Source organism: Opisthorchis viverrini, assembly GCF_000715545.1.
Source record: "Opisthorchis viverrini unplaced genomic scaffold opera_v5_416, whole genome shotgun sequence".
NCBI lineage: Eukaryota > Metazoa > Platyhelminthes > Trematoda > Opisthorchiida > Opisthorchiidae > Opisthorchis > Opisthorchis viverrini.
In genome coordinates, this window is record NW_008752078.1 from 182525 (window position 1) to 250067 (window position 67543).

The 67543-nt window shown below is 42.1% G+C and overlaps 3 protein-coding genes across 3 annotated transcripts in view; all 3 read left to right on the plus strand.

The window, feature by feature from the left end:
* Nucleotides 1-24732: 24732 nt before the first annotated feature.
* On the plus strand, nucleotides 24733-38226 carry T265_15285 (hypothetical protein; the record flags this gene model as incomplete). Its single annotated transcript, XM_009177396.1, is given in 6 exon segments — nucleotides 24733-24843; nucleotides 33516-33811; nucleotides 34748-34976; nucleotides 34984-35101; nucleotides 37374-37383; nucleotides 38097-38226. Coding segments are annotated over 6 exon segments (894 nt in total), but the record flags the coding sequence as incomplete, so codon positions are not given.
* Nucleotides 38227-52517: 14291 nt separating this feature from the next.
* Nucleotides 52518-56281, plus strand: T265_15286 (hypothetical protein; the record flags this gene model as incomplete). The annotated part of the gene is made up of 4 exons (XM_009177397.1): nucleotides 52518-52624; nucleotides 52809-52879; nucleotides 55302-55876; nucleotides 56030-56281. Coding segments are annotated over 4 exons (1005 nt in total), but the record flags the coding sequence as incomplete, so codon positions are not given.
* A 7971-nt stretch (nucleotides 56282-64252) lies between these two features.
* Nucleotides 64253-67543, plus strand: part of T265_10891 (hypothetical protein) — a gene marked incomplete at both ends in the record, with an annotated part of 3809 nt that continues 518 nt past the window's right edge. Inside the window, 3 exons of the mRNA XM_009177398.1 lie at nucleotides 64253-64321; nucleotides 64522-64611; nucleotides 64845-64934. Coding sequence (XP_009175662.1) covers nucleotides 64253-64321; nucleotides 64522-64611; nucleotides 64845-64934 — 249 coding nt within the window. The remainder of the gene's footprint in view (nucleotides 64322-64521; nucleotides 64612-64844; nucleotides 64935-67543) is intronic.

A 67543-nucleotide genomic window follows, 5' to 3' on the forward strand; every position in this document is an offset into this window, starting at 1 on the left:
ACGACTATCGACAAATGCTCCACGGCATAAGAATGGTGTGCCAAGAGGTTCAGTGTTGGGCTGTCCTGGAATGATCACTTACAAGACGTCTCTAACCCTCCGGCGGTCGGATTCTTTGGCAGACAGTTATGTACCATATATGTTTCTCCATCAGCGATCACATTTTTTGTTCTTGTCGGTACCTTAACCTTGTACCACACATCCTGGACTGGTGACAGTTTCATCTATCGACAGCAAAAGCTGTATTAGAATACCGCCTTTTCTGCTTCGCTTCACCCACGGTCGATGGACTGACGAATCGAATCTGGTTCATGTAACTTGGACACCATCGTTTACATTTCTCCTGCTCATCATCAGTTCAGTTAGAGCCTTCCCAAGCGTTATGCTCTTCGTGTAATAAGCTCGGACTATACAGACTTCATCTTCCTCTGTTGAACGCTATGCTCTCCACAGATGTGAACGTTGTTAACCATTTTGATCTGTGTCGAATGCTTACTTGTATGCGTATGCTCCTTCCCTGAATTCGTAAATTTCATCATCCAAAATATGTTTGTAAACACTCTTGTTCCTTTAAAGCTCTGATAGGAAAATTCCCCAGTGATAACGAATGAATACATCAACTTGTCTCGTCCAATGTGCCAGGCAGCATTCGTCTTACCAGTTTATCTTGTTTCATCGTAGGTTACAGCTTGGAAGAAACAGCACACTCAACATGAAATTGTGAAAAATATGGAATGAATTTTCCAGTTTTCTCAAATACTGTCATTCGATCAACTGAATCCAAATGAAATTCACGTCTACAGATGGTCTGCGTCAGCCGAATGTGCTAAGCGTGCCAGCTTCACGTTTTAGTTGATACGATAGTTGAGATATCATACTCCATTATAAGGCTAAAGAACACGCCTAAAAAGTGATGACGCATGCCAGCCAGAAATGGAACCACATGTTGTACGAAAAAAATTTTACCAGCAAACGACAGGCGTGAGTAATTGCCTCACGTTTCACCTGTATTCTGATTCCGAGAATTCATTCAGGCGTCCAACCGACTTTGAGCAACACGACGATAATTCATGTCATACAAAAGTGTATTTTCTGGTCAATCTGTTTTGGGAGACAGAATTTTGATCTTTTCTGATTGCAACCATGCAGGGGGTGGTGAGTGGGAGACCAGTAACACCGGACATTTGGGGATGATTTATTTCATTAATCGTGGACAGTTTTATCACCAAATGTATTCAACTTTGCTAAGGCTGGACAATCAGCTGTTCGACACAGGAGAGATACGTTGCCTAGGTAACTGGTTTACAGTTAAAAAGTGGTGAGTCGCAGTTGAGTTCTCAGTTGAGCGATAAGAGAGAAGTTCCTTCGCCAAATTACCAGACTCATTCTGGCCATGCTTTCCGAATCAGTCATTGACTGAAGCAGAGGTTAAGTGCCAGTTCTGAAGAAAATTGTATTTCAGCATTTCTATAATAAGTTTTCCGTGGTAAGGGTTCACCATCCAAGAAGGCAAAGGACCCCAAATATCAGTTATGCTGAGGTTTTCGATACGGTGTGGGTTTGACGATCGCGAATGTCAATGGGAAAGAAATGGGTTCGAAAGTCGACGATACCATCTACATGAGTAAACCAATTATAAAACAACAAGTGTGCAAGTACAGGACAGTGTCGGAATCCGCACACCGGACAACAGCGAGCGGAGTGCAGGATGCGCGTGTCCCTTTCGAGGCAAGCTCGTGATTCTGATTATCTCCATCAGCGATCACATTTTTTGTTCTTGTCGGTACCTTAACCTTGTACCACACATCCTGGACTGGTGACAGTTTCATCTATCGACAGCAAAAGCTGTATTAGAATACCGCCTTTTCTGCTTCACCCATGCAACGGTCGATGGACTGACGAATCGAATCTGGTTCATGTAACTTGGACACCATCGTTTACATTTCTCCTGCTCATCATCAGTTAGAAGACAGCCTTCCCAAGCGTTATGCTCTTCGTGTAATAAGCTCGGACTATACAGACTTCATCTTCCTCTGTTGAACGCTATGCTCTCCACAGATGCGAACGTTGTTAACCATTTTGACCTGTGTCGAATGCTTGCTTGTATGCGTATGCTCCTTCCCTGAATTCGTAAATTTCATCATCCAAAATATGTTTGTAAACACTCTTGTTCCTTTAAAGCTCTGATAGGAAAATTCCCCAGTGATAACGAATGAATACATCAACTTGTCTCGTCCAATGTGCCAGGCAGCATTCGTCTTACCAGTTTATCTTGTTTCATCGTAGGTTACAGCTTGGAAGAAACAGCACACTCAACATGAAATTGTGAAAAATATGGAATGAATTTTCCAGTTTTCTCAAATACTGTCATTCGATCAACTGAATCCAAATGAAATTCACGTCTACAGATGGTCTGCGTCAGCCGAATGTGCTAAGCGTGCCAGCTTCACGTTTTAGTTGATACGATAGTTGAGATATCATACTCCATTATAAGGCTAAAGAACACGCCTAAAAAGTGATGACGCATGCGAGCCAGAAATGGAACCACATGTTGTACGAGAAAAATTTTACCAGCAAACGACAGGCGTGAGTAATTGCCTCACGTTTCACCTGTATTCTGATTCCGAGAATTCATTCAGGCGTCCAACCGACTTTGAGCAACACGACGATAATTCATGTCATACAAAAGTGTATTTTCTGGTCAATCTGTTTTGGGAGACAGAATTTTGATCTTTTCTGATTGCAACCATGCAGGGGGTGGTGAGTGGGAGACCAGTAACACCGGACATTTGGGGATGATTTATTTCATTAATCGTGGACAGTTTTATCACCAAATGTATTCAACTTTGCTAAGGCTGGACAATCAGCTGTTCGACACAGGAGAGATACGTTGCCTAGGTAACTGGTTTACAGTTAAAAAGTGGTGAGTCGCAGTTGAGTTCTCAGTTGAGCGATAAGAGAGAAGTTCCTTCGCCAAATTACCAGACTCATTCTGGCCATGCTTTCCGAATCAGTCATTGACTGAAGCAGAGGTTAAGTGCCAGTTCTGAAGAAAATTGTATTTCAGCATTTCTATAATAAGTTTTCCGTGGTAAGGGTTCACCATCCAAGAAGGCAAAGGACCCCAAATATCAGTTATGCTGAGGTTTTCGATACGGTGTGGGTTTGACGATCGCGAATGTCAATGGGAAAGAAATGGGTTCGAAAGTCGACGATACCATCTACATGAGTAAACCAATTATAAAACAACAAGTGTGCAAGTACAGGACAGTGTCGGAATCCGCACACCGGACAACAGCGAGCGGAGTGCAGGATGCGCGTGTCCCTTTCGAGGCAAGCTCGTGATTCTGATTAGCGGTGCGATCACAAGGAGATCACGACAAAACAGATCAGGACAGTTTCAAGGGACGGGGCGCGAACACGCATGTGTAAGTAGATCAGCTGCGCAAATTCACACATGCTAATGTATGACTGTCGGTCAGGGTGGGCGCGGATGAGCAAAACAGGTGAAAATTGTACCTCCATGGGCCGAGCAGGCAAATGGAAGGGGGAATCACCATGATGTCTAGTAAGATCAAAAAAGTCGATTGTCCACGAAACCGCAAAATCGACAGCAAGCCCGAACGTGGCTGAATTTTGCGTGAAATCAATGTTTTTCTTTAACCCATTCGTAAAATTTACTTTTCTCCGACTACTGACATAGTTACTATTGACGTTTTCATCAACTACCGCTTGGCCATGAAATCATAGAATCAGAACAACAACAAGTTTTCACACTAGGCACTTTGAGTTTGAGCAGCTAGTCCACATGGAGGCTGTGAACCTATGACTGCCAATCGCTAGATCGTCATGCCTGTTGATGGGAAAATCATAGAATCAGAACAACAGCAAGTTTTCACACTAGGCACTTTGAGTCTGAGCAGTGATTCCACATGGAGGTTGTGAACCTATCTGACTGCTAATCGCTAGATCGTCATGCCTGTTGATGGGCTGAGCTATTTCGCGTCAGTGATGTTTCAACTGTCCTAGAGATAACACGTTTACAGCAGGACATTTGAAGCTCTCTGCACTACAAATGAATGGAAATCAATTCTAGTTAATTGCACGGAACAGGAGAGAATGATTTTAAATTGCTCAAAGACAATTACGAAGACCGTACGAGGCACCAGGGATCCGCAAAAAAACATTAAGGTCTACCACACCTGTGAAAAGAGTCCAGACTGCCAAAACAAAAACTATGTACCAATTGAGCTGCTTTTTTTGACCAGCCCAGTGACTAACTTGCACGTACAGAGAATTGACACTATCACGTGACATTGTGCTAGTGTGCTTTACGGCTAATGTCTTTGGCTAAACTGCGAATTGCCTACAATCCTGCTCACCTGCTCGTCGTCTTCTAAAGGAAGATCAATCCAAAAAAAACTAGCACAACTTGTGCATCTTGAGAGATGTCTCCTTAGGGTTGGACACAGAAAGAACGGGATTTTGGGTGTAGCATCATATTTTTGATAGTTTATTTTTTTTTTGCATGATACTCAAAAGTATCATTGGCTCCAAAAGGTATTTTCTACCAGTGGAGCGTTCTCACATTTAGCTCCTGACGTACAGAGAGAGAAGAAGCGCACAGGAATGCAGTGGGGCTCAAGTACTTCAAAGCACAGGGCAGCAATCTTTTGTCATCTATAAACTGGAAGCTATGGAAAATGGTTCTCTAATTAAAGGGAATTGGGCCCCGTTGTGGAAAGCGGATTTCGCGGTAAACGAATAAGAGGGTGGATTCTGATCGAATGTTGGAAATTCAAACAAACAGAGATGAATGGAGAGGAGAAGGGGCATCCGACCTAATCCTAGGGGAAATGTCATCAGGGTTGACAAAATACATTCCGCCTTATGCCACCGCATTAAGGAATGCGCTCCAGGCAGAAAAAAACATTTCCAAATAGCCCGAAACGGACGACATGTGTACTTAGGTCTAGGTTCCAAGCTGGACAGGGCTTTGCCACGTGATTTGTGTAAACCAGGCGAGTCGCGTGATCTAGTGAGCACGGATGTACTAGACAAATTAAGCGAAGTCGGTCGGGGGAGCAAGCAAGTGACCGCTGAAGAGGGCTTACATACAAATGGACCAACTTCAAGAGGTGGTTGTGGAGTGTCATTTGTGTCTGCGTAGAAAATGTCATTTTTCGGAGTTTGGTGAAAGTGTATTCAGGATGAGACTAGCTCAGATTACTTGAAATGGTTGTTCCTAGGGAAGATTCTGCAAAAGGTCCTAGAAGCTGGACCTCAGAAAGTTTTCCCACAGTTTTCCTTGGACATTCTGATTCACGACGTTAAGGAATGGTCAGACCTCCTGAAACCGTTTCATGAGTGCATTAAATCCAGCCTGTAGATTCGCAATGCCTTGTTTCACACGTTTCACGCATACAACCAAGCACTGGCATTTCGGAAAGGATAAAAACATCTCGCATAAGCATGGTACTAGAAGGAAATCGACGGCGATGAAACGCTAATACGTCTGGGAAATTGAACCTCTAGGGCTGCTAAACTGAGTCCGGCTTCTGAAATGGTCTGTGCGTAGTTGGACCAGACATATTCAGTCACCAGTCACGGATAGCAGCTGCAAAAACACTTGTCGACGGCACCGAAGACCTCACTGAATTCCAAGAAGATCGTCCATTCTAACTTGCTATTAAAATCAAATAAGGGAACGACTGAACTAATCTAATACTTTCCGAGCTAAAATTGTACAGAATATGCAACGATCAATGGCACTTGTGTGTATTACCATTCCTGTTAAAGACGCTTCCGAGATGGAAAAAACGGAACAGATTTTAGCCATCAATCTGGATGATTCGTTAGGTGCAGAATGCTCTAGAAAGGCCTAATTGGAACTCACTCCAGCTTGTACCCAGACTAAACAACGCCAAGGCCAAAGGTGGAATAATCTTGAGAACAGAGCTACACAAGATCAGTGGAAACATTAAAATCGTCCATCACAATGCTTGAATCGAGAACCAATCGAGTCGAATACTCGGTCGAGCTGAATGGCAACTTTTAATCCGAGCACTTAACTTTATTGTCGGACTTGGGCCCTCGAGGGACCACTTATTCACTTAGAAGTTGACGTCACAATAGACTCACTAAGACATCTGACAGAACATTTCTTCAACTACTGTCAAATGCAAAATAAAAAGACGCAAACAAAGTGCAAAAAATAACATAATGTGTTTAGAAACTCACAAAAGGATGAAGCTGTTACAATGATATTGGTCGACAAAGGACATATCACAGTGGCAGTGGACGAAAAGGTCAAATGCTTACTGAAAGACAATCCAGCGTAACCGCGGTCAGAACTGCAGCAGAACTGCCACACTGGATATTATTAATGAGGAGCGATAAACAACACAGTTTAACTGCTATTTCGCGGACTACCAAACGCATACAAAAAAGGCCCCGAATAAAAGACTAACTTTGGTGTGACGGTTTGTGCCCCTCTGTGACTCAGTGAGCTGCAGCTGAGTTTGTCTGACTGGAGTTGAGAGGTTGTCATAGCATGCTGGCGACTGGATAAAGGCCAAAGTAACACGGTCTCCCTGCTCTTCCAGTTTGGTCGGTGTTGGAACTTGTATAGCGGGATGTTCGCTAAACGCTCCACTACTTTGTTATTCTCATGCCAACCAACTCTGACCTACTGTTAGGCTTTTGAGCCGAAGGGTTTGATTGAAGGCCCTATTGCTCCTCCTGTATGGGCTTGGGCGCCTCGGTTGTATGTGATCCGACGTGCAAATGGAAACTTCAAAAGTGGGGATCAGTGTTCTCAGTTTCAGGACCTTCAGCTCAAAATTTGGTGAAAGATCCATGAAAGAGATTAAATCACTTGCCTCTTACATCTGAATGCACAATCAACAAACCTCGTCGATTTTGGAACAAGTCAGATGACGTCATCACAGAAAACGATGAAATGCTGTATTTGTTCGACGTCATAGCAGTATTCACCACAACCGAACTCAGCGACGCCAAGGAAAAAAATAACAAATTTATTTCAGTGCAATTCCAACACGAAGCCGGTAACCACAAAGCCGGAATGTCCAGACAATCTGTCACGGGTTTTTCATGAATACATACTTCAACCATGTTAGACAAATAAATCAAAATATTCATGGTACTATATATCACGATTTATTGTTGGGGTAGTCAGTTGAAACTGAAGCGCATCGTGGTATCATTCATCATGATCAAATCATGAATTCGGCAAGTAGACTATATTTCCATCATCTACTGAGTACGCCATCCTCACGACCTGTTCGATTCTGCTTTCGAAAGCGTCAAATTTAACATCGAACCGGACAGGAAGAGCCGACCGAAATTCTCGAATGTTGCAGTTGGTAAGGGGGAATAGGGATCCCTCGAAATTTGCGTATACCGGCGTGAACAAATGAATCAAGCAGTGAATTACTGCAGCAACCATCCTCAACCAACTGCATAAAGTTTTTCATTCAGACTCTTATCAAGATTACGGGAGCGTGTTGCAAGGGGAATAAGTGGACAAAATGTGTCCATTAACCTTATTGGTTGTTGGTCTCAATCAGCCCCTCACTGACGATGTCACCCCGATTGGTGATGAGACGTTTGCGATCTAACTGTCAAACTCGGTGAACAGATCAACAACCAAGCAACGTGCCCGAGCTTCCTATATTCCATAACATTGTCAATAATCTTATCCTTGATTTTCAAGCATCGATAACCAAGGAACTAAAAATCAGTTCCGAGAAATTAAGAGACAGGAATTCCAGGAACAATGGTGTTCGATAACCAATTTGGCCAGCCACCACGTTGAACAAGACCCAGTCTGTGCTACCCAAACGAGGGTAAAACATTGGACTTACGCACCAAAATCTAGGAACCTCTGTGCAGCATACCAAAACCGACCACAGCGTGGAACCCAGATGGGTCAAAAAGAGAGCACCAAACAGCTGATGATAGCAAAAGAAGAGCAACTGCAAGAGGCTACCTGAATTTCTACCGTTTCGAGTGTCAGCTAACTGAGCAGCCAAAAGAACAAGCCAAACAAACCCCCAATAAGCATCAGAGGTCGGTACAAACTAACACACATGCATTAATCTGTCTCCATTCTACTCAGGTTACAAAAAATGGTGCCCCACCAAGGTCGATTCCACACAGAGGCACCAAAGAAACCGTATATTGGTTGACGATTCAGCACCGGCAGCCCAAGGAATAAACAAGCGACCATTCGTTTTAACCATTCATGTTAACCGACAATCTCCTGGATATTAAATCATCCTTCAGGAGTGAAAAGACATTCACACTGTTTGAAGACTAACATAAGCAAGGTCACTGGTATGGCATCTAATTAAATGAATAAACTGCGTTTTGGCACTCTCATTTCACTAACAGGATGAGCATGGATTTACCTGAAGTGATATTTCGGGTCTTTATTAGTTCACCGGACACTGCGTGTTTTCTGTTCCAGTCATTAGCTTCTGAAAAGTATATTCCTCAACAGTGTTCACTTCTCATACCACCCACAACCCCATTTGAACTTTGCAGGTTTCCATAATGACATGGAAAGGACACTTCACCCCGGGTGCATGTACTGCGGTTCCCTGGAGGGGAGTTTACCCCACCAGACAATAAAATGGTTGCATAAGTGAGCTAAGTGCCATCATGTAGGTTCGTTTCAAAGGATGAAAGTGAGTGTGTGTTCCACTATTCCTATTACCAGATGACCAGATATGCATTTTTCAGTCTGCAATCGAATATACTGCAAAATTACCGTGTTTAAGCCCCTATCGAGCGGAGACAGACAAGTATTCATCGGGAGTTCTATTGGTAAAGATGCATTCAAAATGGTTTAACATACAAACTTTTCCTACAGGCACTACATTATGTCACATAATACCGCTTGTTACCAGTTTACGGCCGCAATGTGCAGTGTTCAACTAGCAACCGAAAGGTTTCGAGTTCGAATCACCGAGTTAGGATGGAAACGCAGCTGTTTGGTACATCATACACAGCATGCGCGTTTCTTATGTTACTTTCACCAAACTGATATGTAGACCTGCTGACTTTTCCATCCCAGATAGTATTTATCAATCCATTTGCATCAGCGGGAAAAAAACACATCGGCTCGATAAGTCGTGACCGACGTTGACGGGTCCAGAGTGCCCTCATCGGTCATTTTAGGAGTCACTACTGTGAATGCTTTCTTAATCGACATGCAAACAAAGAACTAACAGATGTTAAGCATCGAACCTGGTCAGTTCTGGAATGAGCGGATTACGACTAGACTGGAAAATATTGAATGCTTGTTAGGCAATCAGAATTAACGGAACCACTGTTAGGCCAACGCTTGAATTGCCTGACCTACGTTCCATCAATCGTGCAATCAGAATACGTATTCTGGCGTGACCGTGGACATACTGCGCCAGTGAGTACTAATGAGAATGAAGCCCGAGTCAAGAACTGTCCACTTTGGTGCTGAGTGACCTGAATAATTCCCTAACGACAGGAAGAGACAAGTTTAAACAAAGGTGGTGTGAAAATCGAACTCTACTGGACCAACGACCACTCATGAATAAATGATTACTCAACAACTGCATTCCGTTTTCTCTCCACGTATGAAAGCCTGAATTTTGACGTCATATTTTGACGTAACCAGCCTGTCCAAATTTCGATGAGATCCGGAGGCGTGAAGTAAAACATCCGAAATATGCAATTAGGGGAGAAAAACATTTTCCAGACAGAAACACTATTTGTGCATCTAATTCATCAGTAGTTGTAAGTCGTCCTTGGTGAAATGGTTGACATTATATACGTCAAGTTACTCGCAGACGGCGATTCAGAATTTAGAATGGAATTTCCGGTCCATCTTATCCAGGAATCTGGTTACTTGTGGTCATCGGGAACAAGAAAACTATGTTTGTCTCAGCACTTACCTCAAAAAGATCAACTGTGGCCTTTCGGAGGGTAAGCTTGACACGTCAATAAGGTCAACCCTGAAGTAAAAAATACAATAAACAAAAGAAATCCTGTCAACCTATTGGTTGTATCTGAAGAGTAGAGCGGTGATCAAGCAGAAACATTTCCGCTATAAAACGACGCTATCTGTGAACAAGGTAAACACATTTCGCAGATGCTCATCTTTAGTTCATTTGGAATCTGAGGTATAACCATTAGCATATGGACCGACAATACCCGAGGGAGAACGTTTTGGCCAACTCTAGATTGATTTACCATGAAAACTATCCTACAAACTTAAAATGTTCATACACAGTCAGTTGTGATTGGATAAAAATAGTTGAGCTATGGAGTACGCTAATGTGACCAAACATCTGACAAACGACTCCTGGCTTGCCAGCTACTAATGATATACCAAGTGCCGTCGGAATATCCTGTTTTTCTGAGTATTCTTGACGTTTACCAGCTGTAAAGGTTGTTTGCTTTCTGGTTAAAGGCACCGGAGTCATGCATATCATTATTTGTCATCGGGGACTTCAGTTGCTGGACTAGATCCTGTGGAACATAAATAGTCCCCTCAGAGCCCCATGTGAATTTGGCCACGCCACTGAGATGCTCTCGTTCCAGAAGCCAGTAAAGGCCGAATCCTGTGATGTGGACTGCATGAGTGAAAGGTATTGACTATATGTCCTTTCAAACTGCTAGTTACTCACCCAGTCGCTAAGCCATTCTAGACTGAGTGCTAAAGTTTCGAGTTACAAACCAGAAGATCACAAGTGCAATTTTATACCAAAATTTGTAAGTTGCATACTGCTGATACAGAAGCATAAACCTGTGAGGATTCGGGGACTTACTACTACATGATGAAATCTTAAGTAAAATGTTGAAATGTTTCTCAGTGAATGCTCGTGGGCGGCCGTGATCCGCACAGACTGGTGTACCAGTAACCAAGGGAGGAATTTTTCGTGCTTTTATAGTCAGAAAAGTTTCATGATACAGGGAGGTACTAATCAAAAATACTCTGAAGCGAGAAATGCCTGATGCTCACAGGAAACACATCTGTATCCCCCCAAAAGTATTTAACGATTAAATTTGCGAATTTATATGGTTATTGTTTTTTTGAACCCCGAGCGTTGCTACACAAGAGACTCGAGCTTATTCAGGCTATTTGCAGGCGATACGCGCATCCTAGCCAGGCACTGAGACTTCACATGTACCAGCGTAACGGTGATACTACTGGTGGGAGGCATGCGAGTAGTATGTTTTCTCGTAAACTCGCTAACAATCAATAATATCCAGGAGAGTTCAGGAAAAACCCTTCAAGGAGGAGATGAATTTTCAGTTTGGTAAACAAGATGCATATGAGGCTTTTGCTCCCTTGTCCAATAGTCTGTAACTGTTCAGTTGGCATTTTCTAATAAATAACTCCACAGCGAAGGCCTTCTTCCTTTCACCGGTACTCCTGTAATTTTGCACAAGATAGCGCCCAACGGGTCAGTGGCTTAAGTGCGAAATTACTAACCAGAAGTTTCGGTCAATTCGAACCCAATACTGACATCTTGCTCCTGTTCATATTAGGTCATCCTGGAGGTATCTCACACGGCGTACATCTTTCCCGTGGCATTTTAGCTAAGCTCCTGAGGGCTATTACAGCTGAACGCTTACTGTCACTGCCTTTCACTGACTAAACAAACACTTACAAGACAGACACAGCGCTCAGTACCTAGAATTGGAAATCAAATGGCCCTTAACTTTCTCAAATATCAGTTTCATAGCCAACAAGTCTTGGACGCAGCATTGCATATCGCAGTAGCCTCGCTTTGTGTGCAGCTATTGTGTCGTCTCCGCTAGCATGAAATTCCCATGGTAAGCAATATTTCAGATCAAATTCTGGGTTGATGAACAAGATTCCCGGTTGCTTTATGTAATATTTGGTTTACGAGTAAGAAAATATTTCTGGGCAACATTCACTCGGGTGTTCACGAGCGTTACCTAGGGCTGCGAATAATAGTCTCAAGGTCTTATAAAGCAGTGCACAGTTCCTTTTCTGAGAGTACTCATTCGAGAAATAGTTGAGATTTTTTGTCAAGCTATCATGTACACATAGGCACATTAAAGTCAGTGAGCTAACAAAACGATCTGAAAGTGCCGAAACAGTTATCACGTGATTCCGGAATACAAAATAGAGGATTGATTCATCCGCGGTTCGCATTTTGGCATCTAATTCAACATAATTTGGGTACGTTAGAATCCATAAGTTGATTGGATCATATTAACAGTTGCATACATAGAGAGGTCTTAAACTGAGAATCAAGGCCGACTAATCACTTTCAGTCCACAATGTGGTTTTCAATCTTGCCCCTATTACTGTACTTTGTTCCGGCACTGCATTTTCTTATAATTTTCTTTCAGTTGCGTTGTTTTAATCTGTCACATAAACTTCTTATCGAGCGGATTTCCGAAACATTTTTGCGCCAATGCACATGGAATCATACCTATTTACCTTGACTGTCTCGATTTCGATAATATTTGCTGACCCCCACACTTGAGGCTGTACTCTCACAAAAAACATGGAAAGAATTTTTGTTGGTTAGTAGACGAAGAGGACACTTCTGACTCCAGCTTCTACTTTGTTGTGTCGCCTTCCGGTAGAAAACAGTTTGGATTAGTCCCTAATTAGGCCGTCTTTGCCCAGAGTCCAGAAGAAAACTGATTGACACACTGCGGTTTGTCGGCGAACTCAGTTCTGCGACAGACTGTCAACAAAAGTAACTTTGGGCGTTCGCAAAAAAACAGCCAATTTATATCTTTGTAATGTACTACTCATGAGGTTGCTGAAAAATCCGTCGACAGCCCACGACCGGTTTCGACCATTTTGGGGCTCAGCATGTTGACGTAGTCCCTGGGTTTCCGTCAACCTCATGTGCTACTTGAAACCAAATTGCCCGAAATTAGCGAATATACACTCACTTGCAAACTAATTTGGTTTATCGAGAGACTCACCCGGAATCCATCTGAATCTCTCGTTTGCGATGTTTATGTTTGGCTGGAAGCCAAAGGGTGTCGCCAAGACTTCAAAAGGTCAGCCTGATTTCTGAAAATGCCGTTTGGGGCAATTCTGGTTGATCAGCAAGCTGCGATGCTTTACGCGCACCTGGTGGTTCACGTCAATCGTCCCAATAGTTGCGCGTGACAATTACCGTCACAAATCTGTACGTTACATTTAGAAGCTAACCCTGTAATGCTGAAGAGACCAGAACTGCCTTGGTGTCTACGCACAAGTGATGGTTGTTGAAGATGGGTTTCCTAAGACAACCAAACACTGCAATGTCATCTGCGATTCATTTGTTTATTTCGTCTCCAAAAATTAGGCAGTTAAACTATGTGCAACACGTTACCACAGACACCATCGAAAATTTGATATTTTATTTTCAGTTCTCGGCGCAGGCCAATAAAAGACAAGCATTTAAGAGATGTTGGTGTTTAAGCTCAAGGGCAAATTCGGTCGTGGGCTGTCGGGGAATTTTCAGCAACCTCATGAGTAGTGTGTTACGTTCAGATACTGTTCCTGCTCTCTGATTATTCTAAGTCACATGTCTCACGTTCCAAAGTGAAGAGAAAAGAGGAATGTTGACATATCCCCAAAAGTGTCCTCCAAGAGTTTTTATGAGAAGGAAAAAGTAACACAGTGTTCCAAATTGTCAAGCAAACAACGGAGGCACGGTTGTTACGACGTCTTGTCTAACTCTCTCCCCTCATTTGAACAAGATCGTTTGTATTAACGAGTTGTTTATTTTACTCAAAGTGTTCCTCGTGAATGCCTACTTGGAGCGACAAAAATGTCACCTCCACTACCCCAAGCGCTGCACCAAATAAAATAGTCTGATGCTTTTTAAAAACCATTGTTGATTTCTGATTGGGTCGTTTAGTTACTCAAGACTCAAAGCTCGGTATTCGGCTTCCTTATGGAGACAGAAGCGGTTAATTTAAGAACAGCAAAGTGCATTGAGATACAATCAATCAGATTCAGTTGTTCCTGGCATGTTGCATTTCTCCATATGGTAAAAATGGTTTCAACTATGAGGAAGAACAAAGTTGAAGATTCACCTCACATCACAGTTCAGTAATAATACCTTCAAACACTATTTTAACGTCATTTAACATAAGCCATTGTGCCTTTCGTGATCTGATTACCTGGCGTATCTCTTCAGCACGTTGTTGTAGCCTCGATTTTTTTTAGGGCTTTTTAAAAACCATTGTTGATTTCTGATTGGGTCGTTTAGTTACTCAAGACTCAAAGCTCGGTATTCGGCTTCCTTATGGAGACAGAAGCGGTTAATTTAAGAACAGCAAAGTGCATTGAGATACAATCAATCAGATTCAGTTGTTCCTGGCATGTTGCATTTCTCCATATGGTAAAAATGGTTTCAACTCAACTATGAAACAAAGTTGAAGATTCACCTCACATCACAGTTCAGTAATAATACCTTCAAACACTATTTTAACGTCATTTAACATAAGCCATTGTGCCTTTCGTGATCTGATTACCTGGCGTATCTCTTCAGCACGTTGTCGTAGCCCCGATTTTTTTAGGACGTGATGCAAATCTGACTTCAGGTATTTCGTGAACTACGGATTAGTGTGCCCACCTCTCCAAATGACAAAGCTACATTAGGTGCCATCCGACTGTCGGAAAATTACTGCCGAAAAATTGCGGTGTATCTTGAACGTGTGTCACGGTCACTCTTACCCTGACAGTGCTCCTGTATTGCATGGACGATTCTAAAAATCATACATTGTAAAATATTGGCTGGCAGGACTCAGGTGCTTGTGGCGAGACACAACTGAGAGTTCACTCGGTTGAAACAACGTAGGTGGTCAGTGATAGTCCTTTTGGACGTCAAGAAGAGCAGTTTAATCAATCCAGGCGCAAATATGTCCGCTTGTCCAGAGTTTGTGATTCACCCGTGTCTAGTGCGCTCTAGGCGAGTTGCTCTGACATGTTCTTCACGTACGTCAGTTGTTCGGAGTTCATATCGCAGAACATCATACTGTACTCTACTCTGTACTAGAAAGACTTCCCAAGGACACGACAGAATAATACTTCAACTACTCTGTTTCAGCTTGGAAGCTGATGTAAGAACTGATTCACTGCTCTCACCATTGAGGAAAAGCTAACTGATTTTGCGTCCTTTCAGTATGTTCCTCATCAATACAAATGTTTAACGTCTGCTACTTTTTCGCACTTCTGGGACTTCATTCGCCTCCTGATTCTCACCATATCTGAATGTGACCGTCGCCAGTCAAAACGACTACACCGACCTCATTTCGCTGGGATGTTTTCACTTCCTTGCTTTTCTTGTTACTTACTTTCTTCTTATTTTCTTCCTGCATTCCTTACTTTTCTTATTTTTCTCTGTTACATTTTGCCCTACGGGCGGCATAGTTCCCGACAGTCGGCGTGACAGGTGGATTTCGCGTGACATAACTACTCAAATTCGCTCGATGGATCCAGACGCAATCGACTGCTCACGCCAGTCAACGTTTGTGTTGATCTCAACAGCGGTCTAAATACTCTGCAGATATAACAACAAACCGAAATTATCTACTTCAAAGGCAAAACCAAGCTGAATACCATAAAGTATTTTCCCATGTGTCACAGTGAACTCGGGCATGTAGTTATTAACGTTACGCTATCCTGTCGGCAGCAAATACATTGTTGTATCAATCATTCCAAACAATAAACCTTGTGGAACACAAAAAAACAGCAATTGTAGGCCAACGTTACAATACCGTTATCCGCTCAAGTTTCGGCTTTCATATTAGCGGGTTTAATGGACTAAAGCTGGACTGCATATTCCAGAGGTCCTAGCGAAAGACGAATACATTGTTCTGACTGGCCACCGAATGCAGAAAACAGGAACGAATCTTACGCCCAGGATAACCGAGCCATTCAGACCAATGTTGTATCATACAGGATGTCGATCTTTGAAGTCAATCTGTTAGTTAGATATAGGAAGTTGTTTGCAAACATTTTTTCACAATTTAAGAAGACCTTGTCAGTGCCTTCTCTGATGAGTGTTTTCTGCATGAGTATTTGTGATTATGTAGTTTCCAAAGAGTATCTGCTGTCTCTAACCTGGTTGGTTGCTGGAAGACTCGCTTTCGTGTTCTGATTGGTTGGTTTGCAAGTGAGCGTTCCGGCACCCAATCAAAATAAAAATCTACAGTATGTGTTAGAAACTTAAGTTGGATAACATATATTAATTCAGCCATGCACTGACGCTGTCTCTTTGGATGATGGTGAAACCTTCATAAGGTGATTGTCATGGTAAGTGAGCTGATCAAGAGTTGATTAATAACAATGGTTCGATGCATCACCAGTGAAATACGGCTGGTTGTACCGTGACTAGTATAATCAGTTGATTAAGGCTAACAATGGTTCGATGCATCACCAGTGAAGTACGGCTGGTTGTACCGTGACTAGTATAATAATCGCGTTAGCAATTCAGTCAAACGACACTCAATGACGAACTCAAGGAAGTAAGTCAATTAGCGGAACCAAAGCATCCCCCTTTGCATCGAGGAGGCTTGCATTTTCGAGGAAGGAACGGATTGGGAATAAACTTTCCTCTCAAGAAATTTAATACTTCATATTTCCCAAAACGTGTGACATACGCTATGATGTTTAGGTATGGGTATAAATCTACACAGATTTTTACGGATTCCTCTGCGATAGCATATCTTCCTCTCAAGAAATATAATACTTCATACTTCCCAAAACGTGTGACATACGCTATGATATTTAGGAATGGGTATAAATCTACACATATTTTTACGGATTCCTCTGCGATAGCATATTTAATAAAGTCAGTTGTTCTCAATCAATGACACAAACTTTCTACAAAATGAACCACACAAAGGGAAGTAACATCGTTTCGTAAGCAGTTCAATTTGTCGTGAAATTTGAAGGAACCTAATCAGAAAACCGGATCTCCTAAACTATTAAAAAACTAAAAAGCCGGTCCCGTTAGAAACATTTTGCTCTTTACCATGGCTGATTTAAAAGTTGTTTACAAATTACCCGCGTCTCCGGCACTCGTTCTCTCCCCCCCTCCCTGAAAAGGAGTAGAAAACAATGTTGTGTTCAGCAAAAAGCACATTTTCCGTAAAAAAAAACAAGTTTTAATTAGCACCTTCCACCGAAAAACAATGCAACTAGGAATTGTTCCGAAAAAAACAATCTTACTGCAGTACATTTCCAGGAGAAACTTCGGTTTGTGAAATAAATTCACCGAAGGCGAAGCAACTTGGTAATACTTATAGTTGAATGCAAGATTGTCACAACACGCAAAATTTTTGGCTGTTTTCGAACTATGTGGGACTGAGGAGCTCATTTTGCGACTTTTCGGTAGTGGGAATTATGAGACTAATTCAAAGTTCCAATCAATATTTTCTCCTCAAAATGAAGCCGTTTTATACCAAAAACCCGACGTGAAATGTACAGCTAGTTCATCCTTACCGGTAACAATAAGCTTCGCGCGTCTCAGAAACAGGAGTTTCGACCTAGTGACTGCCGAGCTAGTAGCTGAAGACTCAACGGTCTGTCCGTGACCCTTTAGAGAACAGTGCACTTATCTCGCACTTAGAGAAGATACACCATTCATCCTTCAGTTAGGCAGTTCACACCACGTGATCATATGCTGAAATCTTCGGGTGATGGAGCACTACATTCAAAATTCCCGCTAGCTGTGATTTGTTCAACAAATTAGAAGTATCTCAAAAGAAGGACTAGGTCACCCGATAACTGATCCTTCCTTCTCAGAAGTCGATAGCCGACGAACCAGTCACCATATGGTCAGGTGATATGAACTCTGTGACTGAAAGGGGAATGACTGCAACTTGTTCATACAGCCAATCAGCTGCTGGCTGTCGAAAGATTTAGGCCTCAACTACTAGCAGGGAGCCTGTGAGTTCTAGTGTCCTGGCATATTCTTGAGGCCGATGTTTTCGCAATAAGGATGAAACAGCTTTACAGTGTTACTAGACATTTTGGTAAAACCTGACTGCAAAAAAGATGATTTTTAAGCCTAAAACATCTGATTACTTATTAGAAATCTCCTCTGACATGCTGAATTTCTGTTGTTTTCCAAATAATATCCATCGATTTTTGTTGACTGAAACTAAATGACTTTGTTGTTCCATGAATGAAACTTCTGGCTGCCACATCACGTTTGCGATCAAACTCCGGTATCATGACATTAACAGTTTGGTTTGGATTCCCACCGGGTTAGTAGTATGTGTGTTTCAGCCGAAGGTTGAAACAACTACATCGCCAATTTTTTTAAACAAAATCACACTATGAATGCATTTTTGTACCCCTAAAGACTCTATGCGACTGCAGGAAATCCAATGATGACTCTTTCTTATTTGAGTATTAATGAGTGATTCGTGTTTTACATAATCTATTCCTATGAAATACAAACACTTCAAAATACACAGATCAAACGCTGTCAAATACACCAACCCTTTTTCATTAGCTGCTGAAATGCGCGTGTTCCTGAATCAGTCTCATCCAGATTGTCTAAGCCTATTACATCTTTCTAGTACTGTTTTCTGGACCACAGTCACTTGATGCCTTCTTATTACCGTGAACACCGGTCTGGATAGCCGCCTGATCGCCTGGGCGCTTGACCAAACCAGAAAAATTCAACAAGTGTTAGCCAGGTGCTCTATTGATCACTGTCGCGTGCATGTGGTGAAAAGTGATACTAAGTATACAAGTCATCTGTCAAGGGTGAGTAAACAACAACCAATGAAATCTGTCTCAAAGAAAAACGTTTATTCCATTGGCAGTTAGGTAGTCCCGTTGCGCTCGGAGCGGGATGCCCTAACCCCGTGTTGAAAAACAATCAAGGTGGACAGGCTGAAACACCTAGCATGCATCACATATCTGTAATCAGAACCCTTTGCATTTAGGTTTCCAATGTCACGGCCTAGGTATTTGGCTTGGTTTGGCCGTCAGCCTTACAAACATAGAAGCGTACAACTGTAGTACCCTGTTGATACCTGGCTGCCTTGCTAACTGAAGGAGGTAGGAGGACTGCGATGATATCAGGTTCCCTCTAGTCGTAGACAGGAACAGTCGAGATGCTCAGGTTGGGTTCAAACCTGGGAACCTACGGCACGTAAGCCAGTGCCTTAACCACTAAGCTATCTAGAGTTCATTACTAATCGAACAAGCTGTAATATAGAATTTGAAAATCTGCGATTGGTCCTTACAACTGACCACATGCAGGAGTAATCACAATCATTTCAAAGCAACCCCGTTTGGAATAAGCTTAATGAATCATTTTCCTTGATCTTGCCACGAAAGAAATACAAAAGACGAGTCCAAAAGGCTGCTTTTCTTAAGTGATACAATCAGACAAAAAGTATGATTCCGATGTTCCTTCAGACAAAAGTTTGTTCACCCAGGTATACACAAATATGACTCAGAGAATTTAGCGTTTTGCCGCCTATTCCCCATGTCTCGTATCATTTGTGGCTTCCTCCCCTAGTCTCAATACCAGAACACTGGTCGTTGCTGAGTTCACAACTCAGGTTGTTCACCAACCGCCAAGACAACAAACTAACCAGACTTGCTTGCAGACATGCATCTTCATCCCAAATGTCATTTTTACCTGAGGTGTGAGTACCGCTCAGTTTGATAGCGTGTACATATTCCAGTTACACGGTTGTTTTAATTGCTTTACAATATTTCGATACAACCTGAGTGACAGAAGGGAGTTGTTTTATTGTTAATAGTCAATAAAAAAATAAAAAAACTGCAGGTAAATCTGAAATGTCATTTATGTACATATATATACATGTATGTATACATATGTATATTTCTACATATATACAGGCATGTATATGAATCATATTGACTGAAAAATCCTTAGACGGAATCTTCCACATAACGGTAATCGCAACTTTTCAGATGTATTAGAGTCTTTATTGACCTCCTTTTTATTGCTCGCGCGTCAAGAATGATTACTGGAAAAATAACAGGCTATCCGCTCATTCTGGACACTAAATTCAAGGAATGAACATATACAGCCCGGGATAGGAATGTTTGTGTCAGGGAAACCATGCGATAAATAAAATGATGAGCTTTCTTGGATCAAACTATTCACGTTTCTCGAGAACAGTCAGACAAACCATTCCTCGGTTGGCTGCTCTTTGGCTCATCAGGTAGCTGTAGCTCCCGAGTTTTCACCAAACGTATGATCTATCTGAACCAAAATTGTACGGAATTCCTGAAATCTAGCCATCTAGGCACCAGTTTCGTGCTAATTGCGGGCCCAGCTGATCCGATGAATGTTGAGACTCGATCAGGACCTCGCAGTGGTGCAGGAGCTCAAAATATATGGACCTCATGATCACTAGACAGCCTCCGATGACTGGTGGAAGATAGTGAAGAGGGTAACTAAATGAAGCTTTACTATGCGTAAGAAACGTCTGAAGGCCACTCGAAACTGACATAAAACTGGAGGTTGTTGTTCCTTTCGTATAGAGATTAGGAAAGACTTCTTGTCAAGCATTTCCATTCACATCACTGTTGTCTGAAAATTCTCGCTTCTGATCTAGCATGGCTATTCCGGTGAGTTCACTCCGAACGGGGAAACACTGAACTCGAGTTTTGATCCGATTAAAGCTCGTCAACAGTGAATTTCTTTAGCCTTGTTGGAATTTGGACTCTGCACATATGCGATGCGAGACAACTCAGTTAGCATTTCACCAGCGCACACTGGACACACCGCAATTATCACGCCTAAATAGGCGATCGTGTTTGCTCTCAAACTAGAGCAAAACACTCACTCGGCACTTCCCCTCTTTTGTGTGGACCCGCAAGAATAATTGCGTCAAGTCAGGGGAAGAACTTTTTAAAAGAGAGTTAGTTGAACATTAATTCTACAAATCTCGAAACCACACGCATTGAATCAAGAAATCGCCCAGCAAGCTTCATGGGCGCTTGAGACGTCCTGATAGGTAGGTCAATCGATCGATACAATCAGGGCATTTACTGCGTCGTCGCTCGAGGCGTCGGGCAAACTAATTACATCGCGCAAGCGTCAACAAGTTCCCCAGTTCAGGCGTAATAATTCAGGTGCATCCAGCGGGCGCTGGTGGAGAAACGGTAACACGCTACCCTCGCGTTTCTGATGCTAGAAGTTCAAATCCTGCGAGTTCAAAGATGAGCGAAGCCCTAGTGCAGTCTTTTCTCCCTTTGGAGTAAAATAACTAGAATAATAGCACCAGGACAGAAGCAGAGCTGATCAGGCAAGAGTGATGTGATCGCGAATTTCACCGATCCCGCAAACATCTTTAAATTGTCTTGTAGATTATCCTTATATGATCGCCGATCTAACCCTTCAACGTCAGGTGACGCGTGCTTCTGATTTAATTTCTTCTGACACAACTTGTTATGTCATCCGTACGCTACCCGCACACACCTACATTTAGGGCAACCAAACACAGTCAGCACACACAGACTCGCGCACTCGAGCACGCGCGCAGGGAGCAAGGTGTCAACCAAACACACCAAGTCCACGGACAATTATGGGGTACGTGTAGCAGCCAAACTGCGGAGGAAACACGTTCCGGCTGTCCGGACTTCCACCAAGGGACTCACGCATACGATAAGTTCCCTTTTGACTTGCTCCACATTCTATATTGCCTTTATCTTATACATACTGCAAATCGCTTCTGTAAGCTACTGTCAACCACAGTAAAGACTTATTAGTGCACATACACCTTCTGAGTTGTGCTAAGGCTATCCTCACCTGCGTACTAACAAAGTAAGCATCCGGTTCACACATCCGAATGCGTGGTACGGTAGAAAACCATACTGTCTCTGTGATCAGAGAGTCATTAAAAAAACTGACATAGCGAGTATAAAACATACGTGGGAGCACAAATGCCCTATGGATTGCATGGCACAATAACTGTTCATTTGAAAAACCGAAAGTTGCAGGAACTTTGGAGAACAGCTCTAGGGACAAACAGTTCTAAGGATGAGATAGGAGGACACTTTAGGAACGCTTTGACGGGAATTCCAATATTGGGAACAGGAGGCTCAAAGTAATCCATTCAAATTCAAACATCCAGCGTCGCAGTACTCAGGGTCTCAAGCAAACAGATGTAAGCAAAGCGCACAATGAGGCAAACAGTGCTTATCTGGTCTTTGGTACCCAACTTAGCGCTGCGATATGCTTTCAAATAAGAAAGCGCTTTTTCGAGATAAGACAAGGAAGAGCGAAGTTATGTCATGCAATGTCTGATCGAAAGTCCTGAGTGGCGTGTCTGGGATTTTCACAGAGTGCAGGTCAAAAGCCATCTGTCATTGAAGAACCAGGGTAAAGTACTCCAATGGATGTTGATTGCCAAAAATTGTGCGTCCTCAAATCTAGTCGAATTCTCACACAACTACGATGGGAAAATTTGCTTGCTGATTCTATCAGAAATCGCGGATTTACTGGCCGCATACACTTGTCCGAAAATCGGTGTGGGTGGCCTTTCATCTGGGAATCTGACCTATATTCCGCCAGCTTCTTTGATGAGTCGCAATCTCTTGTTTGTTTACTCACAGCGGCACAGAGTGTACCGCCCCAAACCGGAAGATGTAATGAGAGGATATCATCATTCCCAACTTCAAATGAGGCCAAGGTGCATCGAAAACCGTCGCGTGTAACTACAAACAACCAACTACATGCGCAACATTCTCACCATCAAAACGCATGACATCCGAAAGTTTCAGTGATTAGGTTTCACAAAGCTACTTAAAGTTAGGAGAACTGATACACATATAGTGTTTTGGAAAAGCTTTTCCGCTAGCACATGTGCTCCGGTGTTCTCAGGATTCTCAATCACAATGAACCAATGCGAAAAAGGTGAAAATTTCACCTATCGAGTGCGCAGTCACAGGCCTAAAGAGAAGGATGTTATATTCAGTTGAATAAGAGCATTGTAGACAAGAGTTTCAGCTGAATTCAGCTGTCTTCGGTCGAAAAAAGCTAACTATGCGAGTGAGCCTACTTTGTCAAGTGCGTCCAAATTGGGTTCAAGTAGAACATAAGGTTGACTGGAGCTCGGAAACTATACTGAACTGGTTGGGCTGATCGTTAGTTGTCCAGATGTTTTTAGGCCATCACATCAGTAGTATTCTCCGATGTCTCGAAAAATTTGGGCGATGTAAGTGGCCTTGAAAAATACCATCTCAAACGATAGATTCAGTTGAATTCCTTTGGGTATCTTTTTAAAATCAAACTGAAGTTCAGATTCGTGTGTATTTTGTGAATGAAATATTTCCCTCCACAAGGTCGAATGCAGCTGACATGTCTCCTCTCAATATTTCCTACAAATCATAGAAGAACTGATGTAAATTCTACTAATAAATATCTGCCTGATCCCCATCACCTGTTCAATTACCAACTGAAGAAAAATAATTGCTTTTTTGTCATTAAATAAGGAAGCAAGAGGAGCACGGAGTACAAATGTGGAATACTTCAGCAAACAGCAAACAACCAAGCAATGTGAGAGCGGAACAAAATTAGTTTCCATGCAGATGCCAGATGCTGTTACTTACCGTTCACCAACCTAAGGTGATTAATATTCTGAATAGCTTAGTATCACGACTGAACGATTGACTAGTGTGGGTAACTCACTTTGTAACGAGCTAACTAAATTCCACTGAGTACAATTGTTATATCTGCTGATTCGCCAATCTTTGGTATCTGCTGCTGACATGCTCTATTGCCCAGTGCCTGAAAAAAGACTCACAGGAGGGAACACAACAGCTATATTCCGAACAAGTGAGCGCGAGAGCAAAAGTTAAAGGGGACATTCTGACATTGATCCAGGCTATCTGATAGGCGTTAGTGAACACCCGTCAACATCGATCGTGCCTCTATGAAATGCCTGAGCGCTGATCACATTCGGTCGTGCTTCTGTGGCGTGCATGAACACTCATCAGCTTTTACTGAATTGATTGAATGATTGACTGGCCTGAATGCTTGTCGGCTTTCCGGTTGAGATTTTGGTGGAGCAGTAGGTTCCGGGCTTTCTGAGGTTACTTTCAGGAGTTTGATCTTCCTGATAAAAATAGTGGCTCGCGTTCATTTTCAGCTTTGATAGATGGATCAGAACAATAGTCATTATGCATGCGATTCGGACTGTCCTGGTCACATCGTTACCACTTCTGGAGTTCCTGTGAAACATGATCCTTGGGGGTATCGCGTCCAGGGGAAAGTGCGCTGCTAAAAAAGGCTGACTGAATACGGATCGTAATTTATGGTTGACGTTCTCCGAGATTTTATCGCTTTTAAATTGCAGACAAATCCATATTTCCCTCTTCTTGGCCGCAGTGGCCAGATCGGGTTAAGGGACTGTTTTGCTATATGAATTCAGCAGACAATTTACGTTGCCGATCATTCACACGGATACTTCAAACCCGTGGTACAGCATTTCGACTAATCCTTGCTTGCGAGCCATCAGCGAAGCAAGTGAGCGCTGTAAATAGCCTTAGTATGGCCAGCAACTTATCCGAAATATTCAAAATGCGCTGATCCAGTCCTACTGCACATCGTGATAAACGGATAGTTCAAACCATTGCATCAGTGCCGTTATCTCACGAAGTAAACTACTCACATGATTGCTGAAAACTATTCGGCAGCCCACGCCGGTTTCACCCTTCTTGGGGTCATCAGGTAGGCGTATTCCCCGGGTTCCCGTCAACCGTATGTTCTACTTGAACCCGAATTGGACTGTTTTCGAGAAATACACTCATTTGCAAATCAATTTGGACCGGACTGTGCCTATCTGGTGAGCCAAAAGAAGGGCGAAATCGGTCGTGGGCCGTCGAAGAGTTTTCAGCAAACTTGTGAGTAGTTTCCTTTATGAAAGTAGTCTGTTCTTCTTTGTTAAATAGGTCAACCTTAGCTCTCAACCGGCGGTGAGTTTGTATCTGCGCTACGATGAAGCATGTCATTACTATATATAATTCCACAATTTGAAGATCCAGTGTCACGAAACTGCCACCACTGTTTTTTATCGCATCACTGTCTGAAACAGAGTCTGCTGTATTGAGATTTTCTCATAAGATGATCGGAATATCGTTTCACATGATTATTTTTCCAACAATACGTTTCCGTTTGATGCGTGTGAATCCTCAGATTGTCAAAAAACCAAATGTGCCCAGGGCAGTTTGCGAAAAAATGTAAAAAAAACGAAATGAACCGCATGATTATGTGAGATAAAATTACCATTTAAAAATTCTTGCAACCTTTGAATCGAGTGGTAGGTTTTACTTTGATTTTAGACAAATTTACTTAATCGTAGGCACAGTATTGCGCAACCGTTGAAGTCATAGCATTTTGGTGGTTTTCGTGAGTATGGCTAGGTTGGATTGAATGTGAACCGAGCATAACACGTTACGTTTGATCAGAGTCATGCAAGAGCTTAAGAAGAACAATGCCGTTGATTAATTCTACTGTTTAAAACGAGATTCGAACTAAACCTGTGATTGGTTGGGTGGCATACCTGTGAAACGAACCTCAGATGTTGCAATCTGATGGTTGGATAATTCATCAAACTTTGGATTAAGGACTTCCAACGATTTTATCGAGTGAGAACTCGTGTAAGTTATAAGTACTGGATTCATTATCTACAACACTTTCTTAAAAAACGTACATCCTTGACGGCCGAGGTGAACACGAGAGTGGAATGAATATCCACGTGGAGAACAAAGCCCTTTCCTAGTACTCTACTTGATTAGCCTGTTTCATCGCTTATTTCAGTCAGCGTGCTACGCGAGATTATTTAGGCTTTTAAATCACGGTCCTCAAAGCCTATCAAAGCCTGTATGCCGTGTGATTCGATCGAATGTCTTGACCTGTGTACCCTTTCTCATGAGGTCGCTTCATTGCACACTATCACTTTGCGTTCATAGCTGGTCCCAGCTACGATTCAAGACACCTGAGAATCAAGAAGAGTATGCAAGTAAGCAAAGCACCCGGTGCCCGGGCCAATGTAACTGATGGCAGTCAAACATCACTGGCAAGCATGTGACATTTTGAGGAGGGTGTAGGTATAGGGTGTGTACTACTGGTCAATCATGCAAGTAGCGTACAGCCAAGTGTAAAAGCGCAATCCCTTTATTTGATGGAGGGTAAGTAAGAAAATTAAGAAACCACTTTGCAGCACAAATTCATTATAGCTTATTTTTAAGCATCGTTTATGAAGGTTCAAGGCGATGCTCGGACATGTTCAAGTTTTGAAATCTGGGCTAAGTGAGCTGAAAGATATTGACTCCGCTCATGATATGCTGTGAACAATTGCTTCGGAAGGACAATCTTGGTAAGGTAAAGTTTGGGCCAATAAATTTTGCTTGGAGTATCAAATTAATGCCTAGTGTGGTCACATGGGATGACCAAACGGCAGATGCGAGTTGCTAGTGAGTGCTTGACAGAGGTATCGGTGCCCTGCAATTCTCCCTCTAAATTGTGCGGTAGTGATAGGACTAAACAGGGTCGGTAGCTACGATCACACTGACTAGGCACTTACATAATTGTTACCTATTCATGAGAACTACCTGTAGGGCAGTTACAAGAGTGAAGGGTGGGCATCCAAAAGTAACCTCGCGTATGCAAAACACTCAAATTTCAGGTAAGCATGCTTAGGTGTTTGGAAATTTCTAAAGCGGGACTTTTGGTTAGATAAGAACGAATAAATCTACAAATGCAGGGAATCTGGAACAATGTGTACCACTGTTCCAAACAGCAGAACCTGATATTTTGGAAAAACAAAATAGCCTTGATTTAGTGATTGCCAAGAGCATTAATGGCCTACTAATGAAGGCTTGTGATATGTTCTTGAATCATTGGAGAGTGTCATTCCGTTCAGACATTAGGTGAATTAGCGTCTCAGAATTTTTCATTTCAGCAGAGAAGAGTTTTTTTTTTAAAATTGCTCTCTGATTTTGATTAGCGATTAGGTGTTGTGCTCAGCCTATCCGTGTGCATTTGTTAGGCACCCAAGGTCGGGTCAATAGCATTCTGATTTGCTGTCAACCCTCTGTATAATTATTAGCGTTAGAATACGGGGAAAATTCATTGAGTTCCGGAACCGGCTGCCCAAAGGTTACCATAGTCTAAAATATCTGAGGACGTGCTCTAATAGGCCATATATATCACTTAGCCCTTAAGAATCAAGCATACCCTGGTAGGTACTTGTCTTTTGTTCAGGACTTCTAGGTCAGCTCTACTCAACATTGGAAGTGTCCCTTTCGTGCGAAGGCCTGTTATCCCATACTGCACATGTAAAGTTTAGCACAGTGATCCTGAATACACAACAGGTTTGACTTGTGTCCGGTAGTAGTTAGATTGCAGGCTAGTCTGACGGCCTATGTATTTTACTTTCTAGAAAATAGAATGAATTGGGGTCCTTAATCGATCGATCCTTTTGAATAGGTCTAACAAATTCGTTGACAGCGACTTCTAGGCTTATATAAAATGCCAACGCTTTTCTCTTGAAGCCCTCTGAGAGGAGAGATCATCACATATACACCATGCTTTCTTTCGTTCTAAGTTGGTATCAGCAGCAAACCAGTACATAGGATGAGACGGGATTAAATTTAGACGTAACATACCGTTTTTCTGTTGGTTCTGTAGTCACGGCAAACATTTCAAGAATATGTGACTTGTGAAACACTAGGTTTCCTTAGGTTTGGTTGGGAAGCCACCTATGATAAAACTCCACCAGACCTGTGAAGTAAAGTATCTCTCCCCAACTCAATTCTGTCAGTCTCACAGCCGAAGTGACCACACATACCGTGTTGAACTTTTGTCTCAACTAGCTGGAACTTGCTGTTTATCAAGCTATAAAGAAAGGATGTGGGGATGAAACTATGAGATCTAAATAAATAAATAAATAAATAAATAAATAAATAAATAAATAAACAAATAAATAAATACAGTTAACTCATGGTCTCTACAGCCACACCGATTATCATTAAGACCTTAATATCAGTGGTTTATTTCTTGTGATATATGCAAAAATGAGACACACGAAATGAGTGAAAATTAGGAACAAAAGAATCCATCGGGTCCCACTCAGGTATTTGTGTACATGAGTGCCCAGTTAACTCTTGGTCTCTACAGCCACACCGATTATCATTAAGACCTTAATATCAGTGGTTTATTTCTTGTGATATATGCAAAAATGAGACACACGAAATGAGTGAAAATTAGGAACAAAAGAATCCATCGGGTCCCACTCAGGTATTTGTGTACATGAGTGCCTGAACACTTTTGCCATGCTTCTGGTGATGTTTGGTCTTGTGGTCCATTAGCGTGGTCTTGAACGTTTGGCCAATTAGGCAGGAAAGCCTTGACTAGTCTTGTCTGTTTTCCAAGCCTTGGAGTCTTGGCTTGATAGAAATCGATTCAGCTTTTTGCAGGACACGTGAGTATACATTTGGACGGGTGGTGAGCAGCTCAAGAGAGCATTCACATCCACCCTATGGCTTGTGTTGATTAGGAGGGGAAAATAAATGGGCTACTAAGTGATCCCATGCTATTACCAGACAAGTGTGTAGTTTGATGCTAACCGATGGGGGGATGCACCCTGACGGATCGAAACATCAGCGTGGACGGCGTAGTAGGCGCACCCGAAGAAAGGAAACAACCATGATATGCTCAACACTGTTTGCTTGTTCTTGCTATTAGCAGAAGTATTGAACGACTTTTGAAGAAAATATCACATACACAAAGTGAAAGGTAGCTCACATGAGACCCTTAAGACCATTTGTTAAAATCCCAGTTGCAGTTGGTCTTCGACCTAAGGGGACCAAGGATTTTCTTGGAAAAACTTCTTGAGGTAATCGTTGCCTCGATCCATGCAACGCAAGAGATCAGGTGTTCCCCACAAACATGGGGCTGAGAATCCATCTCTATGATTTGACGCTAGGCATCTAACGAGGACTGGTTTCTGTCTCAAATGAATAAAACTGACGGAGCTGTTGTATTGTCAAGTTGATGACATCTTACAAACATTGCCAATCTGACAAGTGGTTTGGAAGATCATCGATAATCACCGATTATTTTTTCCTAGTGGTTGTACACTTTATCAAACAGTGAGAACTCGTGAAGTGTTCATTCAATTTTTGGTTTAGTTATACGGAAAATATCATCTACCTACTGGCAGTAATGGCCTATGTCAGCGCTGAGATACCGTCGTTGGAAGATGTATCGTCCAGTACCCTGTCATTTGAAATTCCCCACGTTTCTTCTGTCCCCATTGGTAACTCCCGCTCCACTTTTGTGTTTGGTGCGTGTGTATGAACTGGCGTTTGTTTGTCCCCACCACTTCACTTATTTATCCTTGAGGTCATCTAGCCAATTCGTGGCTGACCTCATGCCTCTGTGACCGTCTCACGTGGAAGTCCGTTTGCTCATTTGGTTTGTACTTTTGGAGCCCAAGTGGACCAATTGCTGTGGACGAGTATCTACTGTTGATGTTTGTATATTTTGTGAATTTGTACCGAATGGAAACTCAGCTTCGACTTTGTCTTGCCATCCCAGAGATTCTGGTATCACGCGTCACTCGGAGATACCGTTTGGGTATAACTCTGGCATTCAAAAAACCTCAAAAAACACAAGTTAACGCGGGGCCAAGTTTCATCTCTTCGAAACAGAGCTTAGAGTTAGTCCTCCAGCGCCAAAACCTCAAGGGACACGACTCGATCTCTTTTCCAATATGCCTCCAGATAATGGTGACCTCGAAACGCGTCTCGAATAAAACCTGAAAGCTAGTGTCACTATTTCATCACGACATTCTGGTTTGACTTTGAAAGGTGGCATAGGTTTACAGAGGCAAAACCGTTCAAAACAGGAGTTTCATTCTCCACCGCCGTTGATCAGAGCTGAGTAGTATAAAACGAACAGCGCTCTGATGATTACTGATTTCTCCTAAAAAATTTATTCAAACTTTGGCACAGTGTCCCTGTGACAGCAAATATCATGCGCCAGTTCATAAAACGGATTGAAGTAACGGACGACCTCGAATAAACTGGTACAGTTTCTGCGAAACAGTGAACCACGATGTTGCTTCATTTGACCGGATTCACATTCTACTGGATCCAAAGGGTTTCCATTGTTTAGTTTGTTCACAAGTCGCATTTTAGGCTTTTTTAGTGACACATCATTTCGCTCGTTGTCTTGATGGACTCTCATGGTTGGATTCGTTCTCGTTTCTCAACTCAAATATCGCAATTGTTGGGGTTTGCCCCGGATTTCGATGATTCACGTTTAGACTGTTTTGCAAGTGAGTGTATTTCACCGATTTCGCGCAATTAGGGTTCAGGCAGAACATCAACTCGGGGAAAACTCGGTGACTGAGCTTATTTGATGAGCTCAAAAAAGGGCGAAACCAGTCGTCGGCTGCAGAAGAATCGTCAGAAACCTTATTAGTAGTGTATTACGTCTATATATAATACATATGTTTCAAAAGCTTGTACGTGATCCTTTTCACTACTATGTTGTAACAACGCTTTCTCAGCTCCATTTTCGCGGTTTTGTGTGCCACGAAACGTGAGCTATATGAGTGTGGAACAAAGTTCTGTCTCTCTAGTCCTGCATTCCCCACTCAATATGCCAACCGAGATCATCTCCTCTATGACGGTATTTGAATCAATTCATTCGCAATAAAACAGACTTACAGTTTATAGACCAAAAAATCGCGCGTAATCCTGAAAACCTGCTAGAAACTCAATTAACGGGGAATTATTCCCTTCCCAAGTAGTCACGAATCCTGAAATATTCTGAAATTTTTGCAAAAAAAACTATCATCTATCTCCTCAGGACGCACATGTATATACTAATCATCAAAACTGCCTTGACCGTGAACATGATAGCAGGATTCCCCGGAGATTTGAGTATATATGTTTTTTGAATTTGATTTATTTAATAAATCTAGTCAAGTTGTAACATCCTGTGGTCAACCACTCCATCCAGCTTCTTAGGAGTTTCCGTCTCGTGTCACTAGCTGGTTTGTTTCATTAGGAGTTGGTCATAGCGTCGAACCAAACAGGTACTAGGCAGAGCGAAATGCATCAGTCAGCATTTCCGAGCCCTCAAAACAAACTGTTTAGGTTTCGATGCCGCAGTTATGCCAGTGATCTGGAAGATAAGCCTTAGACGTGCCAACAAACGTTTATTGCCTTAAATGTGGATTTTTCCAAGTCTACCTTTTATTCTCGACTAAGTCTCGGAACCTTGTCCAGCAATCGACTTTTCCTATGTGGCGAATAATTTGCTGGTGCACACATTCCTAATTTTTGAGGATGAGATATTCGATTGTGCAATCAGAAAACGCACCACAGCCTAGGTAAAACACTCGGTCATGACACAAAATGGGCTTAATTTGACGTTAACCGCCAAAGGTAGTTTAAAAGTAAAAGCGAGCTGGCATGAGCTGGACAAAGGAAACCTTCAGCGGAGTGATCTGATAGAATAATCACCACTCATATTTTCAGATCCGAACTCAACTTCGACAGCGTTTTGTTCCAAAACGTGCCTATTTCACGTTCCCTTAGGAGTGCCCGGCCCCAAAAGATCGGTTCGATAGCGTCACATGAGAGACTGCCCTTTTTGTGAGAAATCCACCTAACCAACGAGACTTGGAAACATTGATCACACAAACCTGGAGTCAGTGACACAAACATGATATCCTTTCTTGTCAGACATCTCATACAAGAAGTTGCTTATTAGGGAGACTGGTTTTATTATCCGTAGAAAGAGAATTTTCTGATCAAGCAATCATTCTGTACGCTCAATCAATCCAGAAAGTAGAGAAGCAACATACAGTTTTTATCACTATTTCAAAGAAACTCATGAGAACACAAGTTTACACGGGACCAAGTTTCATCCTTTCTCTAGCGCCAAGACTCCGAAGAACACGACTAGAACTCTTTTCCAATATGCCTCCAGATAATGACGACCTCGAAACACGGCCTCGAACAAAACCTGAAAGCTGGTGTCATTACTTCATCAAACTAAGCTGGAATCAGTGACACAAACATGAGATCCTTTCTTGTCAGGCATCTAAAACAAGGAGCTGCTAATTAGGGAGACTGGTTTTTATCATCCTGTACGCACAATCAATTCGGAAAGCGAAGAAGCACCGTATAGATTTTGACCCCTATTCCTAGTTGTAAGAAGTGCGCTTCGGACGATCCTTTAGATAGCCTTGGATTTACTGCCTCAGCCTATTAGTTGACGAGTAAACCGTCCTGGTATGAGTGGCCGATCAGCAACAAGGCTAACTCCAATGCGGACATGATATAAGGACATCCGGACTTTCAAAATGGGGTCATTAAAAAGGAGGGCGCATATTAACTAACTGTTCGGATGACTTTTTAAGAAAAAGCTTTACTTGTCATGTAAATTACTTCTATTTTTGAGTTAATTATTAATAATCTTGGTGTTGTTTCCTTCATCATAGCTGCCTGCTCTTCAGAGACCACTAGATTATTTCACTAGGATGAAATGTAATGTGCGCTGCAACTGGTCTTCACCCAGGACAGCATACAGTTTTTGATATCTTTTGCAGCACTTGCTTTTATGGCCACAATGGGTTAAGGGTATTTACAAAAGATGGCTTATTTAATGAAGATTTTGTCCCGCCGTTGAAAGCGATCTATGCTGAAAAGACGATTTCATCTGCATTATGCATCTCGCAAAACGCAGGGTTTCAAACCCTCGAAATTTCAGCCACTGGGTGAACGCAATCCTCAATACGTGACCACGTGGTGTGCCTTCCTTGATTGAAGGATGAGTGGCACTGTGTCTAGGTGAGAGCTTATCAGTCGCTCGTGGCCAAACAGTTAGGTTTACTAACACTGGCCGGAAGTTCACGGGTTAGAAATTGTCTGAGTTTCGTAAAATTCACATTGCTGATGATTCCTAAGAGGGATGAGACAGCTGTACGGTGTTTTTTAAAAAACCTCGTTCGGGAGATTTGTGAATATTCTTCACTTTCATGGATGGGGGCTCAAAATTTTAAGTTGACGAGCGAATCTACTTAGACAATAAGAATAGCCCAAACCCATTCTGAATCAACTACATGCGCGTAGTAAATCAGTCCGGGTCTGCTGCGCAGCTGAGCTTTTGCGATGGGAGAAAGACCCTGCCGAACCGTTTCTTCATGGGATCATATGTTAGGTCCAACCCAGTCAGCAATGGTTCGCTTTCATCCATGAGCTTATGATCGTTGAGAAATCCCCCTACCACCGTCACAGGTTTAAGATTTAAAATCCCCAGAAAGCGTTGTCTTGGTTTGTTTTTTTTTAAAATCCCTCTAACACCGTCACAGGTTTAAGATTTAAAATCCACAGAAAGCGTTGTCTTGGTTGCTTTTAATCAACGAAACAGTACGCAGAAACTGATGTTCAGTCAAAGTCTAATAGAGTAAGCAGCAAGACATGTGCCAAAAACTAGTGTGAAATCTTCGAGAAATACACTCATTTGCAAATCGATTTGATTTTCACGAGAGACTCAACTGAAACTCTCGTATATAATAATCTACAGCCGAAAGTGCTGCACACAGGCCGTCTCATGTTTCACTTGGCGCGATATTCGAGATATCGCAGTATATTTTCCCAAAGGAATCTACTCATAAGGTTGCTGAAAACTCTTCGACAGCCCACCCCCTCCTGGAGCTCATCAGGGAGGCGCAGTCCTCGAGTTTCCGTTATGTTCTACTTGACGTTTTATTTTTTACGAGCTATGGTCCGGTATTTTGACACTGTCACAAGCTGGAGTGGCAAACTGCTACTAGCAAGATCCTGGAAACTGATTTTCCTGGTCAGTGTTTATGCCACAAGAGACCAGACGTTTAGTTAGATTCCGTACAAGAGGCAAAACGACATGTGTACAGAGAAAGATTCTTTCGGTATTGCCAACCGAAAGAATGTTACGAAAAGTGATCGCGTTCAATGACAGTGTAACAGTCTGAAAGTTCCAAGGGATTGCGGTAATAAAAAAACTAAAGTAAAATGTGAAATTCAGTTTCAAAGAGCGGGAACTGTGTTGTTACCAAAGACAGTGCATAAAAAAATCGGCTAAAAGCAAATATTAAGACGCTCCCAAGGATTCAACTCCAAGTGTTTGGACACATTGGGCACTGTCTTCAACAAAGCGGAGTGTAGTTGGCGGATCGTGGAATTTAGACCACTTCTATCATGCAAAATTTTCCCGTGATTCTGAAACTTTGGATCACGTGCTTCACTGTTTTTCCTAATGCTAAAGAAACTTGAATTGAGTATAATTAGCCCTTTGTACCAGTGTCAGTCAATTAATAACCCTTTCAGTGTATTACTCGGAGCGCAGTTCGCCTTGAGGAGTAGTTTGTTTTCTTGTGTTAATCACGGGAAAGAGCCGGAAAATAAGAAGGACCAGTAATGGGTGGTCACCGTATGTGATTGACTGAACTATTGTGTTCGCTCGTAGCTATTGTTGTGTAGCCAAACGTTCATTCCCATTACCAATGACCCCGTTTATTTCAAACGAATGAATTGGTAGACTAACACAGCGCACGTATTTAGGCTTGCTCAAAAGTGAATCATCAATTCAAGGGTAGTAGGTACTATGAATAAAATAACTATCCCGCAAAACCCCAAAACAGCAATCAAAAAGTTGTCCAGTGTGCGTCACGCTACCTGACTGGGAAGTCCTGATTGGCGGGTCAGTCGATCGTCACAACCAGGACAGTTACTGGGTCGTCGTTCGATGTGTCGGGCACACCAATCACATCGCTCAAGTGTGAACGCGTTTGCCTGTTCAGAAGTGACATTTCAGATGCGTCCAACGTGCGTTAGTGGAGTAGTGGTTACACGCTCGCACCGCATGTCAGATGTCCGGGGTTCAAATCCTGGCACGGGGATTGGATACGCACTGCTAGTAAGAGCGTAACCTGAGTCAAGTGCTTCCCCTTGGTGTGGATGGACTCACCGGAATAATTACGCCAGAACATGAACACGGCCGTTCACGCGAGAGTGGTGTGACTATGAACCGCAAAACTACTTGTAATTACTTTAAATAAAATCTCTGGAAGTAAGATAACATTATTCTTCAGTGTTTCAGATGTTGAAAATGTTTTAGATGCTGTTGAAGCCCTTGTATTCTACTGACTGGCCTCAATGTAGGACTCAGAGAGCTGCACGGTGCCATATTGTTGAAGATGGCGTATTCCTGAAGGATATCACGTCAGTCGGATACCTGCGCAAAATGGACGAAGTTTCACTTTGTCCAACTACGTTTCAATGCTCTCACGCTGACCATTAGTTAAATGATCGAAGACGGGTTATCGATAAGCAACTTTCAAGAGATGTGTTTTCCCACACATCTGAGTTGTCTGTACCAAACACGTCATCAATCATTTAGAAAGGTCTTGACTAAGTAATCAATATACTAATATTCAGTACAAATCCATCCTCCTTACTCGAAAAACGGGTCCGTGTTCTTGAAAAAAAAAACAACTAGTCAAGTGGTCCACTTTGAACAGAATCACAGCAGGCTAGCTGGAAGTGTTCAGTTTAGGCTGCATACAGCAAGTATGTGAACTCAAGCAAACCGAACTGACTAGGGTTTCCAACTACCACCAAATGTCATAATTAACTAGGAAGACTCCTATGAACCGGGAAATAATTTTGTCCCCTACTTTTGATCCTCATAGTTCCGTGGAAATCTCTTAATCGCGCCAAACTTTTTCAAACCTGCATGCCTACCCGCCCCATTCAGTCCATAGGCTCCTGTATGGAAGGATATAAAAACGTCAATGTGCCACATGACGCCATGGAGACAATAGCCCACAGAGACTGATAGCTGAATCGTCCACCTGGTAACCGTTGTCTATTTCAGGAAATGTACCTTTTATCGCAAAATATTCGTTTCAGCCTAGAATGCTGTTGGATAGAATTCCTATCGCATTTTCAACCACTGCTCCATGAGAGATTTTCCAGTCGTCTGGAACAGCAATATCCTTCTCCAGATTTGGGCACATGTTAAAATTTGCGCCGTTACATGCTGTGTCCACATAAACTGGGCTGAGTAAATTTGAAAACCTCATCTTTTTTTCAGCAGATCTGGCATTCAACGTAAGAAGAATGTATCAAACGGTTTCATTACATGCATACCAAGGGAGTGAACTTTGCAAGCGGAATAGGAAATGCATTTGGGCTGCTAAGCATTGTGTTTCTCCTATCTCTCGCATTACAGCCGATAGAAGGCGTATGTTGCAATATCCGTTATTTTTCTTGCTTCAGTCGTAGATGTTACATGGGCGATTTGTAGTAACACAGAAATGAAACAATTCTGAACAACCATCGATTGTTCGCAACCTGATTTGGCCACCTTGACACTGTTCCCGACCAGAATTTATAAAGTACACACTTGCTTGCGAATAGAGAGCAAAAATATTATCTTTCTAACGTACTACTCATAAGGTTGCTGAAAATCCGTCGACAGTTCACAACCGGTTTCGCCCTTTTTTTTGCAAATGAGTGTATATTAGCAAAAAATATTCTTTGGCATAACCTTGAACTGCGTTCAGTCTAGTCCATGGCACCTCGGATCCTTTTTGGTGGAAACGCTATGCCTACGCAGGACTGTAGGCTATGAGGTATTTCTCGCAAAGTCAACCACAGATTGCTTTGCGGTAGTTTTCCTCGACAAGAAATCAACTTAGAGTTGATAAACATTTCTCAGCAATTCATTGCCCGTTTTTTTGTTATTTTCGGAGCCCGTTAGGTAAAAGTATTTTTAAACTCTGTGGAAATCTTAGTTCACCCCAAAACAGCAAGTGAAACGTAGGTTAAACGCTTATGTGCAAATCACTATGCCGTTTGGGGGACAGACTCAAATACATTTTCATCATTTACAATAATCATACTCGCCTTATATTTTTACTGAATGGCTGAACACACTGCGACAGTGCTTCCAAATTGGATGAAATTTTTGGCGACAGCTAACTGTCGTTTTCGTTGCTTTTGGGTTCATCTGGTTGAAACTCTGCCTCAAAGTCGATTAAATCCTGACACTAGGTCGTAAACTGAAAAATTGTCATGTGGAGATATCTGGCCATCGGCTCACTAAACAAAGACGAACGTCACACATTACTCTTGGTTGAAAGAATTGCCCGAGCGGAAAATATGTTTAGGTTTCTTCTTGTCATCATTTCAACTAGAAAGTGGATTTTTTAAAATCAAACACAGTTGAGAATCTTGATTAAATTTGCCGAGCGCATTTGTTGGCATGTGACTGCGTCACAAATATTTAATCGGTATTCGTAAATTTCAGTACAAGTACGGTGAGTCGTAGGCGAGCCTTGACAACATCTCAAAACCTGAGATGGTGTGATCGAAAGGAAAGTATGAAACGCTCCAAGAGAGTTTGCTCGGAAAACAGTTTACTCCTTTTGAAACTTCATGAAAGTAGTATTCTTCGGCCTCAATACACCGTAAATTTCCTCAGACTACTTATTTCGAAACAAGGTAAAACCATTCCATTTCCTGTAGTGTTCTTTCTTCTGGCTAGTCATGCCCAAGAGTATGCATCTAGCCAAATACTTTAAGTTTTCTAAAACGCCCTTTTCTCTCCTTGAATTTGCTTTCTTTGCCATGCTTTTTGGATGATTTTTCTTAAATCTTAAATATATCTTTTTGAGAATTTAACCTCCTTGACGTAAATTGATTCGACCCGGCTTTCTAGCAATCCTACAGTCTTGGGAGCGAAATATAATAAGGCCGCAGCATGCTTTTCATAGAGGTTATCACGCTCAAGCTTGCTGAAAAATCTTCGACAGCTCGTGACCGGTTTTGCCATCAGGTAGGCACAGTCCCCCTGTTTCCGCAAAACATTATTTACTAACCACGCCGATAGTGAGATAATGGCTCTCTGTTTCACTGAATAAAGGATGCACGAAAGAGTAATCCGCTTTCTCTATAAAGGAAACTACTCACAAGTTGGCTGAAAACTGTTCGACAGCCCACGACCGGTTTTGCCGTTCTTGAGACTCATCAGGTGGGCGCGGTCCTCGAGTTTCCGTCAACCTTATGTTCTACTTGAACCCAAATTGAGCAAATACACTCATTTGCAAATCAATTTGGTTTTAACCGGAGAATTTTTCTTGTTTATGATGTTCCTGAACTGAATGTGCTGCACACAGGCCGCCTCATATTTCATTCAGTACAATATATTCGAGATATCTCAGTGTATTTTCATAACGAACAGGAACGTGGGGCGGCCTTTGTGAAGCACATTCAGTTAAGGAACATCATAAACGAGTGATTCACTCGAGTCTTTCGTGAAAACCAAATTGATTCACAAATAAGTGTATAGGCTGTTTTCTAGGGTTGTACGGTTTTTTATTGATCGTGGTTAATACGAACCATGCATCTGATGTAAGAGAGTTGCTGGTCAACAGATTTCTGGTTATTACACATTCCGAACGTAAAGTATGGCATACCAAACTGTAGGTCCTACGTTTTTGATGGTGAGAAGTCGGTTTGAAAGGAATGTTTTTCTTCCCACATGGATATAACTCCTGATCCTAGGGAAGAACAGATGCTTCTGTACTAATCAAACGAACCTCTCTTTTAGGGAAAATGTTTCTATTCCTCCAGGCTGTACCAAAGATATTTGCGGAATGACATACTTGCTTCGCTGAGTATATTGTATGAGGAATAATTATGAAAGTTTTCGCAATTTTAGACTTGACACTGCACGGGATTCAAATTTATTATGTCATTTCCCAACGGCGATTCATCGACCGCCATATCGTTCCAGATATCAAATTGATTGAAAAGCCAGTGATCGTTATTGCGGAGATTTGACGTGAGTTTTCAGATACTATCACATCCGTGCCGAAGGAGTGTAGACAGTCTGGATGTTTAGGCACTGACCGCGATGTTTGATGACAGCTTTCCTTCTACGGGTAGTATACTGACTGTAGACAGTACCTGCCGAAACGCTAAGAACTCAGTGCTCGGAGAAGAAATGGCTGGCGTATGTACTATTGCTCAAGCCTGGCCACTTCTCTGGGCTGATTTAAAGAAGCCGGCATTATGCTGCCTAGGACCTTGAGCCAAGTCGACGGCTAATGTACGAAATGCCACTGGTTTCATAGAGATTTTCGTAGATTTAAATAAAGTGATATAACCTCCAGATACTCATTTACAACTTCAAAAAAACGAAGGGTAGGATACCCCGAGGTGTGAATTTCCTGACGGCGACCTTGATTTGGGAGCAATATACCCTTTTGTTACGCACCAACGCTCACTTTGATCCATCTCAGTATAAGTTCTTTCCTCCGGTAATAAATACAGGGTGATATCCTTTTGGGATGTACCGCACACCTTGCTTTTAGGTTACACCATTTGAATATTGAAGAGTGGCGAACACGTTTGGATTCTACCAGTAAAAAAATAGAGCACGCGTTTGTAATTTCTGCTGTTTTTTTTGTCGACAGTTTACGATTTCGTTCAGCCTTGCCTCCCTGAAGAAATTCAACATTTGTGTGGCCCAATTCAGCACGTAAAATTTGCCTTTTATTGCAAAAATCGTATTTTCCCCTTAAAGTACAAAACAAAAGGTCAGAAAATGTGTAGTTTTGAGCAGGTAATACAAGGTGATATCAGCTAATTCAGTACAAAATAGAAAGTCTTTATGCCAGTTACTACTCAAAGCCGCCAAGAGAGTGGAAGTACAGAGCTTATTATCAAGAAAACAGGAAATGTTATTGACGTCACCGCATCATTCGACATTTCGCTACTATGAAAACCCACGCTTGAGAATTTTGAGAAAACCTCCACATGTATTAGCTGTTCAGTGAAACGGAACCCTATTGGAAACAACTGAAAGAATTTATCAGATTCTGCCTTGTCGTATAGATGTGTATCGCATTCACAGCTATTCAAACCCCCCCCCGCCTTCAACTTCTCTTATATTTTAGCTGTAAAACATCGTGTTTACACGTTCTTTACGAACACACCGTCCTCACCTCAACTCAACACCTCCGATTTCCACGTACAGACATTTAGCAAAACACACCACTGCATTTCACCAGCTGCAAAACGTTTTTGTAAAGACCCTTCCTTTCGCAATGTTTAACAGTTCACTCCAAATTTGAAACTTTTGAACTCAGCATATTTCATCAGAAATTTGTGTTGAGGTAACATCGACAGCTGATTTTTGTTTCGTCATAATCTACAGAGAATATGTTGAAGAACACAAAAGAGAGGCTCGAATTCGTGAACATTACCACTGTTGGAGTGAGTCAGTCTATACCTGGGGTTTTGGGTACAAAAATGCTACCAGATTTTTCAGTCATAAATCTGTGTTTGCTCAGGAATACTCAACCGAAAGAGAGACGCGGCTCTACCCAGATTTTGGGGGAAGTGCTTGGTGGAACAGGTCACAACTAATCACTGACCCTCAGAACCTTGCAGAAAAGTTGTTATAAGTAAACAGCAGATGCAACTGTGATTTATTCCCCTTGAAACGATGTTGTCAACGAATGAAATAAAATTCACAATAAAAAGCATTGTTGTACCTAGTTTGCATTGGACAAGGATTTTTCTCTTGTCCAAGAAGCTGCGGGAAATCTAGAACTCCGTAATTTGCCCGCAAGTTTGTATCTAGACGTACATTTTTGCCTGATGTTATTCGAGTAGAAGTGCAGGTGCGTGATCGGCTTCGGAGAACACGGAAAGGCGATCTGTTGATTTGCATACCAAAATTTCGGAGCTTCGATTTGCCACGCCAAAACTTTCCCCAGGAGTATACATGCAATCTACCTCGGTATGCTCACGAAGAGGTAAGCCGCACGTCAGTCTCGGTTCTACAGATAAGCTAATATCACTTGTTTTTGTGGTCTCCATGCCTGTAATGTAACGATTTCTATAATTTTGAGGACTGCCTGACGTCTCTGAGTTAGTCTTCGCATTTCTCAGAATTGAAGCAACAATCCATGTCTTGACACGTTATCCTTTCAGCGGTGATATCTTCGATCCTCGAGAAGTGTTTCATTCCTCGAGTTTCTTTTGGTAAGAAAAAGCGCGATGGGGCAAAGTCGCCGAATGGAAGATTTCAGCTTTCTACTGCATAGTATTGCATTGGAATCCGTGATAGATAAACCGGGATTCCGTGCCTTCGGATGGGTAATAGCAGAGTCCGGAAACAGTAATTAAGGTGCGTCTCTCGTCTATGGGCGCTCCACGCAATACCAATGAAAGGATTAAGCTCTTTGCTGCAGAGTTATTTACTAGAAAACACCAACTGAACAGTTACAGATTATTGGACACGGGAGCAAAACTCATATACATCTTGTTTATAAAAACTAAATATCCATCATATCCTTGAACGCGTCTTCTTTAACTTTGCTGGATATTCATTGACTCTTACCTCAAATGCAGCAAATGTTACGGAGCGACTTCACAAATTCCGTAATAGATCTCACTTTTTAATAGACGTGAAGCGGATTTACGAGAAAACATGCTACTCGCATGCCCCCCTGTCAGTAGTATCACCGTTACACCAACACCACTTTTCATTCAATATTATTTCTCTCAAGATGGAAATGTTTAAAATGCGGTAAGACAGAGGTAGTGAAATAGCAGTTAAATAGCAGCTGTTTATCTTGCTTATGTAAGAAGTACTGTTGAGTAATTTAAAAAAAACAGCCTGAATAGTTTTGAACGGTTTATGCTGAGGTAACTTTGGGATGAAACATAAGTGGTGTTTTTATACTCTGTCTAATGTAGGTATGTCATCCGGCGTATTTGGTAAGCTACATCCGTGTACTAGTCTATTCCAGCTTCCACCTTGGTATCGCTGTTTGCGCTCCTACGGAGGCACTTCACAAGCCTTAGCAAAATAACTCGCCTGTTTAGTTCGCATCTAGCTGAGCAGAACAAAACCCTACACAACTACAAGCAAGACATGTAACTCAAGAGAGCCTATCTCCTGGGATGCGTCTAACTGGTACACTAGATTGCTCCTCTCTCATTTCGGGAAAACGTTCTCTTCAAGAGTACACCTGTGAATTTTTATTCAATAGTGTTACAACTGCGTCCATCCAGCTCAGGCTAACTATTTGTAGGTTGTTTGGATCGGAAAATAATACCTAAAAGACGTTAATGCTTTTAATTTATGCAATTATTTTCAAGCACCAAAAAGTTTATAATTCAATCGGAATTATTTGATTTGTGGTTAGATTTATCGTTAGCATTAGGTGCATCGTTTTACAAGCTGGGCGATATTATTCAAAATTTGATTGGATAGTGGAGAGAGCTGAGTGTAAGATAGACAGGTTGAGTACAACCAATGCTATATAAAATGAATACATACCGGATTGTAGAGTTTACCATTTTCTGATTTGTTGTATTGCAGAAAATTGATGATTATGCGTTCTGAAATGTGTACATATTATTTCTGTGCCATGTATCCAAAGATCAGGCTCCCAGAAACTCTTTGACTTACTTATACCGGAACAGCAACAGCGTTTCACGTGCTTTGTCGTCTTTCACAAAAGGGATGTATTACAAAAATGTGTTGGCATTAGCTCCATTCCTACTGGGATTGATTGTTGAAAAGGTTCATTCTGGTGAGTCCTACTGCTTAAGTTCTTTTCGGGGTCGCAAATATCGCATGCTTGTGAACAGTCTCCTGGAAGGCTTTATTAGTTAACAGCACACTGGAGTTTCAGAGATTCTAGAACGCGTCTGATCAGTTTACTTAAATCTCCACGTAAATTTACAACTCCATTTTTAGAAACAGATAGCGAAAAACTTAGATATCACACATAGAAATGCGATTGGCGTCATAAGTAAATTAGTTTTTGCAGTAAAATTCCGAATTTTTTTGAAAGGAAGCTTATTAAAAGACTAACCGTTGCAGAATATGGAATTTTCAATGGTTTTTCCTACACCTTATTCTTAAAATTAAAAACAGAGTGGGAAACAATAAAAAAACGGGTATGGGAGTTCAAATGTTATGCCATTTGTGTGTGACGACCTGATGTTCTTTTCATCTCGAGGCTACCAGCACCGCCTGAGTTTCTAAGAACACTGTCAGCGGTTTAGCTGAATTCCAAACACTCGTCGAATGTGTCTTGCTTGGTGAGGCCGATCACAACTAATTATGTACCACGTTGTTTGTTTATTGAAGTCCACGCTGGTAACTTCACTCATTCAGGCACGTGACAGAGAAAGCAGTCCTTTAGTCAATGAGTAAATGGCCTATAAAACGTATGTTAAACAAAGCGGTCTGTCGTTTCCGTCCACCACTTGAAAGAAGAAATAAGGAGTGATTCCAGCGCCCAGACGGACACGGGTAGTCCACCGGCGTCGAATGGTCCACTCTGATGAGGAGCAGGTTAAGGGAACTACGCTTAGAGGATCACAACATGGCCACTACTGGATGCGTGACAGGGCCATATCAGGTACCGTAGTCCCCGTTCGAAAATATTCAACAGGAAAGCTTCCGGTTCACCCGGACCGTCGCAATCGAATTGTACTGGATGCAACCCACCTAGTTAGATCAAGTGTCTGAAAGTCTTATCTCACTGGCATGAATGAGATGTTTTTGTTTTCGAAAAGGTTTGGTGACAATCGGTACATTTATTACTGGGTAACGTTTCGCTTTTGACACAAAAGCTTCGTCAGGCCAAGTGACTAGGTTCTGAGGTTGGTCGAGATTCAAGGCGGAAGGAGAACCAATCAGCTAAGTCAAGCTAAATCTCTGTTGAATGTCGGCCTAGGGATTTTAGTGTGTTAGAGTGTTTGAACAAGTGTTGGATCGGTGAAGAAACCTACATGTGTTTGGGTCCAGTCTAGGGTCTAGTTCTTCTGGTTCGGTTCATTTGATGCTTCCTCTTGAACGTCGTTTGAACGTNTTCTGTCAGTCTGTGTGGGTGAGCTAGTGCTAAGATAGTTGTGTAAGAGGTATGCTGTGACCTTTAGTCGGTTGGGGTTTCCACCCCCAACCCCCGGTTTTTTCTGATGATCCTAAGTGGATTGACAACCACACCGTCACGTATCAACTCGTCTTATCTAAGACCGCTTTCCATACGCTCGCTAGCTCTACACCCTCGATTCTATTCACCCTGTGATGCTCAGTAATTTCCACCGCCTCGGCTATCAGCCGCTATGGTGTGCATCGCAGTCCCCGTCTTAAAACTTCCACATTCTCCAGATCTATTCTATGTCGCGTGTCTAAGGCGTGTACCGCCATCGCTGAGTCTTTGACCAGCGTTTGGTATTCTTCTGCATTCCTTGGTGGTTTGTTAATCCTTCTTTTATGCTCACCAATTCTGGTGTGCAATTCCCTGGCAGTTTGTCGTATACAAACCTTAGCGCAATTGTTGCAGTTAATTTTATACACACAATCCCTAGTCCTTTCAGCCGGCAGGGCATCTTTCAATTGCACCAAAACTGTGTGTAGCTTTTTTCCCCTCTGAAAAGCTACTCGAATGTTGGCTGTGTTCAACAGTCTTCGAATAAACTCCGATGTTCATGCTTTATATGGAATGACTGCTGTACCAATCCATTCCTTACTGAGTCTGGATGTTTTTCCCTCAGTTTAGAAGCGAGGTAATCCTCACTGTGGAACAGTTGCTTAGCACAACTAAAAACTTTCAAAAAAAATGGCGAGACTTCCTGTTGTGCCGATAAACCTACCACAACACTGAGGTCGTTCTGTTGGGCAGAGGAGGACCACATTGGTTGAGTTGCCGCCATTTAGGTGTAATTTGAAATCATGTTTGAAAGAGATCAGACGATATTCAACCCTTGTGCTCTGCTGCATGGATTTTAGTAAATGCTTTGCACTTGGTCATCACCTGTAGATGGATATTCACGTCTAGTTGTCATAACTCATAGCACATCTCTGTAGCTGATATTTAAAAACTATGTTCAAACAGATGGATAGTTTTGATAGTAAGATACGTCATTCTGTGAGAATAAAGGTGAACCCGGGCTAACACTGCTACCAAGCGTATGGAATTTCATTGTTTGTAGCTAATGCTTAGAACTGAAGTTGGGTGTCATAGAAATCAGTTGACTCGTTAAAAATTCAAACAAAATATCATCAGTTTACCTTGCTATGTTCTGTGCGACGACACTCAGTCTTCAAACACATCAAGTGGATTGAGCATTTAAACAACTATACCTTTCAACTTAAACCAAGAAGTACACCTTGGGTGACGATTTCATTGATATTCCCGAAGTGTAGGATTGCGCTTTTCCGTATAAGTAGTGATCAGGCATGGTCCTTTGGTTAGTTCTGACACATATGACATCTTCAGTTGGTCTTGTGTACCCTGGTGAAGAGTGTCACAATACTTCGCCCTGTTGCAGCTCAACGAATCATCTGTCACCAATTGTTCAGTCTGTGAGTGCGTATAGTTCAGGTGATGCTTCCTTAAGGGGAAATAAGGTTAGCAAAAACTAATAAGTGTTTAGTGGACAGCGAATCCTCACATGTTTTATCTCTCTGAGGCAAACTCACTCCGGTGTGGGGAAAACGTGAAGTGAAACGGTTTTCCGCGTCAGGCATGAGCTTCTTCGAAGCATTGTATCCATTAATCATCAACCAATCTTTGTGACAACCTCTGATTGATCAAATACATTTCACGGCCTGGGGTTTGTAAAATTTGCACAGCACTTCACACATTTCAGTCGTCAAACGATTACAAAGTTGCTAATGGAACTGTCTGTCCATTAAATTAGATCGGTTTTGTCAACTATCCAGCGATGATGCGAGTGGGGCTGTAAAATGTAAGGCCATAGGTCAAATACTTCTACGAATGATTGATATTCGGTTAGCCGGTTTCAGTTAGCAGCGTTCCGTAGGACGAGTGAACTAGGGATCTAACGTTCGACAAGAAGAAGAACCATCTCTCATCTTGCACAGGATTCGGAAAATGTAATACAGCAAACCATACGTGACGCGACATGGTAAAGAGAATATTGGGTATTTCACGCTCCATTTTGATCCCCAAGCGATACCCCACTCTCATCCAAGTCCCGCAGGTGTTTGTTTTATTGCCTGCTTGAGGGTTTCTTTTAAGGAGGAATTTCTGCGTGCATTTCAGAGGCGAAATGCCTGTGAACAGTGTTTTCCAGCAATCGACTCTCGGACACCGTTCAGGAGTGGATGATTGTGTAAGGTGGCCCTCTTCCTGATCACAGTGCAGATCAGTATTGTGCATTTGCCCGAAACATTTAGGCGGTTACTTAATCACACTCCAGGCTGCACAGGGATCCTCCTGCTGACTTTTAGAAAGAGCAATACTGTAGAAATTCTTGTTTTTCGTGCTTCAGATCAAGACGGATTTCAATAGGATAAAAAGAGACAGCCAGCTAGAATAACAGAAGGAAATGTTAAAGAGGACGTCACCTAAGAGCGCAATCAGAGTGCTTCAATGAGCACCAAAGTAGAATCAGGTAGAATTCAGCCAACCTGACTTATTTACACTGGTCATTCCTCCAGTATGAAAATAAAGATACGACGAAAGGTCGCTTGCAGATTGGGACGTGTGCCGAACTACGTGTGCTACGGACCACCGCGATCTACACAACAGCCGAACTACGTGTGCTACGGACCACCGCGGGATTCAGTCTGCGCAACAAACGTAAACCTAGGCTTTTCAAACTATCATCTCACCATTTGCTCAACGAGTTCTCGTGCAGCGACTAGCAGGACAGGGAGACATCTAGCAGAAAGTGTGGTCAAGCACAGTATAAATCATATGAACTGGTTGATGTTGGCAAATATTCTAGGCCAACGTCACATTACATCTGTTAGATACTGGCCATCGGACTGACCCGGTCAACTCCGAATACCAAATCTTGCTGTTCAGCACATCCCTCTAATCAAGGCGCTTCTGATCACACAGAAAGTTGGAGCGAAACTCCTGGCAACGATCATCCAACGTGTCTAAATCAATCAGTGTTTTCCAGCATTAATTCTATTCGTTGTTCATTTTACTAGCATATTTGAGGGTCTCTGCTGAGGAGAATGAAAGAAGCTCAAACATGTTGCACCTAGAGATGATAATAAGATAGATAAACACAAATTACAGAACTACGCGAAAGATGGCAGTACAAAGAGCCAAAGTCACTCATCTGTCTGTAGTAGATACTTTCAAGAGTGACTTGGTAGCTGATACGTTATCAATACGCCTCAGTGCACACTGAATGCAGTCAAAATCCTATGTTTGCTTCCAAATTTACTCCAATTTCGTTTGCTGCTGGGCACTCTCGTTGTCATTGGTCAATTAAGTCGCGCTGCCTTCGTGGATCTTATGACCCAGCAACCGTTTAAACGACCAGATAACAAATCATCGACAGCATAACATCAGTGTTCAACACGGATGCTTCACTACCGCACAAGCATGAGTTACTTGAAAGCCTTATTGTAAAGAAAAGAGTAAAGGTGGACGCGGGAGGGACTTAGTGCTAGCTTAACACAATCATTCCGAGGTGCTTACACCTCCAGACATTCACTCAGGCAATCTGGATAAAAAGTGACAGCAAGAACGTCACTGACATTGGTTGGCAGCCATATCTTGTAGTGTCTCCAACCAGGCATGGTGAGGACCACGTGGTCCCCATCCTTGACCAGATAACACTCATCCTGGAAAGGCCGATGGCTCAATCCCGTCTTTTGGACATAAAACTGATCCTGAACTCACGTTTTAAAGCTTATACCAAGCACCAAATAAAAATCATAGGCAGTTACACTGAGGCTAGGGACATCCACTACCTTGTTCTCGAAAAAAGGTGAGAGAAAGGCTGCGCCCAACCTCTCCTACTGAACTCGCCTCCCATCTGAAATAGATCCACAAGTGGTGATATTACCAAGGGGATGGGTGTTTTTAACGTGGCGTTTAGCCTTTTTAGTACACACCATCCTGTTTTCCTTATTCGCTTGAATGTAACTGGTTCTGTTTGAACATGTTTTGACCTACGTGTTGCCTGCATCGTCTAAAACACGAGTCACTAAGAACACTTTGTCGTCTAGCATGTATTTTTGCATACGACAAAAACAGGTGGAAGAACTGGGCAATTTCCAAGTCTGAAACCCTATCATACCTGAGTCTATGTTTCTCATTGTCTAGTCGCTGCATATTTTGGCTTGCTAATGAAACACTTGAGACACTAATCTATCTTCTGAGCTTTCTGTAGTTTCATCATAGGAATCCGGTTTCTCCATTGGCCACTATCCGATGTAGTTTAATTAGAATATGCCGACCACAAACGTCCAATTCGAACAAATAAATGGCCGCTTGCCTTGAGATTAATTTCCAACTATATGATCCAATGAGATTTCTTTGCGTCCATGCGGATGAGAAGAAGGGCGCGTTAATTTCCAATGATCCAATGAGATTTCTTTGCGTCCATGCGGATGAGAAGAAGGGCGCGTTTAAGGGTTGTCTAAATTTGCTGACTTATACTACAATTACTAATTTGTGCTTGCGAGATGGGGATCTACAACTTGACAAAACAGAACTGGATATCTTAAAAAATAATCACTCGTTTCGATACTGTGTGGGCTGTGATTGGACCTTATGCGTAGATTGGAGTGTCTGAGGTTCTCATGTGTAACTACAAGCTTGCATCATTTTAAAAAGTTGGTGAAACGAACAAATGGGATCTAGTACACTTAAAATTTTACACAGACATCGCCTACATTGAGGTGAATGCACTACATTCAGACGCAGAAGGGAACAACAAAACTCCAATATTCTCAAAAAGGCTCTGTTATTTGAGGATGTCAAAATGTCAAGTCCCTTTAGATATTTTAGCCGGCTAAAAAATGCTGCATTATTTAGCACGTAGTTTATAAGTTTTCCTACGGGTTTGTCCAAAATAAAAGAGGATGATAACGCAATAGTCACTGTAGGTCTTTTACTATCGTAGCGCATCTTAGAATACAAATGTTTGTTCTATGTCGGTGTTGTTGATCGCAGTGGAAGATGGCCCTTTGAGAACGGATTTTCTACAGTAACAGTAAACCTTATCGAGATCACCGTGCAAATGTAATAGACGTCAGCATAGTCTCGGGTGCGCGCGGAGTAACTGTATGGAATGAGAAGAAGCAGGAGTATGGTGCTGATGAATATTCCCTCGCCATAATCACAGCCCTACATGTCATCGTTTGTGATGTCGACTTTTTGGTCTATCATCATCATGATCATCCGAATCATCATCATCATCAGCATCAGCATCATCATCACCATCATCATCATCACCATCATCATCATCATCATCATCATCAAAGACAGCAACATCAAAGACAGCAACATCAGTGTTACCACTGATGTTACACTGCCGTACAACACCAACAACAACAACCGGTGATCATCTCTTATCCAGGGATCTGCTTCCCTCATTCCCTTAAGGCTGTTATTGGACTGGGACTTCCTAAGGTCACAGTCAGTGACTTGAGTTTGCTTGCCATTGTGGGCTCTCTGCGTACTTATGACACTATTATGCGTGGCACATGGAGCTGAAGGTACATTTTTGCCATTTAATCTCACCCCAGACCCAGTATGACGGTCACTTTGTTGCCATTTAATCTCACACCAGACCCAGTATGACGGACACTTTGTGCCTGATGTGCGAGTCTTGACTATGCTAGCGCCTACCGCGCCTTGGAGAGCATTCAACATTGCTTGTCCTTTCGCCGGTTTTTGGTCGTTAGACGCGTGTTTCCATATCAAAATTTTTAAATAGGTTGGGATTCATACCATCTGATTGGAACTGTTGGTGGCATGACTTCGAATGAAACGTTTCTCTGTTTTATCTCATATTCTCCTGTTACTCTTTCGCATTCGTCGCTTGCTTTCAATTTTTATGTTTGTGACCATGCTCGCCAAAAGTCAATGATAATAAGGTCAACCAAGTGAATATTCATTGTTAAAATTAGGGTAATCTTTTAGCGGCAGACGAACAGTGAACTTCACAGGAGAAAACATTAGTATTTCAGTATAGAACCCTATTCTGCCTACTCCTTTCGAAAAAAGCAATGATATCAAAATAAACAAATATAATTGTCCAGGTTTGAATCCATTTTGGCGCCTGCCCACCACTTCAATCAGGAGAAGCCACGGTGTCGAAGCCAAGACGAGGGCAGTCGAAATACCGAGGCTGGGTTCGAACCACAAGCCTTTCGGTCAGTGACTTCATGCCTAACTTCTAACCCTCCTTGACGAAATATCGAGCTTGATATTTAATTCACCATTTAAGTGCATCATTCAGAATGGCCACCGGGCAATTTTTTTCAAACTTCCACCGAAGTTGTCCCTGCCTGTTCATTCCTAGTCATTTCCAGATTGTCCTGCTCCGCCCACTCTTCTCGACGATTAAACAACTGCAATTAGAGAAGTTTCACGTAAAATGCCACTCCTGCTAATCTGTACGCGTATGTCGGAGAATTTATGGCCAGTGAGAATGATGCATTTAAATGAAACGTAACTGTTGCACCCGGAAGTGTAAATACTACTTGAATGAGTGATAGGCAGCAGTAAGCCATTTCCTGAAACAGAGAGGATGACAGCCCCGACAGGATTTCATGTCGTCTCATATTGGAGACAAAGGTGAATTGAGCAACCATCAGATCCTATGAATGCTGTTTGCCATCTGGCTACCCTACAGGCATAAACTGCGTAAAATTCACTGAGCTCATGCGCTGGGATCTCCCACGGGCACAGGTGGAGCTATCCAATATGCCACGCATTAAAAGATACACAGAGTAATAAGGGGAACGTCAGATCTTTATTTTCGATATCACTGTTCACCAAAAAACGTATAGATAAACCCTGTAATTAGATCGCATTGAGTTGTTTACTTTGTGAGTCAATCATACCGAACACTTTATTATTAGTGTTACCAGTGACCTGTGTGTTTGCAAGACATGATGTACGGTGGAGTTATCTTCGCATTGTTGACCGCCGACTACCTGGCATCGAATAGCTTCAGTGAGTTCGCGACGATATATTGCTAAAATGTGTAATTGCATGTAAAACAGGCCCATCCGTAGTGGAAATACGTAATTGTTGGGACACGATCACGTGTTACACAAACCGAATATTCGGCTTCCAAAATAAATCTTGATTTCCCTACCCCTTCCATTAGGCTTCAAACCAAAGGCAGGATGGAACGTGGCTTGGCAGTAGGGTGTGGATTAGCAGAACGCACGTCTGGGTATCGCTAGTGCGATCCGCCTCACAGGACGGCATCCTGGTGCCTCCCTTCTTGGACGTGGCTGGAGACATCATACGGTTGATAGATATCGATGGTGTTTGTGCTCTCTGTTTGTTTAATATTGCCTTATTACACGGGGGTGGGCATATCATACTCCGTGATATGGGCCTTCTTTGTTGATTCTGACCTCTTTCTACCATGAGGTTTCAAATAAACATGACGGACAATAATGTACCATGGTACCGTATTAGCGTCAACAATGATACTGCTCATTTTTTACGTAAATCTACTGCGATATCTCGAATATCATGCCAATTGAAACACGAAGCGGCCTTTTTCAGCACATCCACTTAAAGAGCATCATAAACGAGATTCAGTTGGGTCTCTCGTAAATACCAATTCGCAAATGAGCGTATTTGTTGCAATCAGTGGAATTTGGGTCCAAGTAGAAGATGAGGTTGAAGGAAACTCGAGGACTGCGCCTACTTGATGGGCCCCAAGAGTGGCAAAACCGATCGTTGGCTGTCTAAAAGAGTTGTCAGCAACCTTGTAAATACTTTTGTTTATGAAAATGATGCTGTTTTCAAGGATAAAGTTACTTCAGCCAACAGCACGGTGACAGTGTAGCATCGGTAAACAAGCATAGTTCACACCCTGCTACGAAAACACCGTGGTTAACCTCCGACCGGTCACCCGAGCAATTCATCACAACATGCTCAAAGTTTTGATACCAAACAATTTTGAATATGAGCGTGCAAGGTTTGCAATCTGGTCTGACATTTGACAAACATACGAGTAGATTCCAACTATATTTCACGAAAATTCCTGATGTTATTCCGCTCTTCCAAATGTGTTTGCTGTGTTTCACTTGAGTTTGTTTGGCTTCCAGAAATCGTCCAGATCAGAATCGAGCTCACTCACCACTTAGTTGTTCATATGCCCGTGGCCGAACAAAGAAGCGAAATGATTTCCGTTGATTACGGGCGGAGGGTGGCAGTTTAAAAGTTGATTTGCTCGTTTTTATTACTCTGGGGAAAGTTTTATTTCCTCAGGGAAAAAACAAACGAATTTACAGCTCGCACACACACACACACACACACCGTGCTATAAGTAGCAAAAATAAGTCTTTACTTCTTTGTAGCCTAGACAACCAATTAAATTTCTCTCGGCAGTAATTGTTTGCGAGGAGGTGTACCTTACATAATGGGCCAGACAGTGCAAATTTCAGAATAAAATGATGGCCAGCGAGCTTGACATCTCATATTCCAGACCTCGTCATGTTATGAGTGTTGAAAAAAATGTCAGATTAGTATTTCACAAGTACGACAAACAAAAATTGAGGTGAACGTAAAAAACCAATGCTACAAAAAAGTTGACCAGATGCTCAGGAATTTGCCCTTAAACCGTCTTGCTGTTTGAAAAATCGCAGTTTTATCTGCGAAAACTCGCCAGTACAAGTGATTTGCGGTACTTGCTCTGGCTGTTTTCTGTGTGAAGACAGCTCATGATCCGTTTCGGGTTGCAGGTTACCGAGCATTCCGGTTAGTAACAACACCCACACATGCCAGTCAAGTGGTGATACGTATGACATGGGAGGTAGGTAGGTAAACAACATCGAACCAGTCAGCGTAATACACTCATTTGCCAACTAATTTGGTTTCCGAGAGACTCACCTGGAACCTAGCTGAATCTCTCCCGTGTAATGTCTCCAGGCAACTAAAAAATGCGCTGCACCAGGGCGCCTGATGTTTTAGTCGCTACGACATTCGAGATATCGTGATACATGTATATTTGTAATGCACTACTCATGAAGATCATGACGACGAATTTTCAGCAACCTTATGCATTATAAATAAACACCAAACCAAAGTGTGTCGATCTGGTTTTTAGTTTAGCATGCAGACATGGTTGGCGGTTGCTAAGATTTGGAAGGCACGTACAGCAAGTACTGGTGGCATCCGTTCACCTTTCTAATGTAATTAACATAGAAGAATTTAGGGCAAAATTAATGAAAAACCGAATTTTTTCTAGCACGGAACCTCCATGGAAATTCTTAGGGATGAAAACCGATGCCGGCTCCATGACGTGAAGTCTAGTAGATAAAAACAAACGCATCACAAATATTTAAACAGACGGTTGACAAGAATACCAAGAAAAAATGGCATAAGACTGAGCTAACAAACCTACGCGTTCGAAGGTCTACCAAAGGCGTATCGTAGATTTGGAAACGTTTGTTTTTAACGTATGTACACCTGCATATGCTTGGACAGTGCAGACTACATTGTGCATACCTCAGTTCTTGTAACCACAGAAATACACGCAATATCCTTAGCGAACAAATTAACGGAGAAAAGGTGAATTCTGCAGATACATTTTCACTAGCTATAGTTGAAGAAAAAATAAAGAAAGGCTTCACCCGACACTAAAGTGAAAAATAATCAAATGACATACAACCTGGTACAATATCCAGGTAGCTAAATAAGTGATACTCATTTATTGAAAACTTTGAAGTGCTCTAACATGACTTTTTTATTGTTAACTAAAAAGCGTTTCCAATCTCTGGGCGATAGGTAATCAAGTCTCACACTGCTCATCAAAACGTGCGAGAAATTCGGCCTGACACTGTCATATCGCTTATACATCATTTATCAATTTTTTCAATATATTTTGGACTACAGTAACCTTTACTGCTTTTATTAGCAGTTTTCTCTTCTCTGAACCAGGCAATCGGTTCGAAAGATTGTTTAGCTAGGCGCACGCTTTTGGCAATACTTTAAAGCATCTACTCAGGAGCCTCGACGCTTTTATTCTGGCTTAGGGTGAACAGTCTGTATACATACTACTTCTTAGGTTACTGAAATCTCTACGACAAAACACATCTGGTTTGAATGTCTCAGGAGCACACCAGGGGGGCACAATCTCTAAGGTTCCGTTGAAATTTTCTTCAACGAGAGCCAACTTATCGAAATTCTCTCATTGGCAAATGGATTTACTTTTAACGACAGACTTGTCTAAATACCACCTAAATCAATGGATTATGATACTTTTCAACAGGTCAAACTGTCGAAAGGCTGCCCCAGGAGATACTGTTGGGGATCTTGTGGTATATCTTCCTGAGGAAACATACTACTGATAATGTTGATCCTGCGTTAAAAAGAAAGGAAATTTTCATAAACTGTCAAAAAATTTTCAGCCATTGTAAGGGCGAAAGGAAAAAGGCCTTCGCTGCGGAGTTAGTCATTAGGAAATGCAAAATGACCGGTTACAGACTACTGGACAGAGAAGCAAAACTCTCATTTGCATCTTATTTACAAAAACTGAACGTCCATCTTCTCCTGAACGCGTCTTCTTTAACTTTCCTGGATATTCACTGACTACAGTAACTGATTTCTCAAGCAAATGTTACAAAGCGATTCCACAAATTTCGCAACAGATCTCCCCTTTTCAAGAGACGCAGAGTGCAATTTTAAGAACAACACATACTACTCGAGTGCCTCCCCATCGGTAGTATCGCCGTTACACGGGTAGTGTTCCATTGAGAAAATATACTACAAAATGTCGAATATTATCCTAAGACCTGAGGCAGCCTCGTTTAGCGTAAAACATCACAACTAACGGATTTAGCTGGGTTTGGTCGATTTTTGGGTTGAAAGCAAATTTGTTTGAAGTTGAGTATAGCTTACCAGCTTGGGAATAATTTGCCCTACTGTGCCAAAGGCTTCAGAAAACCAGTAGGCGATAAAACCAGTTGACCATCTTTTGAATGCTAGCATATCAGTCAGGAGTGTTAGTCTTACCGAGTGTCTTCGCATTTGAGCGATGTGGTAGGGTTTGGAAAACACCCCTAGTGCTTTCAGCTGAGTTATTTTCGCTTCAAGAGTGTAGGTAATTGAGAATAAATAAAGCAAATGTCGACTAAATATTGTAGATTTTACTGCCTAAAATTCCATCATTATTTTACCCGTGTAGTTGTGCCCCGTTTTGCATGAAACTTCCTTCCCTATCTTTTTCCTCACAGCTAAGACTCCTGAAGTTATCCGCCACAATCTCGTCCCGACTCCAAAACACCAGCTCACAATGAACAGACGTTTCGAACAATATCCAACTGACCATCGTCTCTCATATGTCGCATCCACAAACCTCACAGGGGTTCCACAGCTGCTTAGTAATACTGCAAAAACGAGTAACCAACAATCAAGCACCTTACAGTTTAAACTTCCAAGACTCCGTTTGCGACATATAAGACAACCCAGCCGAACTGCTATTTGGCAAGGTGGTGCGGTAACATCTTCACAGTTAATCCCGACTTACCTGCAAAACTCTACGCGACAAATTCCCTACGCCACTCTGGTTGGACATTCTGTTCACCGGGAATGTCATCCAAACAGTCAGAATCAGCGGGAATTACCTTGCATTCTCGACCCGACACTCATTGAGACCGAAAAACACACTGAAAGCCCGACTGATTATTTTAAACCGGCGTTTAATCAATCCGATTCGAAAGTGAACAATTCTGGTGTTATACATCTAAGTTACAGCGTTGGAGAGTTCGCTTATTTACCATGCCGTACGCTCGGAGCTGGCCAGACAGAAGTGAGTAAACGCATTTTATTGGTTCACCGATGCTAAAGTAACCGCAGACTGTGGAGCGTAAATGCTTCTGTATTTCATAGCTCAATGTCCCACACGAAAAAATAATAATAATAAAAATAAATCGTTCAGCTGTAGCACCCTTCTGGAGCCTAGCTGCCATGTTACCGAGGGATACTGCCAGGTTGCCCAAGCCTAGACAGGGGAAGTCGAGAGGCGGAGGTCGGGTTCGAACTACGAACCTTCCGGTCAGTAAATTCGCGCTCTAACCAGCTGAGCCATCTCGCCCCCATGTCACACACACAAGAGTACCTGGATCAGAAAACTTCGAAGAACGTTGTTTTATACCATCAAATTCTGGTTATGCTGAGGTGCCATGAACTCTTTACACAGGACATTCTGAACAGGGTAACCTGCATTCTTCATATAAAAGCAGGAATCAAAGCTCAATCAGACATTCTTATTGTTGGTGTCTTCAGAAGAGTAACCCATTTTAGAGAAATTTTACCGTCAGTTGACCCAAACCGGCTGCTTTTTGGTTACTGTTATATAGGCTTGGAAATGAGTGGTTTTGTTTTGCGTCTTTCACCCTGACTACTTGCTCACCACGACTTTCTGGTCTGGTCCATAACGACTGGCTTCAGACGGATTTCCCAACACATTTGGGGAGTTTTTAATTGTACATCCCAAGTGGCTCCATAAGGTCTAGTCATTGTCAACGGCCATTTGTCACACAACCCCCGGTTTTTCGAAGACCAAAATCTTGGAGTTTTTATAGCGTCTGGTGCGAATGAAATCGAAGGATATGGATCGGCCGTTGTCTCAACAACCGGAATAAAGTCTGTTGTCGAAACACATGGTGTCTGTTTTGTAAGGGATCCAAAAATTGCAACAAGTATTGATTCAAAACCGGTTCAAACGCAACCACTTAAAACTAAGTAGTCACGACTATTTAAAAGTTGCTAAAACTAAAGCATGGTGGGTTAACCTGACAACCAGTTTCGGAACTTACAAGTGGCCGGAAAAGTTTACAAATTTAACCTAAAACAGAGCATTAGGTACAATGGACGCTCAATTACAAGAATCATCATTTCTGGTGCCGGGAACAACACCAAAAGACCTATGTGTACAGCAAAGTGTTCCGTGCATTGCCTCGGATATGGCGTTTCCCTCAGATGGTGTTCAATTTCATTTTTGGAAGCAAAATCAATAATGATGGGAAGAGATTATGGGTTCGTGGCTACATCTTGCCACAACTAGAGAAACTTATTTATGTTCAGGGAAAGTTGGTCGAGAAAGCCACATGTGTTTGTATTTTTTTTGGGAACTTGGAATTCTAAGGTCTAAAGGTGACTATATAGTTTAGCTTTATGCTAAGGTCAGCTGTACAATTCAAAATTCAAAAATGACACTGCTCCTGTGAACAAACATTCCTAAATTTGAAACAACGTACAGGAGGAGAGGTGTTAATTACGTGACGTAATTATTTGTTTCCTGGTTCCTCAGGCTAATTCATTACCCTTCCGGTGACTGAACTGTTCTAGTTTATACGAAGTCGACTCTACCTCAACCGTTTTTCTACAGACGATTTGTTCACATTTATTTCTGGACTTATTGTTGAAAATTTGTCCCACTTTGAACTGAACAGAATTTTTCCCGTTTAATTTGTCCGATAGCACGCTGCCCTTCGTGTGCCATCATGTGTTGCTAACTGCCCAAGGCTCAATCTAGCCGTAAGCCTTTCTCTAATTCCCCTCACGATTTACCGTTAATTTCCTAAGAACCACAGTCTACCTATCTATACTGTCTGCCCACGTGCCCAATATATTGTTCACTGCCCAACTGCGACTACTGAACAAACGCAGGTGAAGTTCGTAGAATTCGGTTTCGCCGCAATTATTACTGACCCTACGTCAGTGAATTAGACTACATGTTACCTGTCAGATAGGACACCTATATCGTGCACTTAGGCTAATTAACCAGTTCCTTGCTTTGAGATCACGGCCTTAGCACAGGATCGTACAACAGGTGTAGTTCTATTGCACTCAGCAACCGAGATGACTGATGTATACACTCGGGCCGGCAGTGTTTTAAAATTACGTTGTAACCACACTGCGCGCCAGCCAGTGAGATAGCCGGATTTCAGAATGCACTGCGCGCCAATGAGATAGCCGGATTTCAGAATGCTTCCTGAACATTCTGTTCTACCCGTGTGAGATCTTCAAAGCGCTTTAAGGGTTGGGCACAATTATACATCTGCCGATTAGTTTGGTTTTGACAAAGAGTAATGTGTGAACAAAATAAACATGCCTACAAGTCCTAACTTTAAAGTGTCCACCAAACAGATTTCGTCACTTTTCATCGGTAAACTGAACTAGGTCACCCCGTTTCTCACAGGTAATGCACGCTACACCCCACTACTCGAGAGTGATTTTGGTGATTGATCTGTTCGCTAAGTTTGGTAGTTGGATCGCGAATGTATCGACACCGATCGAGGTTATGTGCTCAGTGCGCGGTTGGGTGGGCGTTTTCTAGCGGGAATGCTTATTCAACACTTGTTTTCTTGTCCGACTCGAGTTACATCTCCCTAAACGGGGAAATCTCAGCGCCAACGTCTTTTTACAGCTCATGCAATTCGGTTCAAAATGCCTCAGCTCACTGTCTGTCTTTTGACCCTAAATTATGTTCCGTTGGCGAGAACAAAGCAGGCTTTGTGTATCCATGTATGTATCACATGTAGCAAGTTTCTCCATTTCGCCTGGAGATTAGTGAACTAAACGCACAGACCGAAGTTATTGCCTGTCCAAATAATATGAACCAAACGAGACAATACAAAAACCTTGCTAAATTGAGTATTTTTCAAAGTTGTCTACTCTTTGAGGACATTATATGAATGGAACGGTGATGCATTGTCGTTTTGTATAAGCTTCCGATTGTCCATATTTTGTTCACTTTTTGCCTGCTCCGCTTTCATCATGCGCTAAGTCTCATAAATATCTCCACTGAAGCGGTTTGGTGGGGCCTGTCTGTGAATGAGATCAGAATTTGTAGTAGTGAAGTATTTGTACATATTTTTTAGGAATAGTGTATACATGAGGTTTGTTGAAAAAGTTAAACCCAGGATAAGGTTTCGTCCGGAAGGGCCTTCAGGACATCCTACTCGGATGCTTCCTTCGACAGACCAGGTCCTAAATCACCCCAGTGTCATCTCATCCGAGGTAACGCGTCATTGAGTGGTGATGGGTGATATATGCGAGAATATCTGAGCAATTTCTTTACTACTACACAGTACAAGAGGCCGATCCTCCAGTGGAAAGTGTGTGATGTGAAAAAATCACTCGCCGTCTGTTCCAAACTATGAGCTCGAAGAAAAACTGGGTTTTTTCTTCAGCTTAATTCAATTCACGAAGGTCTGCTCATGGTCTAGAAATCATTTACTATTTAAGTTAGTCAGAAAAACTTTGAAAAGTGGATATTTGCTGGACATGCGTTTTTCTTTCTTCGACTTCACGCGGATTTTGGTTGTTATCCCTGAATGATAGTCAACTTGGTGGCCTGTCAATCCAATCACTCCAAAGCTTTGAGTTTAATGAAGCGTCCATTCCGTTGACAGTAATATTTTGAGCAAACGGCCACAATGTATGAATGGCAGACTGCGCAGCATGGTTTCGACATGTCTGTCTCGTGTTGTATAATGAACTAGGACCTTTGGGAGATGGATATCCATTCTATTGTCTAGAACGGGACGAGATTTAGGGAAACTAAACGCAATTTTAGGGAATCTGCTGGGGATTTAGTAATTCTTCTGTTTCGTAAAAATAAGGCCTTCAGTTCTCTGTTGAAAACTTTCAGTGACTGAATAAAAAATGAGTGGCTGATTGCAAACCGATAAATGCCCGTTACGTGTCACATTTTCGTGGCTCTTGACAAATACATTTCAAATAAACCTTCCTGCCACTTGGGACGAAATTGCATGACACACGCCGCAGTGTGCACTTGTGAGAGGGCCAACACACTGATGTATTCGTATACACGGTGCATTTGTGAAAATCAACACAAAATCAGCTTAATTCCACGTAGATTTGTAGCCTATTAATTAACACCACATGAAGATACTAGAGTGTTTTATGGCATTCAACACTTTGATGTAGGCCACTTGATTTCTGTACATCATTTTCCTATAGCCAGACTTATTTTGGCTGCCCGTTTCCCCAAACACTAGAAATGATGTGACATAGTTGGAAGAAACTCCACAAGTCTGTGAGAAGATAAACGAGCGCAAAGCCCCATTTGTATCACCGCCAGTTAGACCAGCTGACTGGGTTTGACAGAACGGTTCGGTGACGCCTGCTTTCGGCTTCTTGAAGGTGTTTAATAAAAGACCCACAAAGCCCAGGTGTGTACAAAGTCAAGTAAAGCGGTACTCAGCTGTTATTTTGAGATGATTCACTGTGCGCGGTTGTTCAAAGTCCGTCTGTTCCATAGTTTAGACTTGATGTAATGAACCATATTAATTCAGTCGGAATGCAGACAATAATCCCGAAGTACTATTGATACTATGATTGATAAAGTGGCAGTCAGAGACAGATCAACTGACAAGTGTGGAGTTTCATAAGATCTTGACAGTTAGAAGATGGGCAAGTTTTGTTTATAAAATACGATCGAGAACAGCTTTCATGAATAAACATCAAACAAGCAGACTGCATAGCACGCTAGTCATGAGGTTGAAAATGATTCATAAAAATTTCTCCCATAGTGCGTAGCATCCAGTCGTCCACAGCTCAGAAACCATGTGTACTTTGGAATAGTTACACCTGTGAAATGCACTTAGGCTAAAAGAATCTGTTAACGTTGTGGAATATCGGTCGGTCGTGTGTGCCCCTTACTGCTGGTCTCTTCGTCGAACCTGACAGTCGGATTGCAGGCGGTTCATCACTAATCGAGCTGGCATCACCTGTGTGGGTATGGATGGGTAAATTCCCCTCTTTTGCATGTGCTTATATAGTTTCTAAGCCGTTTCTAAAAACGTTGAACTCATCGCTTGCACCCAGGACGGATTTCGCGCAATTCGGCTGACCAGCCTTGAATCCGGGTTGCGCTGTGATTTTCTTTCCTTGCACATGATTGGTTCGCTGCGTGTCTTCTGTTCCAACATAGTAGTTTGGCTTACTTGTGAACTGATTTCGTCCCACTTTATTGATTCATTGAATGACCCTCCACCTTTAGCAGCTTTTTTTCCTTGATCCGATCTGTCCCTTGGTTTGTTTGATTTCGCGTGGTTCGAAGCCCTGCAACTGTCTAATGATTTTTTCCTAGCAGCCGACATATTGGTTCGATATTGATGAGTATATTGACTAAGTTCTATATGGAGTACCACATCTCGGTAGACTGCCGCTCCCGTTTAGTTCTTGAGTGAACAAACATGTGAACATTATTCTAGATAAACTGCTACCCTTCCTCGTCTCCTTGAGCTAAAACAAGTGACGTTGCGTCATTTCTTCTGCTGGTGAGCTTGTATCGGTCCATTCACTTGACAAGTTCCCCTATAGTCAGGCCAACATGGTGTTTCTCGCAATCTTTACATTGAATTTTGTGAAACATCCTCGTTGCATTCACTCTTTCCTTTGGTTTCGAGAGGGTCTTCTCAAGTTTTACAGGCTTGATAGTGATCTGAAAGCATCTCCATGGCGAGAATTGATTCAATCAAGCAGCGAATGTTGAATGGCCTGAGGGTACTACTTCACAGTTGGTTAACCTGAGTATTAAAGAAGTTTTTCGACCACTATTCACTAAAGACCACCTTTCCTGTGTGTCTTGTCCTGTAACTGTTCTAGAACCATCTAGCGGATGACTTCACACCAAAAAAGGATACAACAGACCCCGTATTTATTCAAATTGGTAGGAAGTCAGTTAGCAATCAAACGAAACACAACTTTTGGGTAACAGATGCAGTTTTGAAATCAGGATATCGAAATTTACTAGCTCGCTGTTCATCTTTACGCATCCCTTGAATGCGATTGGAGCTCCAGACGTGCAATCATTTCACACAGGATGTAAAGGCAAGCACAGTATAAAAAGAATTTTCATTGGAAGCACTGTTTTCCGTTTTTTAAGCGAAGCAAAATTGAGGAACACATTGATTATGACTAATGGTTTGTAACATTCAGTTTTGCATTCTCAACACGATTGTTCCATACCTACCTGGGACAGTGTATCCAAGTACGTACAAAATCCCACTAGAACTATTCTGAAAATCCAACCTGAAAATAAATGTGATAACAGTTGTGGATTCCATTGGCAAACTACATCCAAAGGGCATTATCGTGATTGCGTTTTGTTTGCTAAATTATATATTCAATTTCACCCAACCTCTGGGGAACATTGACACGTTTATGCAATGCACTAAGCCGTATAATCCCATGTCGGAGGCATCTGATCGGATTTAGACGTAGAGAGTGGGTGGGCTAATCCACGTGCTCCGTCTGTAAGGAATTAAAAGAGGGAATCTGAAGAATTAGTAGTGTATATTGCGCAATGGACGGGGGAGGGAAGGAAAGAAGCCAGTCCTACCTGGATGCGAGAACCGGCTGTCTGTTCAGGGAAACAGACAGTATACGCCAGTCTCGAGTTATCTCGTGCCCAAATTTACAATTCTAGACCACGATTGCACTCTTGGCTATTAAAAGTTGACTTACCCTTTATGGAGTAATAAATAGTTCGTCCTCTATTACACGTAATTCTACCTCTCCTGCTCAGTTTTTTTTTAGTTTTCGTAGTCATAATGTAACAAATAACGCTTAGCATGTTTATCGTTGATTGCTTATTTCGGCCAACTTACCAGCCTCGATCTGCTCAATGAGCGCTGGGCTACCTATTAGAAGCTACGTATACCGTAAATGCTGTTTACAACTGAGGTTCGACTTGAAATGCACGAGCGTAATTCAATGCAGGCATGCTTTGAACAGAGTTTCTAGAGCGCATCTCAAGCGAATTCTAACGGTTAGAACTAACCATTTTTGGTTCATTTGTCCGAGAGGAATCTCTCGCCGAAATCGCTCAGTGTAGCGGTTGGCACTGGAACACTAATTTGATTTAACCAAGGTAGACATCAAAACCATGTGCTTCATTTATATAACAACGTTTTCAGCCAGTAGCTGACCAAGTATGTGTTACTGGAACAAACTTTTTGCTTCGCTGGCTACCTGATTCGATGCGTCATGATATTTCAACCGGTCCTAGTCTAAGTCTAATGTGAATAAATAGCCGTTTTGTTGAATGTGAGCGTAAGATCTTTTTGGAGTTCAAGCCGTTTTTTCAAATGGCCGTGTGTCTATTTTATGTGCCCCCTTGAGGCAATGCACATTTGCTTGAAGCCATTTGATTGATCTTCGCAGAAGGGGACAGGATCACAGAGTAATCAGTTAGATGTGTCCACGCAAACTTTCTCATAACATCAGGTTCAATTTTTTTTTCTTTCTCTCGGTTTGGGATCGATGAGGTCACTTAACAAGCAGTGGTTCGATGGCGATGTGAGGAGTTGTCAGAAACTTTCGAAAGAGCTTTGACCTGTAGGTGAATTCCATCTAGGCTAAGAAGTGGCTGAGAACCGTACAGTTGTTTCATCATCATTAGCCAGATGCATATCCTGGAACTTCAGTACTGCGTTTGCAGGCTCCGTGGTCAAAACACTCGCTATCAATAACGCCAATTCTTGAAGTGTTCCTCAGTAATGTTGGTATTTATGATAGAATTCGCATGTTTGTAAGCAATGCAGCGACATAAGCCAACTCATTATGTCTCAACAGAGGGAAATACTTTTAAACTAAATTTGTATTTATTGGAAGACGGGCCTGCATAAATATCAGTGAAAATAGCTGGAAAATCTTATGTTGCTGCCTGGTCTAACAAAAAGGGTTTCTCCCTGCTTCCGATAGGCCTATTCTGGCTAGCCTGTATCTGGTTCTAAGCCTCGCAATAGTTTCAAACTAGTGGCTTAAACGTCGCTACACGTTTCACAACTACCTGAAGGCCAGAAGGGTTTAGAACACCCGTGAAGATACCCGGTTGCTGATTCTCCAGTGTATCAACAGTCCGGCAAAACATCCAGAAGAGATATTAAGTCCTCAATCTAGGCATCGAAAAAGTCACCCACATCTTTCAGATGTGCCAACTCCCATGCGTACAAACTGCGCTGAGAGTAATCTTTACTTGAAGGAATCCAAAACACAACGTAACACAGATCACAAACGAACCAATAAATGCGCGAAAAAGGGCTGACGGCTAATTAGCCAATCTTGTTAGGAGATAGCAGATAGCCTTCAGATGCTATATAAACGCACGCAGGCAGACTGAAGGTACCCACCCAACTGCTCACTGATGATGACTCTGCGTATGGTGACGAAACGTCTGCAAGTCAATTGCCAAGCTCGCTCAACAGATCATCAACCAGTAATCCTTAATATTGTGCTTTGCACGACAAATTCTACTAAGGCCAACAGAATGCGTTGCTAATATGCTGTGGTTACGAAAGCTTCACTCTGCTGCTTCTCTCGTCTTGTGCAGCACACAGCCAAAGTGATTGTGTCAACCAATCAGTTAATTTTGTTAAAACGATAGGAATATTATTTCTACACTACTATCTTCTCTAGGTGGCAGATAGCCTTCAGATGCTATATAAACGCACACAGGCAGACTTAAGGCACCCACCCAACTGCGCACTGATGATGTCTCCTCGTATGGTAACGTAACATTTGCAAGTCAATTACCAACAACCAGTAATCCTTACTATTTTGCTTTGCATGACAAGTTCCTCTAAGACTAACGAAATGCAATGCTGATATGCTCTAGTTACAAAAGGTTTGCTCCACTGCTTCTCTTCTCTGGCGCAGCAGAGCCAAGGTGATTGTGTTAGACATTCAGCTGGTTTGTTAAAACGATAGGAATATTATTTCTACACTACTATCTTCTCTAGGTGGCAGATAGCCTTCAGATGCTATATAAACGCACACAGGCAGACTTAAGGCACCCACCCAACTGCGCACTGATGATGTCTCCTCGTATGGTAACGTAACATTTGCAAGTCAATTACCAACAACCAGTAATCCTTACTATTTTGCTTTGCATGACAAGTTCCTCTAAGACTAACGAAATGCAATGCTGATATGCTCTAGTTACAAAAGGTTTGCTCCACTGCTTCTCTTCTCTGGCGCAGCAGAGCCAAGGTGATTGTGTTAGACATTCATTCAGCTGGTTAAAACGATAGGAATATTATTTCTATAAAGTCCACAACCAAAGAAACAGTACCGTCTTCTCTAGGTGGCATTCTGTCTTCCCCTGAGAACAAACACCCTAAAGCATCAAACGGCAACATGTTTAGGGTCTGTATCTCACGGATCTTATCCCGCCTCCGTCACGCCAGTGTTCGAGTAAACAATTTAGTCGCCATTAGACAGACAGTAAATGTACACTTTGTAACTGTACAGGACACATTCTTCACTGTACATCTTCACGTAGCTATTCCTGTTCTCGCCGCACTCATAAGAAAAACCCTGTTACCCTGGGAGGAAACTGATATTTCAGCCAATAAGTATTTGCACCCAAACAAGTAAAACAAATAAATAAACAAATAAACAAATAAATGAGGATGAATACTGCTTAATGCACAGCATTATTCGATTTTTCCACCTCATTAAATCTGGTGAACGAGAAACATAGACAATAAAAAGTTAACTGGTCAATGCAAAGATAATCAAACCCTTTGCTTCATAGATTCTATGCACCGAATTAACGGTTTTTAAGTTTGTTCAGGTCATATAGGACTTTGAAAGGAAGTACCAGATAAATCAGCTAAAGTGTAACAAATGACACTTGAAATAAAGCTTTTTATCTACAGAAATAAAAAGGCAATGTCTTCTTTGTTTTTGTTTCCGACAATTCGCTCTGCATAAATTTCAGTCTAATGCTTAACCTTACAGGGTACTGATTCATCTCAATGATCAGATGTATGCGCGGATATAAATAAAATGACATACTGTCATAGTCTTTCCGAAGCACTCAAACGTTCGAGTGTTGGATTCCAGAAAAACGCATTTTGCTTCGTTACTTGAGCTTATTCAGATTCAACCTCGTTAGACACTGGTGGAAAAATTAGGGCATGTCTCAGGGGTATGGCTGGTTTGCGATTCTTAAGTGTATACCAGACCAGTGTTGAAATATAGAACAATTGAAAAGAAGCCAAACACCGCGAATTTTCGATACAATGTGATCCAATTCTATCCCAAGTGCTTGTCCTTTGGCCATACGTTTTGAACCGGGACCGGTTTTAAATTAGTCTACCGATAAGCATAAACGTTCCTGTGTGTCTCTTGGGATACCTAGCTTCCAAAAGACCAGTACTAAGTCCCAAAAGTTTGTTATTGTACAACTCAGTGATCAAATGTAATATCGTCCAATCCAAGGCTGGCGAACACAAGTTGCAGTTGGTTGTAATGGACATTACCGCGTTTAGCTGTCAGTTTTGAGGGTATTTTATTATATCGTTTCTTAAATAAAAGGCATATTTCAGTGTATTAAAAATTCTCACCAAAAACAGTCGCTCTCTCGAATTTCGTCGTCTTGAATGACTAAAATTGACTAAAATTAACTAAAATTGTCAACCAGCTAGTTTGAACTTTATAGGATTCTAGACAAAAACTTATGCAGCGAAAGAAATATGGATTGGGAGATACCGTAGGTTGAACAGTATAGATTTGAAACCAGGAAAAATTCAGAGGTGGTTGCTACGGTGATCATTTCAATGCTAGTCCGAATTGAGAAAACTGAATAGTGAGACCTACTTGCCCTATGATCAGGGTTAAAGCGTAGCCTCAAGTTGTATGAACAACCCCAGCAAAAAACAAGATGGTTTCTGCTATATCTGCTTATTTGTCAATCTGTGGTATCTGCTGCTGACCAGCTCCAGTGCCTAGTGCCTGAAAACACAGAAGGCAATACAACAGCTATATTCCGAAGAGGCGAGTGAGAGACCACAAGTCACAATGGTCCCCTGACTATTTAAAGGCGACTTTCTGACACTGATCCAGGCTGTCTGATAGGCGTTGGTGAACACCCGTCAACATCGATCGTGCCTCTATGAAATGCCTGAAGGCTGATCACATTCGGTCGGGCTTCTGTGGCATGCATGAGGACTCATTGGTTTTGCTTAATTGAGTGAATGATTGACTAGCCTGGATGCTTGCCGGCTTTCCTGCTGAGATTTTGGTGTAGCAGTAGGTTCCAGGCGTTCTGCGGTTACTTTCAGGATAGTTTCATTCTCCGACTCTGATCCGACCAGGTGATCCGAGTGCGTCTGTAAAACCTGGTTGGTACATTCAAGTCTGTTACTGACACCACCATTCAGATATGCACCAAGCTGTCGTAAGGACCACCATTCTGCCAAGGCATACAATGAATTGATTAGTGAAGTAGCTTTTCCGAAAATACAGACTTAAAAGAATATTTTACGGCGCAATAGAACCAAACGTTTTTCATGTAGTTTATAGCTGTCCGACATGCGTTTTCACCGGCATTTTATTGATTGAATTGAGCAGTATATTGTAACCGAAGGCTTCGTTAAAAAAACCACAAGTTTATTGGTTGTTAATCAGGTGGCTGTTGATCTGTTCGCCGAGC